The sequence below is a fragment of the Melanaphis sacchari genome, unplaced genomic scaffold, assembly GCF_002803265.2.
Source record: "Melanaphis sacchari strain LSU unplaced genomic scaffold, SCAv2.0 Contig1439_pilon_pilon, whole genome shotgun sequence".
Lineage (NCBI taxonomy): Eukaryota > Metazoa > Arthropoda > Insecta > Hemiptera > Aphididae > Melanaphis > Melanaphis sacchari.
Genome location: NW_020270613.1, coordinates 518,419 through 569,569, shown reverse-complemented (window position 1 = coordinate 569,569; position 51,151 = coordinate 518,419). Strand labels below are relative to the sequence as shown.

General features: G+C 25.9%; 4 protein-coding genes and 1 long non-coding RNA gene across 10 annotated transcripts; all 5 read right to left on the bottom strand.

The window, feature by feature from the left end:
• Nucleotides 1-517: 517 nt before the first annotated feature.
• Nucleotides 518-12,257, bottom strand: LOC112591817. Of its 3 annotated transcripts, none has more exons than XR_003114526.1 (8): nt 11,971-12,175; nt 9,052-9,251; nt 4,293-4,385; nt 2,326-2,473; nt 2,125-2,258; nt 1,856-1,987; nt 834-1,146; nt 518-712 (listed from the first exon to the last, which is right to left on the bottom strand). XR_003114526.1 is itself a non-coding variant. In XM_025335757.1 (8 exons), the coding sequence occupies exons 3-8, from the start codon at nt 9,230-9,232 to the stop codon at nt 998-1,000; spliced, it is 837 nt and encodes a 278-aa protein (XP_025191542.1). In that variant the 5' UTR covers nt 9,233-9,251; nt 11,971-12,116; nt 12,182-12,257; the 3' UTR covers nt 755-997. The 3 variants fall into 3 exon arrangements, 2 of the variants coding, with proteins under 2 accessions (XP_025191542.1, XP_025191541.1); XM_025335757.1 differs by lacking the exon at nt 518-712 and adding an exon at nt 12,182-12,257 and having other exon boundaries at nt 755-1,146; nt 11,971-12,116; XM_025335756.1 differs by lacking the exon at nt 518-712 and having other exon boundaries at nt 755-1,146.
• A 1,354-nt stretch (nt 12,258-13,611) lies between these two features.
• Nucleotides 13,612-16,626, bottom strand: LOC112591788. The gene is made up of 6 exons (XM_025335710.1): nt 16,319-16,626; nt 16,051-16,242; nt 15,849-15,987; nt 14,117-14,278; nt 13,910-14,035; nt 13,612-13,822 (listed from the first exon to the last, which is right to left on the bottom strand). The coding sequence occupies exons 1-6, from the start codon at nt 16,464-16,466 to the stop codon at nt 13,642-13,644; spliced, it is 948 nt and encodes a 315-aa protein (XP_025191495.1). The 5' UTR covers nt 16,467-16,626; the 3' UTR covers nt 13,612-13,641.
• Nucleotides 16,627-21,738: 5,112 nt separating this feature from the next.
• On the bottom strand, nt 21,739-25,300 carry LOC112591793. The gene is made up of 6 exons (XM_025335720.1): nt 24,568-25,300; nt 23,018-23,114; nt 22,793-22,952; nt 22,547-22,702; nt 22,280-22,452; nt 21,739-22,218 (listed from the first exon to the last, which is right to left on the bottom strand). Exons 1-6 carry the CDS (start codon nt 24,702-24,704, stop codon nt 21,955-21,957), a joined length of 987 nt encoding a protein of 328 aa, XP_025191505.1. The 5' UTR covers nt 24,705-25,300; the 3' UTR covers nt 21,739-21,954.
• Nucleotides 25,301-26,188: 888 nt separating this feature from the next.
• LOC112591794 lies at nt 26,189-44,062 on the bottom strand. 3 transcript variants are annotated; one of them, XR_003114523.1, is made up of 4 exons: nt 43,912-44,062; nt 39,029-39,241; nt 35,920-35,991; nt 26,189-26,390 (listed from the first exon to the last, which is right to left on the bottom strand). It is a non-coding gene; the product is annotated as an uncharacterized LOC112591794 (long non-coding RNA). The 3 variants fall into 3 exon arrangements; XR_003114524.1 differs by lacking the exon at nt 35,920-35,991; XR_003114522.1 differs by lacking the exon at nt 26,189-26,390 and having other exon boundaries at nt 35,843-35,991.
• Nucleotides 44,063-48,022: 3,960 nt separating this feature from the next.
• LOC112591785 (mitochondrial uncoupling protein 4) lies at nt 48,023-50,167 on the bottom strand. 2 transcript variants are annotated; one of them, XM_025335707.1, is made up of 7 exons: nt 50,058-50,164; nt 49,624-49,814; nt 49,259-49,517; nt 49,077-49,199; nt 48,780-48,977; nt 48,606-48,698; nt 48,023-48,529 (listed from the first exon to the last, which is right to left on the bottom strand). In XM_025335707.1, exons 2-7 carry the CDS (start codon nt 49,745-49,747, stop codon nt 48,355-48,357), a joined length of 972 nt encoding a protein of 323 aa, XP_025191492.1. In that variant the 5' UTR covers nt 49,748-49,814; nt 50,058-50,164; the 3' UTR covers nt 48,023-48,354. The 2 variants fall into 2 exon arrangements, with proteins under 2 accessions (XP_025191492.1, XP_025191490.1); XM_025335705.1 differs by having other exon boundaries at nt 48,024-48,529; nt 49,624-49,817; nt 50,058-50,167.
• Nucleotides 50,168-51,151: the final 984 nt, after the last annotated feature.

Below are 51,151 nucleotides of genomic sequence, written 5' to 3'. Positions count from 1 at the left end.
ACTTTGGAATGCTTAAATATTTTTGCAGTACCTACCTTAGAGCTGTAGTCCATAAGTCTAAATAGGCTTGAAAAGAGATTTTGATATTTGTACTTAAGTTTTAAAATTGTTGTTAATATTTTTAGATGAGAGAGGGCTGAGCATTTATACAATAGGCGGACATTAAATGATTTAAATGTCAATCATTTATGGTATGGATGTATTTTATTTTCTATATTATATATTTATATAAAAATTGATTCATAGCTTATTTATTTAATATTTATACTATATTAGCGATCAAATACCAATATTTTAACTCTATATAAAATGTACATTACGTTAAAAATATAAGTATGTGTAACAAAATTGAGTGCTTATAATATTTCTTTAAGTTATGATACCTAATAGATAAATTATAGGTACTGCTATTTACGAATAAAAGTTAAAACTAAATAAATAAAAAAATAATAATTCATAACAAAACATTAAACAATAAACAGTAATATGATTTATGATAAATAAAATGATAATATTTCGAAATGAAATAATGATTGATGAAAATAATTATGTTTTAAAAATATGTAATAATGATAAAAATAATTATAAATAAGAGGACGTCGTACCCGCATGTGTGGTCTCCATCTTACTAACCTAAACATGGCAAACTTGCTTTCAGCCGAATCCATTTTATATTTTTATGCTGTTAGCTTATTTATTAAAGTAAATTTACCTATTAAAAGATTCAAAAATAAGAATATTATCTAGTGTATCACATAAGCTTTTATTGATATATATATATTTTTTTTAAAGTGAGTTATGATTATGAACATTTTAAAGTTTTAATAACTCACTTGAAATTTTTGTGAACGCAAATTTGTTATGACGTATGTTAAAAAACGTAAACATATATACAAGTACGACGTCCTCGGAAACATTATTAATTTTTTATTTAAAACTATGGGCTGTCATAATGGCCATATTTTAAGGTGAAACTAAGTCTAGACCTGTAAATAATTTATGGCAGTAAATAACTAAAATCAAAATCATTAAAAATATCATTCCAAATTTTAGTAAAAGCTGAAGCAACAAGGTCGTTTATAAGTGGTTTTACAACTGGCAAACCAACTCTCCACGAGGCGTTTATTATTCTGTCCAAAACGTTTTCTGAAAAAAAAAAATTATAAATTACCATATCAATTTAAAGGGAAGAATTATGATATAATATGTACAAAATAAAAATACAAATCTTAAGTATCTCTACCTATAAAATATTTTATAAGCATGAAATTGAAAATATGTTTTTGAAATTATTAATGTGCTTCGTTTAATTAAGTAAATAACAAATTGTATTGTTTAGGTATAATAAATTATTAGGTACGTAAAATTTAATTTAATTTTTTTTTAAGGACTTATAGTTAGTCAAAAATTAAGATTTTTGTAATGCACCTAGTTATTAATTATATTAAAAATGAAAAAATTTAAATGGAGAATCTTTGAAATTTGGACTAATGGCTACTTAAAATATACCTATGCATAGAGATGATATCGATTAAGTTAAAACATACAATCACACAGACGCAGTTAATAGTTACATAGAATTTTGGTTTTTGCTCCAAAACATACTAAAGTTCCTAGGCGTAAAGATTGTATGAGTGTAAAATATAGGCAAAAAATTAATTTCCAGTTATATTACGAAATTAATAATTTTAACAAGGTTTTTATTTTTATAAAGGTAATGTAATTACCTATAAAACCTACCTATAACCTATTACCTATTACCTTATAAGGTAATTATTATATAAGTATATTAAAACTTAAAATTATAAAATTTGTATTGTTGATATAATAAGTAGGTAGATATCGAAAAACTTACCAACGATAACTCTTCCACGCAAAAGATTGCTAATATGCAGAGACATATTTCCAATTTCTTCAAGTTGTACAGTTACTTTAATTTGATTTGTATTTTTTGGTTTGCTTATTGTCATTGTTTGAATATAATCGTCTATAAACAAATTATTTGCAAGACAAAGCTTATTACAATTGACATAATACGAGCATTAAAAAAAATAATATTTATCAAGGATCTGTTACGAAATATTGCAGTTAGGTATTAACAATTGATCACAAAAATTCTCTTACATAAAGTCAGATTGAATTGGCCAACTGTTGTAACTCCAGGCCGTAGTATAGTATTCTCTGCCTCGTAGTAACCTTCTAAATATTTCTCAGGGAAATAATGTGTAAGTTTTATTGTATTTGTATTGAAGTTAGTTCTAAAACATATAAATTTAAAAAAATGTATTTATAAAAATAATTTTTTTCTATGTAATAATAGTTTACTTGATTTTTTTAATTTCCGAAAGTCTCCATCCGCTTTCAGTTACATTATATAAAGTTAACTTATAACCCAATAAACCAGCTCCTTTACTTTGTTTCACCTCCTTTGCAAAGAATGGATCAAACGGAGGAATTCCAAGTTCTGGTACACCTAAACCAAATTTATTTACATCATTGGTATATATTTAATAGTTGTGGTGTCAATCTTAATTAATATATCTAAATGTATTATAAGCATAAATATATAATAACAGTATTTAAAAGTTATTGTGAAGTAAAGATTTAAGATAGTAGGTAATGGATAACTAATGAAATTAATTTTCATTAATTTAATAATTCTAGAAATCAAGCGTACCAATTTGTAGTGTGTACAACGTATTATTGTGTATGGTATTGATAGGTCTTATGGTTTAGTCTTTACTCTTCAGAATTATTGTATATATGCGTAGACCGTGCAATTTTAGTGTTAGGTAAATAAGATACTTTTTAAAAGTAATGAATTTACCTACAGTCTTGTTAGTTGTTACCTACTTATTTGAATACTAAAAAAAAAGTAATAAGCTTACTTTTTAATCAAAATTAAATTATTGTAACGATAAAATCACATTAGTAGGTATTTATAATCATATAGTTTTAAAAGTTATTGACGAATTAAGTATCTAATGCGTGTTCATAAAATATAATAGGTACGTTATTTATTTATTTTTTTTTTTAAGTAATTTCAAATGATATCGTTCCAATAAACATATTTAGTTATTCAAAATCTTATTTTTGTTTTTTGTAAATACACTTGAAACTTTTAAAAATTTGACATTTTTCGTACTACTTAAGAATTATTCTGTGGCGGTAGGTACAAAGTTTGTTTTTTAAATGTTCTTTTTTTCTTTGAATTTTTAAGCAGATATTTTTTAAAATATTTTATAAATTTAAATATGCATTTGAACTTCAAACGAGTGGTTTCTGAGTTCTTAAGATGTATGTTATAAGAAAATAAATGCCTATAAATATACCACTAACACAATAAGATATAACCTACTGTAATAGTGTAGTACTGTACGTATACATACCACACATAATAATATATACAAGATGCAAAATACGTTCATACTTATTTTTTTTTTCGTAATTAATTTATTCAAATTCTAATTTTTGGAAAAATGTAATTATAAGTATAAGTACTTTAAAATAATATTATAAAGAATTTAGATTTTTTAAAGACTATTAATATCTTATGTCAATAGAAGTTTATTTGTTTTACGTTTGAAAACTCTTTTTTTTTGCTGTAAATTATTATATCAGATTATTATCATTATTATTTTTTTTTAGAGTATTAATGTAATATGATGTATAGTACTGTAGGCAAGAATGTATAAAACATTTATAGAACCATAAGTCTTAAAATCTTTTTTAGTTATAAAAATGAAAGATAGTTTCTAAACAGCGTATGTCTAATATTGTCTAAATATATATTTGTTTTTACTATACAAAATTACGAAATTTTCGTATATAACACATATGCATATATGTACATTTTTTTTTGATACAATCCCTCATTGAAGTTTCTGTACACGGCACACAATAACACTAGTACCTACAGACTATAATGGTATAGATAAAATAAGCAGATACCATTTTAACTAGTCCACTTATATTGCATATTTGATGTTTAAAATTATTAATTTATTAACAACGCATTAATATTTAACATTTCTTTGGAACTAAATTACCTACCAACACGTAACTTATAAAAGTAAAGTTTTTATGGTTTAATAAATTTGTAGGTAGTTATATAATATAATGTATTCGTTACGCAATACGCACTTTATTATTACGAGTATACTATAACCAACAGGTAACAACACTACACACTGATGGATATCAAATTTGGAAATTTCTCACCGTGTACAATAGATTGTCGTATGATATAAATAGAATAATTATATAAAATATAAAATTATAGTATAAAATACCTGTTGTAAAGTATGGTCTGACATTATTGATTGCATTCTTTATACATTCGTCAAATTCAATTGTATGTGTTTTGCACTGAGAAAAGTATTTACCTGTACATAAATGAAAATAATTTGATTAAACAGTATAAAACGTCTAATTGTTATTCATAACTATTATTTATTTAGTAAATTAATACTGCATTTACTTATACCTATGCATAATAATCTGTTAAATATTTAATATTGAACTCTTACTTCCGCACAGCCAATGACTTGGAGGTGGCAAACTTTTATTATTGTCATTATTTTTATTGTTATCTTTAATTTAATATTATAAATTGGAAAAAAATTATTTTATATTATTATTGATACTCATAAGCGTATCCAAGGACAGGCAGTTAGCTGACTTCCCTACGAGGTTTTCCGCCCTCTAGATCTGCCATCAAAGTATGTAGTATGTAGCTACATATGACACATAATATTTTGGTAAATCGATAATTTTCAATTATATTTATATCCTCTAATAATACCAATTACGGAGAAAAAAAATCAAAACTAGTTTAAATATTTTTGATCAAAGTTTTGTTGAACTTTAATTTTAAGTTAAAAAAATATTTACACACAGTATTTTAATTGTCATTTTTAGTTTTGGGCGTGTTTCCCAAATAATATTTTATTGGGTATTTTGGTACTAGGGATGACTTCTAGATTAGAAAGGATAGGTCCAAACACTCTAAACAAATTAAAATACTTTTAAGAAGTAGATGAAGATATTTTTTATTAAACGTTTTTACGTGAACCTTCATGGTATATTTAAACCAGACTGTATTATTTAATATTTATAAAATATAGTTGTAATATATCCACGTGATGAGTAGGTGACCGATGATTCTAAATATTTTCAAGAACATATATAAGCATACAACAAAATAAACCTACAATAAAAATATTGTATGTCTAGAGGCTTGGAATTACGATCCCTGAAATGTTTCCAGCGCATTAATTAGGGAAGAGGGAGCTTAGTTTAATTTTAGAAATTCAATTGGCAGCTAGCTACTTCCAAAATGTTAAAAATTAAGAACATATTTACTTTTATCTTATTATTCTAATTATTAGGTATATATTATCTCTATTTAATTAATAATAATTAAATACTACGTTTACTTTGAAAATATCGAATAAAACTGATAATATTAACAAGATTAAAATGTTGAGGATTCTAAAATTTAAGTACGAATGACGAGTATTTATACCTTAATACTTAATAATATAAACTATAGTATAGAGCTATAATCATAATTTGTATTTAATAAGGATGAAATAATACAATGGTTTTTTAACCTATATGGCTATATCTATATTCTTCTACAATGTATCTATGTTTATAGCAAGTAAATATGTTAAACGTTTTTGTTGATTTTAGAAGTTGGTATTATTGATAATTCCTAATTTTTTTTTCCAAAAATCGAAGAAAATTACGTATGTCTAAATTATTTTTATATTTTATTTTATTTAACACTTTTCAAATCTGTAACCTAAATATTTTAATATGCCTATTGTCTGGTTTTTAAGAAAAATCTTAAATATTATTTAATTTATTGTTATGAATTTCGGAATACATTACGATTAAGTACATAATTATAGTCTATAGATATCTCTAAAATTTTAGAATAAAAACATTCGTTTTGATTTATAATATTTTTGAAAAGATTTAAATATTTTGTAAAAATTTATTAGTAAATAAACAATGTTAAGAGTAATAACAAGTGATAAAAGGTCAACTGTATACTATTACGTATTGTAAATTAAACTCTATTTAATTTAGGAAAGTTATTATAAAATGCTGCAATTGTAAACTGCGCCCAAGTAACGTGCGCCAAATACGGATAAATCTAAAATCACATATGTAAACTGCGTCCGAGTTTTTATCAAATGTAAAAAAGATAACATGTAAACTGCGTACGGGTAAAATTTAAAAAATCAATAGCTGTATTTTTGTAAAATTATCTCCAATGTATATTTAATTTATTACAACCTTATAATATGAATAATTAAAATTTAAATTAAATTAAGAATTACAAATATTATACTATTATATTTATTAATTAAATTTTGTAACTTTTTTTTTTTGTTTTAGAATGCAACAACGTGTTTGTATTTCTAAACGAAAATAAAATTTCTATGATATAATTGAAAAAGTGCACAATCATCATAGAGACTTAAGTAAGTTAAAAGTTTTGTTTATTTTACAAACGGGGCACAGCTTAAGTTGTTAAGCGCAGTTTACATTACACCTCTTTAACATAGATAAAATTTCAAGCGCAGTTTACAAAATAAAAGTCATTTGGGTGCAGTTTACGTATGCTCGTAAAACGTTTAATAAATGTAAAAATATAAAAATAGTGAAAATTAAATTATGAATACCAACTATGTAAATCTAATAAAGTACACCGAAAAAGTAAGGATTGATCCATTAAATCACAAATAACATTGAAAATGTTGTGGATCCAAATACTGAAACTCATACTCAATGGAATCAATATAGATTATGAAAAACAGTTTAATTGTGGAAGTTATTGAAGACTAAATAGTAAATACAATATATAAGTTAACAGTACCTCTCTACCTTATAGACTAATTGACTGCCAGTTAAAAGACAAATAGTAATGTTCATGTCATACAATAAAAAAATATTTGATGATTTTTTATCAGATTTAAAGATCACTTTTGCTGTCAACTTAACATTTTAGTGATTACATAATACATTATAATACTATTTAAAATAGTTTTAAATAGTATATAAAAAAAATAGTTATTACTTTAGTAGATAATACGTTAAACTACAAGTTCATTGATGGATCACACATTACATCGGTCCCTGTAATTGAAGTACAAAAAATAATTTAACTTTCAATGGATCTTAGTATTTTACGAAATAATAACCCTAGACTAAACATATGATTATACTATGATTAATGATTATAGACCTCAGAAGTAATAAGAAATAAAAATGCAAATATGCACGAACGTTTTTTTCTTAAATGTGTTAAGTATGCAATAAAAATGTATTAAACAAATTAAAAATTTTATTTAAATTTTAAAGAGTACCTACCTACGAAGCCTCGCACGAAGACTTACATAATATTGTCAACCGACAGTGGTAAATACATTTATTTATCTACAATTCAATCATTCAATATGTAGACACACCTATATAATGCTACAAATATTGTCTTTTAAGTATAATATATAACATAAGAAATATGAACATATTAGTTAATAACAGAGAAGTAATAGCAATGCGTTATGCGATTATCATTGATTAATGATTATGTGTAGCTGCAGAAGGTCAGCGACTATATAATATTTACCCGTTGGCTACATAAAATACTACAATATTGACAGTTGAAAACTTTATTTTTATGTGCATACAAAAAAAAAACATGCAAATCTAACAATTTTTAAATATTTTTTTTATATTAAGCAAACACACAAGAGAGTTGTGCTCAGTTACGCACCACTAATATATATAGTAAAGAATGTACAAGACTCTGTAACAACTAACATTCTATCTGCGGTTTTGTTGCATGTAACCAATTATATATTACACATTATACTACGTATGAATTATAAATTAATTTTGATAAATTAAAATGATGACATAACAACTCAAAATACATTAAATATGATACTGGTCTGCCTGGTTTCCAGATCAACAAATCCAAGAACGTTTAGTGAAAGTTTACCGGTTTATTTTACTAAACTACAAGTAATTATATCGGTCATAAACCTTTTTAGTAAGTATCGATTTTTGATTTTTAATTAATTTAAAAATGTATACGTACAGCATATTGTATAATTATAAAAGTGTAATAAAGTTAAGTAATCGGGAATCAGCTACAAGCCAACTATTATAACTATAAAAGTATAAGAGTGGACATCTTTAAACGTAAAATCAATAATACAATTATTGAGAATAAAATAGATGCTTACTACGCTTTTAAAAGTTAACAGTTATGTATATTGTTTACTTTTTTCGATTTTCTTTCAAATTATTGGTAAATACTATTAGTTCAAAATAAGATTTGTCCTAAATATTTCAAATGATTAAGGGTTATTGATATGGTTATTAAACAATACAAAAAAAAAACACATTAAGAACCATTTGTACCTATCATTTCTATCTGTATACATAGTTTTATTAAAGACTTTAAATATTATTCAAATATCGTTTTAACTAGTCTTAACTCGTACATCTTTAAATTGTACTTATTACTTTTATTTACATTCTGTAAATGAATATTTTAAACAACATTTTCAATTTTACAGAAAAAGAATACTAAAGTAGTTATATATAGTCTGTAAATAATTAATATTATATTATGATTAAAATGTTAAATAGGTGCCTATTTATAATTTAAAAAAATAATGTCTACAATGTATACATACATAAAGTATAGGTATTAAAAAAATATTCAAAATTTCAAATCGATACCTGTATGCAAGGTTTATAGACATTTCAACCAATTTTTGTAAAACTATAATAAGGCTTTCAAAACTCGACTAATTTGCGTATAATATATTAAATCCACACATTTATTGATCAATTTATGTACACACACACACACATATATAAATATATATAAATGTAACTACTTCTAAAAGTGGACGAAAAAAAAATAAACCACTGATTAGGTAGGTAGGTACATATTATTATAAACAAATTGATTATTCAGATAAAAATAGTTATATACCTACTTAATTATATTATACTTACGAAACTTTGCGACAGCACCTCCATTAGCTTTATTTGGACCAATTACTGAGTTATTATCTGGTGATTGAGCTAAAGCTACAGTAGCTAACATCAATAATAATGTAAATTTGATGGTTACACATCTTCTCACTTCGGACAGAGGCATTTTATACTCTATTGACACCCGTATGCAGATATTCATTTAGTTGTATCCTACATAACTGTATACAAAATATATATTTATATAAATAGAAGGTATTTAAAATACCGTTTCATCAAATTAAATATTAAATGTTCTAATATTAATAAATCTATGCACATAAACTTTAATTATATTGTAATATTAATTTATTGTATAAGATAATATAATTCTAAGTTTTAATACACTTTTATTTATTAATTCTACTACAATACAATTTAGATTCGTATACTTAAAAAATATTGACCTTTTCATTATTCACTCTCAGGGAAATAATATTAGTTTGAAAAAATCTAAAATAATCATCCTATTAAATATTCTACCACTCATCGACTAATTGTGATTTTGCTTAATATCCAGTATCCACGCATGGTTTATACAATCAAAATTTATTAATATCCAACGTTAAATACATAGAAATAATCGCACCCAATCATAGTTATACATAAATATATTATATAGATTCATTTATTTTATTTAATGTAGGTAACAATTTAAATAAATTTATATTTACATATCTATGTCTATATAATCTATAACAAATATTACTTAAATTATTGATAAATTATTATGTGAGAATATACTGTTAATAGTTAGAAAAAAACAAATTATAAAGCTTCCTTTAAAAATTCCCAGTAGGATGGTGCTGATCTTTAAGTTGTAACTGTCAAAATAAACTAAAAAATACTAACCTTCACAAAATAAAACTTCCTATAAGTGCATTCAAATATAAAAATAAAACGACTGTCTATTGTCAATTTTTTTTATTTTCAATACTAATTAATAAAAAAAGTAATTTCCAATAAATACGAATAAATAGCATATTAGCTTCCATCAAATATTATGAAATAACATTTTATACCTACTTTTAAATAGGTAATAAACTATTAAATTAAATTTTCGAATAATGTGTTAAATATTATTTAGATAAATGTTGCATACATTTACAAACAATAAATATATCATAAACACTAATTTTAGAGGGTGTAGGTGCTACTAAATTTTTTTTATTAATATTTTAAAATTTGATATCATCCCTAAATATAAATCAAAACGAACGTATTCGTCACATTCATTCTTATAAATCGTTTATATTATGAAAATTGTTTAATAACTGCGTATCACTGTATCTGCAAGTCACTGTTACATTATTTTTAATAGTAGGTTGCTGTATAAATAAGTAAATAAAATATTTTGCTAGTTGATACATTATATATACAGATTAAAAAATATTAAACATCAAAAATAAACACAATATGTTTGTTATGTATTGAATAAAATTGATTATGGAATTTGATAATATTATATTAGCTCGTCCAAATAGGGATGGACAGATAGCTCTGTAGACATTTTGTTTCCGATAAGCTAGAAACTATAGGTACCTAGGTTGTAAGAGTGTACCTAGTCCTTGCATTGTAATTCCCTCTTACAAAACCCGTTTCATATTTGTAGTTGGGTGGATAATAAGAAGTACCCACCTGCATTTAACATACTTTTGTAAAAATATATACTTACAATAATACAATGCTATTATAAACATCTAATTCTACAATTTGAAAATTCGAGTAAATCACTCAAAATGTGTATGTTATCCTTTGTTCTTCAAAACCCAATAATTTCATGATAAGTCATAAATAAGATTTCTAATATCATAGCAGTATTAACTTTTGTTAAAATACGAATTACTTTTATAATTTTATGAAATCTACTGTTTATGTTAGGTAGGTACCTAAATATTTCATCAAATATATTTCAACTGGTAAGTTCCAACTTAAATATTTTTTTTAAAAACGTTCAACCTCTTAAACTATATTAACACTACTTTTACATATAAAACACGAAATAAGATATAAATAGTTAAATACATAATATTATCTTTAAAATATTTTAAGAGTACATTATTAGTATGTAATTAATTGGTTTTTGATGCTATAGGCTTAAATTAATTTTTTCCCTAATTCTTTGTCTAATTTAACAAATTAATGATCTTCAAACAAATCTTTATTAAAAGATATTAGAATTAAAATTCTGTGATACTGCACGCTTGTGAACATATTTATACATTTTAAATATTTTTTTTAGTGAAATAACTGTTATTTACAGATTTTATTTTTAATTTACAGAAATATTATGTAAAAGTATGATATTTAACTATTAAAAATATCTTTGATACTGTATTATCATATGGTAATTAGCGCTCAAATTGGAAGGTTATGCATGGAAACTCAGCTCTTAAACTAGCTTTTGATATTAATTAGCGCTCCCATACTACATTTTCAAGTGTAAACATATTAACATTTAGTCAAAAATAATATACATTAAGATTTATTTAATTTAAAATATGATGATATTAATTAAGGAGGTGAGGGGTGAAAAGTTAAATAAATGGAACACTGTTTTTTTTTAAATTTCTATTTAAGTTCCCATTCTTTAATTTACCAATTCGAGCATTGGTAATTAATACTGTAACACAAATAATACATGAAATAAATTTTGTCTAATATCCTGTGTGGTTATGCTACAATTCTCGAATAGAACAACCTAAATAGGTTACGTAATTGCATTTACCCATGTACTCTTTTTTTTTTCATTATTTTTGAACAACCCTTGTGAAAAACTTCAATTTTAAATGTTGAAGTCTTTCAATACTAGTTTAATTTATAAAATAATATATATTAAAAACTATTATAAATAATAATATAAAATAATTGTTATAGTTTATTTATTAAATTTTAACTTACCCTGACTTTGTTGATCTTAAACTTTTATAATAAGTAGATCGCGAGAATCACACAACTTGAATGGCTTAATATTTCAGTAGAACACATTTGATCAATGATCAACCTGCACTAGTCAAATTACTAGATATTTTTCTGTAGCCCATAAGCTAAAACAAACATACTTCTAACACAGTGTACAAAACAACTGGAATCAGTGAAAGGGAATAGTTACGAGTTACGACGAAATGTTGACAGTCACCGTAATAATAACGGCAAGTGGTTTGGTAAGCATCCTCTGCTGTAATGCCCGAACGGGAGGAGTCTGTGACTTAATAGCTTTCCATTACTTATCTTCGATATAATTATAAACATTTCGCTTTCTAGGTAATTCACTCATTAATAGTCTATATTAACCCCCGTTCACACAATATCTAAGACTTGGAAGTATAATTATAAATATTAATCTAAATGCACTAATCCTTCTTTTTTTTTATGTATGCAAAACACATCTGTTTAAGATTTTTTTTAAATGTTTGTTCACTATTCCACTCATCTAAACTTTAAGTATGTATAATAATTAATCAGCTACTAATCCAAAATTTGAAATATATAGATTGAAATACTCCGAATAATATTCTACTTAAAAATAAATGTTTTCAAACAAAAGCGTAGAAAACTTAAAAAACTATGACAATAAAAAAAAATTAGTAAAAATATAATCATTTTTCAAAAATGTGGTTTTATTGTGACTTATAATTATGAGAAAGAAATATTTTCAAAAAACGTTTTTATTTTATAGAATCAAGAGTATCTTTTATTTAAGTTAAATGAACCACCCCATATTCTTACTAGACTTTAAAATATGAATGATTTATTGTATGTTTTATAAATTAAAATGGTTCACAAAGAATTTTTTTTTTTTTGGGGGGGGGGGGGGGGGGAGAAATAATTTTTATAATATTAAGTAAAACAATATTATTTTAATATCAAGAATTATTAATATTATATTAAAAATTATAAATTAAATTATTTTAATAATTATTAAAATATTAATAATTTTGGATATTTTACTAATTGAAGAACATTTAGTGGTACATGGAGTTTCACTTTGGTGTAATGGTATTTAAAAATAATTATTTTAAAAAGAGATGATAAAATATATATTACATTTTTACGTCATAAATTTTCTTTGAATCTGTAAATTTTATTTATACTTTTTTAATTTCAGGGTTATTTTATTTTTTAATTTAGTATGTTTTATACAAATTTTATATTTATTGATACCATAATTTAGAGTATTTTTTAAACTAAAAAATTTTATTTCAGTTTGCAATTTTGATTACATAATATATTTATTAGTAGTGAGAGCCTAGAGCCAACATCATGAAATTTTATTAGAAAATAACTAATAGACACTTAATGGAAATGTAACATTAACCTTTTCATATTTTAAACAAAAAACAGGATAACAGGATATGTTGAACAATGATGTTATATCAGGATCGTAGAGATTATAATAAAGTAATAAAAAAATAAAAAAATACAGTGCATAGTTTTATATTTTAAACATAAGACATTCAAATAATAACAAAAATGAAAAAAATAATTGTACATGTATTTATTTTATGAAAGATTTATTGAAAATATTTAAGTTAAACTTAAAATGCATATATTTTACTTTATTATACTTATTTACTTGCTTTTTTTACTGGAACTTTTAGTAGACTTTTTTTTTGACTTGTATTCACTTGACTTAGATGTTTTCTTCAGAGCAGCAAGACACAGTAATATTACACTTAAAACAGTCAAGCCTAACTTCCACGCCAATGGATTTTCCCTGAACACATCAAAGCACATGTGTACAAAATCATCACTGAAAAAAAATATTGTATTTTATGCATTTAAAATTTTAGTGTGTAATGATTTTTAAAATATAATAAATATTTTGTAATACACTTACAATGTTGATTTTGGTTGAGGTACTTGTTCTTTGACAGTGAATTTATAATCTTCTTCAACAAATTTGAGGAACGATTCAATAGTATAATCAGTTGACGTATAAGTATACATGACACCACGACGCAATCTAATGATAAAATAAAAGTTTAACTATCCTATTCTTTAAAAGAATGTATATTATAAAAGCAAATGACATTTTTTAACGTACAAAATAAAAGTAGGTGATTGGCTAATAGCAAATCGACGAGCAGTAATTGATCCCCCAATGTACCTATTGATACGAGCAACATTTACACGATTTTTCAATTTAGCACCAACTGTTTCCCAGCGAGCTTGTAATCTTTGACATTCTATACTATCTGATGAATAACTAAAAACAAAATAGAAACAGAAAATGGGTAAATCAATGAATTGGATAACTTTAAAATTGATTCATCCCTTGACTATTGTATACAAAAAAAAAAAAACAACACCAATTTTCAGCCTTAATTTAGTTTATTAGCTAATCAGGACCAGCACAAGGTAAAGGTAACACAAGTCTATGCCTAGGGCCAGTGGCGGCGCGAAATTGTGGAGGCTTTGAAGCATATTGTATATTTTAAATATTTTTACCACCACCCTTAATAAGTAGCAGTGGCCAAAGAGCTTTCAAACATGAAGCAATTGCTTCAAATAATCCTATATCCCGCCGCCACTGCCTAGGGCAGAATTCATTTTTTATTTTGCATGTAGTATGTTTATGATTAGATAATAATATATTTAATAAGATATACAATTTAAAACTAAGACAATAAACGGGGCTATTTTGAAAAATACTTTTTATTTATACCCACATTTTTTTTCAAATACATCAAATAAATATGATAGAGAAAAAATTCTGTAAAAATAATTTAAAATATAATGAGCTATGTAATAAGCAGGGCTCAAAAGTTTGTGCAATTGCATATCAATTTTGCTAAGTTTTATTTAATGCTAGATAATATAAAAATTTATTTCAAAGTATTACAGTTATATATGTAAAGTTTTATTTTCCATATTTTTGCATATTTAGAGGTTTTTTGCCTAATTGGCATGTTTAAACGTTTTGCTATTTTATCAGGCATAGTATTCAAAATTTTGATATTTTTATCATATTATGATGAAAAAAGAAAAATACTATGGGAATTTGGTTGCAACATAAAATGATTAAAAATAAAATGCTAGTAGTAATCTTTATTTGGTTGTCAGAATTTTGGGTACGCATTATACAATTTAATGAAAAAAATGTATAGAATTAAAAATAGAAATTGTCTTATCTACTTGATACTTATTAACTGTAACTGTTTCAGTTATTGTAGTAAATGTGTGACGTGTGTGCATATATATTGATTCTTTTCGTTTCATTAAATTTTTTTATATATTTAAATAACTTCATTTTTGTATCATGCCAAAAGAAAAATCGTCTTAAGCCTATTTTTTTAATGCGCATATTTTAAATGCATAATTTTAGATTTTTAGTGCATATAAATAATATACATTTAAACTTATTAAGGCTTATTCAGGTTTTTTTTAGGGTATGAACTTCTGAGCCCTGGTAATAAGTATTGTTTATTAATTATTCGTATTTATATTTATTATTAAAATTATAGCAAAAAAAAAAAAAAATTAATTTCATCTAAGATTAGGAACTGAGTTTAAGAAAAAATTATTTCACATGAATTAGAAATATTTAAATAAAAAAAATAACATATTCAATTTTTTTCCTAACTAAGTCAGATTTTATCCTTCAAATTAAAATAAGTGATGTTATTTAGTATGTTATATACTATGATTAGAAACAGAAGTGGACATATAGTCAGATTAAAGCCCAAGTACATTATAGGTATAAAAGTTACCCAAATTTGAATTTTGCCCATGTGTAAATATCATTTAGTTCTGGTCCTATAATTAATTATACTTACAATTTAATAAACCAATCTCCTGTTGTGGCTCCTGTCGATGCCTGAGTAAGATGTTCAAAACTATTATCATTTAGTTCTTTCACAATAGGATCTCTGTTATTCAATAACATGTCTATCAAAAACTCATCGTTAACAGCCTCTAGAATATGAAAAAATGTAATATAATTTCATAAGACATTAAATTAAAATATTTTATAGTTACCTGGCTCTGGTACTAGTAATGGTACACCATGTCGAAACATAACCAATGTTGGTTCTTTTGAAGGATTATAAATGTGAACTAAATTGCTACCTTCTACTTTTACAACCCAAGCATTTAATGAATCAACAAGTTCTTCTCTAATTTGAGTGAGAGTTTCTTCATACTTTTTACACTTTTCACAGTCTTTTAATGCTTAAATATAAATAAATTAAAAAATTAATAATTACAACTTGTAAACTGAGTAAAAAGGTAATAATCAAATACATACTAAATAAGGCAACTACTTGGTTTTCAGAACGGCATAAATCTAAGAGCTCATTGTCAGTAACCACTTCTAATGTTTGACTGTTAATTAGATCAATGAGTAAACCACAATAGATAAATATCAATAATAAAAAAAAATGTTTAAGGAACATATTTAGCAAATTGAAATTAATCTGTACACGTAAAAGATGATTAAGTTACGATAATATTGTAGAAAATATAATGAAACATCTGAAACTAAATAAGTGATAAAATGTCGAATTTCATTTTCTAATTTACAAAAAAAAAAGCTCTACAAAGTAAATTATAAAGTTTTTGAATGTATTACATTAATAATAATACAATACTATGAAGCAAAACAACAAACTATTTAAATAATATTTATAATTATCACTAAACAGAATACATTTTTTTTCGAGTATTAGTTGTTGAACAACGAAGTTTTTAGCTTGGAAATAAGTTGTTAGAATATTATATTTGGATTACGATATTTCAACTTATCAATGTTTTATAACTTTCACACGTAGACGTTGATAGTTGATACTACAATCTATTATCTCGTTTGAATACCAGTGTAGTCGCCACTATACTTTTAATATCTTACTATTTTATAGCGCGATTTTTTACGTGAATCATAACTAAACTTTTTAACTTTATGCCTGAAATAGCTGAAATGACTAAATCAAGTCACACCATTTATCAAAAACCCGTGACTTATCTCCAACAAAGCTCTTCATTCTAATCTATAAAAATAAATAAATGATGCAATAATTAATTATTCAATATTCAATTAAAAATATAATTTGCTCAAACCCTTTCAATTTGTTACTATAATTTAAAACATTTTCGAAGAAATGTCTATTTACTTTCATTCTTTAATATTCAAAAAGTTAAAAATTAATACCTACCTTAGTGGCGTTTTTTACAATTTATATTTTTTCATAGAGAAGTCTAACAAATTAAGTTATAATACTAAATATGACTGGTAAATTCCAAATGGTACTGAAAAAATTAAAAATATAAAATATTATCAGTTGTAACTCATATGTGATTTTTGTTTAAAAAGCAAATACATTTAATGATTGTTATGTTTTTAGATTTTTTTATTCTAGAAGTTAACACATCAGACAACTGTTAGAATGCAAAAAATATAAAATTTACTATTTTATAACATTATTTATTTATTAATAACCGACAAAGCCCGACAATAAATAAATCAAAAGGTTAGGTATAATATACCTAATATTATTATTATTGCTTTTGTACACGTTCCCATGACCCACATATTATGTTCGTTTACATAACAGAATAACAGATACACTCATACGACCACACACCACTTACACTAAATCATACCTACGTGGCTACGTGTATTACCTACATGAAAACTTTAAGCTAGATATAGATATTAATTATTATTGTGACAGTATAATTTCCTATAAGTGCCACAATGTAAATTTCTTCAAAACTATAAAAACGGTGGTTTTTCATCAATAAAGCATTAATTAACCCATTAGGTTATTTTTGAAATCAAATGAATGTTCACCTTTACACAATTACACCCCTCAAATGACGCCACCAGGGCTAAAACTCGGACTTCAGGAGTCCTGAGGCAGAACTGACTTTGGGGCCTTTTTTATCAATAATTTTCAATGCATAGATAGATCTTTAAAAAAAATTAAATTAACATTTATATACCTATTTATATCATATTTATTCATAACGAGCCACAATTTTGTGGTTTTATTTGTTTCTCAACATATTAAAAGAAAAATCACTCACTTATCAATTTATCTCATGGACGTCTATAAACTTCAATTCTAGTAACTTTTGTAATTTTTTTCTTCGTTTTAAAAAATCGATCAAAGATGATCGTAAAACGGATTTTATTTTGTTCTCTGTCAGAGGCCCCGGTTGCCCCATAGTAGTTCCGGCCCTGGGCGCCACTTATAATTAGTCATATGAGTACTCTAAATGTCTAAATAGCCCTCAACAAATATAAAAAAAAAAAAAAATTATATCACTTATGTTTATTGTAAACTGTTTAATAGATAGTATAATAAAAAAATTTTATAACAAAAAAAAAAAAAAAAAATTAATAAATATATATTATAGTTCCAATTTCCAATCATCTGTCATATTCTTGTATTATAAATATTATTTTTTCATAACACTATAATCTATAAAGTATAAGTAAATAATCAACTTAACTCTGCTATGAGAATTATCATCGGAGCGATAAATATACTCCCACAGAACGACTGCTTGTATTTAGTAACTTAAGTTCATCTAATTTACATTTTACATCGATGTGATCGATGCAACTCACTAGTATGAAAGTGGACCAAATGCTTTTTGATGACCGTGTACCCAATACATAACGATAAAAATACTGGCTTTAACGCAAGACTAATACCTAGGAAACCTACTTGGAGGCTCGCCCAAAATTTAATCTCAGAAAAATTCAATATTAACATGAAGTAGAATAATGAATGAAAAACAGCAGTCCTGAGTCCTGATAAACTAAACCTAATTGGGGACCAGTCCAATGTGTGATCTACTGATAAACGGCTGGTCCAATGTGTGATCTACCAATAAATGGCTGGTCCAATGTGTGATTAACTATTAATTATATATTATGTCAATACTGCAAAAGTATTTTTTAAATCTGATAAAAAAATCATCAAATATTTGAGTTTGTACCGGATGGCATGACCGTCACCATCCTTCTTTAAGTTGGTCGTCTAATAGTGGAGATGCACCATTAACTTTAATATTATTCTTAGACTTGACTAACTTCCATAACGACTCTATTGTTTGAGTATGAGCTCAATTTCAATTCATCAAAAATTATATTTTTAAATAAATAACCCATTGTTGTAATAGAATTCATTTTAAAATTTAAATCGTTACAAAACTAGTTATGAAAAAAAATTGAAAAAATTGACCAACAAACGAAATGACACAAATGAACGCTAAATGGTAACGGAATGTTTAAATGATGTATTTTAGAAATACAATACAGTCGTAAAATCCATATCATATCGATAATTATATATATAGGTATAGCACTATAATATAAAATATAGATATGTTTTCAGTAGATCACACGTTCTACCTATAACGCTTTATCGTAAATAGCAGTTTATCGGTAGATCACACATTGGACCGGTCCCCCTAATTGATAACCCTACAAGAGTGTCGGGTTTTGTCCTCTCGAGAACGGACTGAGGAAGTATTAAATAGACTCCGAATGGGCTAAGATCCTTACCAGAATATAACTGCGGGTAAGACAAGTAAACTGTAACAAACACTGTCGATGAATACATTCGGCAACTTTAAGGAGAAATAGAAGAATTAATAAAATAAAAATACGACGCAATGTAAAGACTGAACTCTCTAGATATATAAACTGAAAAGAAGACCTATGCCTATCACACAATCATTACTATGTAGTCAACATATTATTTATATTATCTGTTATTTATTTATTTTTTAAATGTTGTATGGTATTATGTTAAATTGTGAATGTTTTCATACAAAACATGGTAAACAATATTTTCTTACAGAGAGGGACAATTTTATCACTATACCTACTGTCCATTTCTTAATTATTATATTCGTTTACTTTATTTCACCAATAATTGACTAATACATTGTTGAATAATGAATACATATTGTTTAATATGTTATAATATTAGCGACACTATCACTTTATAGCGATGAATGATGATCATCAATAATTTCCAGATAATTAACAGAATAATTATAAGAATCATTCAAATTACATTTTGCTTATTATAGTTAAGTGGTCTTAAACCTTTTTGGACTCGCGACCCACTCTTTTAGGCCTTTATTTTTCGCGACCCATGTAAGCCTGATAAAAAAGAACAAATTGCTTATATAGAATCATACCAGTGTAATATGAAATATTATACTTGATATCCATTATGATTATAATATAATATTATTATTTTTTTACCTTATATAATTTTATAAATCTAATTTTTATTTAAAAAAAAAAGACTTGTCGCGGCCCAATTTTAAGGCTTATGCGACCCAAAAATGGGTCGCGACCCACCGGTTGAAGACCACTGGTATAGTTAACAGTCAATTAAAACACATAACAGAAAAAGTAAAAAATTGTGCAAATAAGTAACCATTTTGCTGAACAATAGACGAGTTGAATAACTGCAATAATTGATTTGTTAAATTTAAATTGACTCGTAAATTATTACATACATTGCCACATTATTAAGTATATGTGATTATACATTTATATTGCTTCATTATAGTAATTTATTTTACTATTATTCGTACACTAGGTTAAATTAATTATTACCAAAAACATTGCACTTATTATATTAATTATTATACATAATAATATATATTTATATCATATATTATTGTTATTAACTTAAGAGTGAATAATCAACTTACCGAAGAATGACATGTTGACTACATATGTAAGTATTATATCAAAATAAACAATATTTTCTAGATCAGCTATTATAATAAACCAATCAATTAGATTTTGAGTAGGTTAACACATCACAGTTGATATTAAAATTACCAATCATAAAGGCAAATTATATTTATGTATTACATAGTTTATGTTAAGACAAACTTACTGGAATATATGCATACATATGCATACATACACACAAAATAATCATGCTGCGTTATAAATAATATTTAATATATTAATAATGTACCGTTTTTTAAAACAAAAAATACCAAAAACTATAAGATTTTACATTAAAAGTAAAAATGTTACAAATTGTTACTAAAAAAAAAAATCATAAAGATACAATTATTATCATTAGTGATTTTCCCCAGTCTACAGTAAAAAAAAAAAAATTAGTTTCAAATCAACGGAATGTAAATAATTATTTGTACCATTAAAAAAAAAATTATATATATATATATATATATATAAGTAAATAAAACATAAAAAATTGCTAAAAGGCAGTTTTCTTATTTAAGTACATAAATTAACCTTGTCGTTAATTTATTTCAATAAAAATGGTGCAGATCCGATACATTAATACTACATATTTATATACATACGTCCATTATAAATATATGTATATATTTAAAATGTTTTTATGATTTTGAATGCAAGTTTTTCTTGACCCCCCCTTATAAATCAAAATTTTCAATTAATTATGACAATTCTTGGAAAAAATTACTTCCTAAGGTGCACTTTTATTATTATTTCATAATATTCAGACATCCCTCTATCCCGTAAATCTTAAACATAAATAATTATAATTAATTGTATTTACAGTCAAATATTTCAATCATGAAATTACTAAGTTGAATAAAACAAATTAGAATATTACAGACTTAATTTATTTTGTTGTATAAAATCTAAGTATAAAAAAAATATATTTACGAGTTTTCATGTATGAGTTAAAATAAATTAAATTGTTGCCCATTTTTAAATGGTGAAATATTTTATATGTAAATAAAATTATATAACTGTAAGTTATAATTACATCATTAAGTCTGATAAATATGGAGTTTTTTTTTATCAATTTATTTTGTTTCAAACAATATTTTCTCCAATATTAACTCGTCACTAAAATTATAAACCTATGGTGGTCCATTTGGCATAATTAAAACCATTTAACCAATTTAGTTGCCATTGGCTTCTGCAGCCACTGTCTGGCCTTCATTTTTGAATTTTTTTACAGGGGGTTCATCAGGGGCAGGCAAACTAGATGAGTCCTCTGTTAAAGCTTCAGCAAGTGGAGTTTGAGCTGATTCTGATGTTGTTATAGAGTCATTGGTGATATCATCTTCAGATTTATCACGAGAATCATCTTCAATTGTTAATTGATGACCATTGGATGGTGGTAATGGCTCAGGATTACTTTCATCAGATGTTGGTTCATCTAACTGTAATAAAATATAAATAAAATAAAATAACTGAGTACTGAAAATACAAAGCAATAAAAACCTTTGTTTGATTAACATTGCCATTAGTATGAGCATCGGTATTAGTTTGTTCACTAATTGGCTTCTTAGGTGCTTCTGGAACACTATTTAAAAGTTCAGGTTTGAATTCATTTGCCACATAATGTGTCCACAATGCTAATTCTACTGAATGTGGATTCCATGTATTTTCACTACCTACAGCAAAATTATGATAACGACAACATTTAATAAAGCTATTATTAGAAATATAAATTATCAAAATCTATAACAGATAAAAATCTTAACTTACATTCACTATTAAGTCTTTCCACTGTGTTCTGAATATGAGCTACAAAGTTCAAATATTCTTTAGCAGTATAATCAATTCCTTCAATAGCTGGAATTGCTTTTAGACATTCGTCAGCCATAAAAGGAGCTTTGTCTGGTGCAGCAGCTGCTAACAAAGCTAAAAAAATAAATAATAAGAATAATAAATATTAAAATCAAATTGCAATTTCATTCGAAAAATTAAATATTAAAAAATATTTATGTATACCTGAGGCCATTGTGGTTCCAACACCTTTCAAATTACTTAACGCTGTAAGTGCAAGTCCTAAATTGGGTAATTTTTTGAAAGCTTTCTTTGTCTCAGCCATAACAGCACGTGGTGTGTTCACTTTAATTAAGTAATTCAATTGAGGAAATGTTTTTCCTCTCTACAACAGAAAATTATTGTAAGTAATTATTCAATTAATACTAGTCATAAAAAATTCAAGTTTACTGTTTGCTTCCATTTCATTATTTGACAAATTTCTTCGTGATTTAAATGTGCGTCTTTTCCCCTAGACTTAATTTTTCCAGGTAATTCATTCTGATACCTACAAAAGAATAATTTAAAAATATTAAAATAAAGAATTTTTAAAACATGTTACAACACTAAAAAACATACTGTTAACTGTTTAGTCTGGTATAGCATTATATTAATTATTACCAATTTCTATACAGTAAGTACAAAATAAACATTATTAAATAACTAATTTTATAAGGTCCTTAATATTTTGTGGATAAATTTATAGGAACCTTAAAAAGTGGTAAATACGTATAACATAATTAAAATTTCTATTTGTAAATATAATACTATTTATATTTTATATTTATCTTTTTTTAACTATTCATCTATTGCTATTGAAACTAAATCATTCTTATCTTAAGAACAATGAATGAATTTGATGAATTGACTATTGAGATCAGCACAAATATTTTTTTCTTATCACTATTTATTGATAATACATTATTCATTATTCATTTACTAACAATATTTAATAAACAGAAATGCATAATCTATGTTTAATGGATTTAAATAATATGGATTAAAGAAAACCTCAGAAATACTAGTTAAAATAATATAAATTATTTTCATTAGAGTTTGTTGCATCAGTTAAATTTAGCTTCCATTGTCTAGATTACGTAGTATTGCTGAGCGGTAAGGTTAGGTTAAATAATGGGTTATAATTTTATTTATTTATACAAATATTACTGTTCAGTGTTTTAACTGTTTGTACATATGTTCGCCCTAAGTAGATCGAATAAAAAATGAACAATAATTACTATCGTCTTGACCAGAAATCAGAATATAATATGGCCAGGGTATGTATAAATAGTATGCATAAATCGTGTGTGGATGCTAACATATCGGTTGTTGACATGGCGAACATCCTGTACAGAGTGTCATTATCATATTTAAAGTTTTTTTAAAGCAATATTACAAATCGCGTAGTCATAAAATACGACCAGGACCGGCGACAAGATAACCGTCTGTGGGGATGATGAATGGCATCAATTGTCATAAGCACGAGGTGTACAGCAATAATGTTTACGAGTACGAGAGATCGTTATTACTCATTGCCATGTTATAATCGAATCGTTGAGCGTTTATACATCTGTATTGCATTATTATTATTACTATGTTATATACGTTTTGTGCGTTGTACGATGTACGAACACAACGCGCAACGGTGCGCGTTTTCTCCACAAAGAAATCGTTAACGTCATCACGGCCTCTCGATTGGGTACGCAGCGGCGGCGGGGCGACCGACCGACCGCCTTGCCAACCTAACCGACCGCCGCCGCAGGTTATACAGAGCGCGTCGAATGTGCGCGTTGCGAAACCTCCACCGACCACACGTCAAAAATCAAAATAATATAATGTACGCACGCGCGTGAAAAACCACATTATAAAATAAATATGATATCTAGTTATAATACACGTAATATATAATACATAGTAAAATACATTTATGTATTTTATCATGAGAGAGAGGGGGCACTCACCAATTGTCCAGCTTGATGAGGTCTTCGGGCTTTTTCGTTTTGGTCTCGGCTTTGAGGCGCAACGCTTGCGGGTAGAGTGAGAGTACGTGCTCGAATTGATTGGCAGTGCCCTCAACGAAAAACGTAGCAGTGTCCATATTAGATGTATCGTCTGCGAAACAGTAACGTTGACAAAAATTTCGTGCGTCTACTTTGACTGCGGCTACTAATGTGTATAACGACGACGGCCGTTTGAAATCAGTAATCGACGGTTCCTCTTGATCTGTTTTATTCTTCTTCTGTCGACTTGTGGGGTCTCCTTTGTTACAGACTTACGCCAAGTTCACATAATATTGTATTCTTAGTACGAAGACAGATTTTGTGCGGAAAAATAAATACTATATGGACTGTCTAGTAAAAACACTATGTGGCCCCGTCTGAATCAGTTTGCTGATTCAGTTACTGACACGAGTCGATTAGCGGAGGGGAATTCAAAAACGAAGCGAAAAATACGCTCGTGCAAGAATACAATAAATAATATGTATACCGAATTAAAATATTAAATTAATATTATCATAATATACATACTATTATTATAAAAGAACGTTTATTATCGCGCCCGCGTGTGTGTTAGGTGTATGCGGTGTTTCTGTGCTGCGCCGCGGTATAAGCGGTTCAATACGACGGGAACACTGGTGGGCAAACGACGTCGTCGGCGGCGGCAACCGACACGAACGCGCGGCTGAGTCGGGGGCCCCAAAATCCGGTGGTGGTGCGGTGGCGGCGTGGTAGTGGTAGTACGGTCGCGGCGGCGACGACGGTGTGCTGTTGGAACGCGAACGATGGCGGCGTGGTGAAGGGGACAAAAACACATACACACACACCGTATCAAATGACCTCCGCCGCCGCCGTGTTTGGTGGGAGTGACGGTTATCGGCGGCGTCGATGGGCAGACACAGAGCGCGGGGTCCTTTGTGCGCCGCAATATAGGGGAAAGACGACGCCACCACGCTCGTCGGCTGTCGCTCGTTACCGCCGTCGGTTGGTCGGCTATATTACATGAGCCACGGCCTCCGTTTGCTCTGTTCGGGTTTTATATTATTCTCGTGCAACTCAACTAAAATAATGATATTATATTATATTATAATCATAATAATAGTTACAACTTGGAATACTTACGTATAATATTGTTATTTCTATAGAACACAATCGTTGCCACCTACTCTTCTCAAACCCCGACTTCTCTAGAATTCGAGTATTTCTTGCCGTTCTGATTTCTATTGAAATATCATGGTCCATTGGTATCTATGTCTCTATGTCCAGGGGCTGTACGACTGAACCGGGATATATTTTACGGATAAATGATAAATTATATGCTTGGCTCCCCGGTATTTCGTGATAAATTGCAAAATTATTCCCTCGTTTACTTATCCGTATGTCTGCCATGAGGGGTTCTCAAAACGATGCTACATTAGTGTATACCTAGTTTGGAACGTTATTTTTAAGATTTTGAATAACCATTGTCTTAAATACTTCTAGATTTTTTGATTAGATTTATAATAATTTTTGTATATTATATATTTTTTAATTTTATAATAGTAAAATATTTAAATTTTGTATAGTATAAAAAATTTATCCATAGATTGATTTATGCAAATATAAATTGTATAAGTGTCACTCATAAGATAAAACACGAAAATATATCATAATATTGTGTAAAATTGTCATCAATGGATTAACGATTAATATATTCGTGATACGCTTGATGAAAATGAGCCAAGTAATGATTCTATGCAGCGAAAATGTGTTACTCCATCAATAAATATTGCACTTAATTGTTAAATCTAAACAAAAATTTAAAAAAAAAGTATTTTATTCAAAAAACCAATTTAAATACACTTTTAAAAATATTAAATATTTACATGTATAATATGTTAATATGTAGGTAAGCATATTATTTTAGTCATATAAAATTAGGTACCTATATTACATTTATTAAAACATAAAAAAGCAAGACTGATTCTAATTAAGAAATACAAAAATATAAATGAATTATTTTATTTTAAGTAATTTTTGTTCTAAAAATAATTGTATTTTAACATTTTACCTATTGATGTAGCATAATAATATAATAACTTATGTAACTTATGTTATACACTTAAACCTATTATAAATCTGATATTTACTAACCATTTATACCAACATAGTTTGAAATTTGAAAAAATTCAGTTTAGCTATTTTATCTGACTGTTAGCTGGTATTATACTGATAATCGATTATATTATTTATCATATGATATACTGATTAATATACGTGTCTATAATGAAATTAGAAAGCCGAGTGGTGTATAAGTATATTTTAAGTTTATAAATTATAACTAATTTTAAATTTTAAATTTTGCTAGACACTGTGTTAATATGTTGTTACAAATGTTGAATACAAGAAATATCGTCAATTAGGTGTTACGTTTAATAAAAATTAAATTATTTAAAGTTTTAACAGTGTTCAAATCAATTATAGATACTTATGGACACTAGTAAATAAATATTAAAAGATATTATGTATATTTAGATATACGTTAAATACGCTAAATATGTTGACACTTAATGCTCAAAGGATTAAATGTTGTGTAGTCCGCACTTCGCAATTCACATTTAAGGGCCTACAAGGTACGACAGACTAATATATTACATCATAACATAATTATAATGTACAAATGTACAATAATATGCAGGTATAATTGAGCATATTAATCTTGAGCGAAATAATATTGTAATAATGTAATATTCTGGTGTTATTACTGTTATTAGTATAACATTTTTTCTTGAAAATACTTTTTTAGATAATTATCTTTTTTTTTTTGTAAGATAATATTATTTAAAATTTAATTTTCGATAAAATTCTTATCGTTATCAATAGTTTTTGTTTAAATTGTTTAAAATGACTTTTTGTTTATATTATTTTCTTCTTGACAATGCAATATATAAATATAATGACCGTGAATTCATTACCAGAAGGGCAAGGGTCTATTTCCGTATTGGGTACATATTTGATACATGTGTGCTCTTTATACAATAAGGGAGATTTTCAGGAACTAGTTCAAATATTCAGGGTATCTCAAACAGTAAAACCGAAACATTTTTATTTAAAAGTATTAATCTATTATAAGAATATAAAAACTACATTTATTTGTATTAAAAATAATAATAAATAAATTATATGATGTATATATTGATATATAATACTTCAGTACTATTTATCCATCATAAATCTGTTAGCTGTTTGTATTTTTAAATACTTATCTAATAAAACAGAAAAAATATAATTGAACACAAACGTTAGATTAATACAAAATATATAAACTAATATAAAATAAAAGTTATTATAATTTAAATTTCATTTTATACAGAGTAATTGCAAATTATAAGCAATTGTTTTTATTTTTTTTTATGATAAAATTATCGTCTATCGCCAAAAAAATGGGAAAACATGGTGGCTCCGTCCTGAATATTTTAGACGATTACAGTTTAGAAAAGATATTATCTTAAATCAGAGATGGCCAACTGGCGGCTTGCCAGACCTTTTTGTCCAGCTTGCTACTTTATTTAAAACTTGCTAATAACAAAATATTATGTCACTTTTTATTTAAAAAAAATCAAGATTAAATTTTTGTGCATATTGTATAGCATAATGCAAATTTTTTTATAATTTATTTATTGTGTTCAACATAAAAAAATATTGTAGGTATACAGTTATTATAAGTAATAGATAATATGTATGCATAGTATAATATATATAATACATTAATACACATTATTGTGTTATAGGCACGGATTATATTATACCATATTATGCATTAAATTATCGTTTTGATTTAACGGACTTTGTAGTCAGTATGGCGTCATGCTTAATATCCGCTGACATAATACATATAATACGAATCTAAAGAACTAACTCATCTGTAGTTTTTAATTTTTCTATGTTTTTTCATAAAAATGTTATCATAATAAATCTTCTATTTTCCTTAACATAATATCTTATTAGTCGTGATAATTTTTCAAATTTATGGTTATTGTTTTGATTTTAAATTTTATTTTTGAACTTGACTATATTAATTGATTGAAATATGAATCTATTTATAACGGATTTATAATTGGTATAAGTAATTATTATATCTATCATTACCTATTTAGTAATGCCATATTATTAGGTATATTAAATTATATTAACAACCATTAGGTATGATAATTATTTCGAATTTAGTATATTACAATAGATATGCGACTATGTACACATACAGGTATCTACTGGTGAACAGCTATACATACCTATAAAAGTAAACTATTGTCTATTTTATGTGGTACCTAAAACTACGTATGTAAGTACTCCTAATAACATTATTTAACATTAAGTAGTAGACTTATATAAAGTCATATACCAATTATTTAGTTATTTTCTAACTGGCTTTGTAAGTGACTGATAAAATAACTCCATATAGATTTAGACCTAAATTTTAGACTAACCTAACCTTAGACTATTAAGTTTAATTGCTGAAGTATACTATATGACTGTGTAATTTGTATACATATTACATCCCACAAACATAGATCCAGGACGGTTAAGCCCAAAAAGATTTAGTAACTAAGTTTCCTTCTTTTCGGAGGTATATATACATAATACATAATAATACATGTTAATATTTACAAATTTAAAATACAAATAAAATTATTATAATATTTTATTTTGAAATTTTTCAATATTTAAAAAATATATCATCAAATATGCCAAATAAATAGGTATGTTAAAAATTATTTTGTTTGTCTTTAGGAAGAAAGTGCACCCCTCCCATTATATAGATTTATAGATCCACGCCTGAATTCATTAATTAAATTTAAATATTAACGTAACTTTATACTATTCGTAGTAGAGAGTAAATAATTTGAATAATCTACCAGGATGCATAAAAAACGGATGCATCAATGAACTAGCAACTTTGTTGTTTAATAAAATATTGACTCCTTATGAACTTTCATAAAAATTTAGCGGTTTTTTTTTTGATAAATTTTGTATGCTATTTCCTATTTATACTACAAGTCTATATTCATACCGGTAAGTACATAAATATATGGCCTATATTTACTAGCATCGTATCGCATAAATCAATTCAGATCAATATATAATATATATATTTAAACTATTTAACTATTAGAATAATTAAATAATATTTTAGTATAATAAATATAATTTTTTTAGCAAAAAATTAATTCAATCTATTTACTTTATAATAGTATAAAATATAGGTACTTAGCAATATAGGCTAATAGACTATCTTTTCTCAAAATTATTTTTCTTATGCCATGATTTATTATTTAATTCAAATTTAACACATACATGATACATTACAGTAACTTGATAAAAAGATGTACTGGACTGTTTATTGTATAGCAAAGCGGTTATCTACTTTCCATCTCAGCCGTATTCAGGAAAAATAAGAAGGCATGAACCAGGGTACCAATTTTGAGAGTAGACTTCACAAAATATACAGTTGTTATTTAATTTCCTTTAAAAGTTTCACATTTAAGTATAACTACTAATTACGCGAAATTAAGATTACTTATTATATTACCTTTTCATAGAAAAAAAAAAAATGTATTTGTAGAATAAAAAGTTGTCGTTAACAATTTTCCATAGATATTATGATTCTTTTACTATATTTTTGCATAACATTAGTAATATACGTAATTTACTATAAATTTATAGTTTATACAATCAAAAAAATTTAAAAAGTTAACATTGGTATGACTAACATGTAATTTATACTCGTTATACTATTTTTTTATAAATTGTATCGGAGCCCCTACGGTATTATGATGGAAATATTAACCGGACTCCTACCATGAAAAATTCTTAAGCATGCCACTTGGATATACATTATTATACAAAGACAATAGACATATTACATTAAAGAAATCAAGATCTAGGCCAAGTGTATGAATGTATAAGCATATTATTTATAGTATAAAAGAAATCGACAACTTTGGAATGGACTGAACAGTGAAATATTTTAATGAAAGAAGTAACAGATTGGTTAGAAAGTGATAAGCAAGGTGTAGGATTTGAAATTTTGAGTGATGACCAAATTATTTTTAATGTCACTGCCGTTTAAGAAGATGGTGACGACATTGAAAATTCAATGCTTGACTTTAAACCCCAAATAGCCAATCAGAAATAGAAGCAATGTTAACAAAATGCTTTGATCGGTTTGAAGTGCAAGAGGAGGCAAATGTAATGCAAGTCTTACTCCTTTGTAAAATATAAAACATGGCCGCTTAAAAAGCTCGTAACTCAAAAAAAAAAAAAAAACAGAAGATGATGACGGATTATTTTGTTTAGTATTTTTAAGTATATGTTATTACATATTAATATTATGTATTATTAGTATTTATTATTTATTACACATTATTTTTGTTAGTAAATGACGTTGTAAAATATGTAAGTTTATTGAAAATTTACTGTTAACCGTCTATTCGATTAATCGTCATTGTTCCGGTCCCAACAGAGACTTTTAAACGAGTTTCTACTGTACATTTAATTTTTTTCAATAAATTATCCGAGATTAATTAATATTTTAGGACTGAATTTTATTTTATTCTTTTTTTTTGTGGCATTTCAAAGCGGATCATGAATCACTCTGCAGGTGTAGTTACTGTGTTTATAGTATAAGTATAGACTCTATACTTATACTTAACATATATTATACAAATTTTATTGTTTTCATTATTTGTATGTAATTTAATCACAAAACGTACTATCGCCTCTACATTTAGTATTTAGTATTTACTAATATTTAATACTAGCTGTCACCCGCGTGGTCCACTCCCATGAATAGTTGTTTGCGAATTGTGGGCTGTCTTATGGCTCCACAAATCCTGTCTATCTATCTTGCAACTTTTTTTTTGTATGAAGAGCAATTTAACTGTAGTGTAAAACTGTTGTATACATAATTAGAACATTTAAATACAATACACCCTCTTCCTATCCCCGCCAGACAAAAAAATTAAAAATCTGGCGATGTAGTGACACTCAGGAGGGTATTTGAAACAACTCTGTAAAAAAAAAAAAAAAATGAAAAAAAGATAAATAGACCTCGCCTAGAGGCCCCAAAAATTAGCTTTGTTTTTTTTTAATTTTTCAAGAATTTTATGTTTATTTTTTATTAACAAAAGTGGTACTAAAACCTTCAGCAGACTTTCAGGTATTATAGTAAAAAATTTTGATGACAATACGTTGAATGGTATGGATTTGTATGCGTGACGAAAAATCGGAACTTCCTTTTATAGTATAGATATATGAGTATTAGGTGCTTATTAATTATTATAGAGTATCCAATGAATATGAACTAATGAACTTTATACCATATGTGTTAGTCAATTTCACGTTTGCACTACACTTTTACTATTATTATGTACCTATATCTTCAATTGTAAGTCTGGATATTCCGATTTATATAAATGTCTATAATTAAATAGAATTACGGCTAAGTGGTTGTTGTAAAGTGTACCAATTATTATTATTTATTTTAATTTATAGTATGTTGTTTGAATATAATACATAATATTAATAACACTTAATTCAGTATACCCTAAAACAAATTGCACTCACACTATTGTCTATTTCAAATATTAGTCAATGTTTTATAATGTGGTGTGTGGAGGCTCTCGGATTAGTGAAATTATTAACAATTTTTAGAAAACTTGATCATATTTATGTTTATTTAATCTATACATTTATAAATTTGTAGAGGTATTAGGTAAATACTTGCATATATAAATTATTTTCTTACACTGTCTCACTACACACCAAAATAGAGACTAAGTTACAATACAATACAATAGCATATGACTTACAGTAAACTGTACTATATAATAAGTAAGCTTAATAAATATTATGGTGTTATGTAAACATAATATTATATTTTACAGTTCGAAAAACGGCACGCGTTCAACACGTGTCGGAGGTTATGTACCTGGGTATATAAAATAATATACAGTATATATATATATTATATATAACCTTAATACTCAATTACGTAGGTTGAACGAAGAATATATATTATATTATATACGATGGAAGTTGTTAACGTACAATACATAACATATACGTGACTCATTCACAGTTTCTCCCTTCTACCGATACCACACGTCTATATTAGTATATTATATATATAATGTTATAAACACAATAATATTATTATCTTGATAGTAATATTTACATGTGTGTATTTTTTTTCCTTTTCAATTATTTGGATTATCGTCGTCTCGGCAGTAGTGGCGGAGTGTGCGACGGTGACGACGGTTGTGGTTGAGTGGAGGAGAAGAGGGTGCCAGACGCCGCCGCCGGGAGAGACAGACAGACTCCTGTCTCCCCTTACCCCTCCTGACCGTCACATACCCGACCGTGAATTTTATATAGGTCACCGACCTTGACCGATCACTTCATTATTACACACACAAACACACGTACATATAAACACACACAAAGAGACGGCAAAACGTAAACAAAACGGCGACTTATATATATATTATATTGCACGTATAGACCGAGAAAACGAGCAGAGGTGGTAGGAGAAATGTGTATAGCAGGTATGTGCAATAAACGGATGATACCACGTGCTGCCAAAATTACATAAGTATATTGAAATATTACGATAGCATATATGTATAATAAACACATACAGTATACGTTAAACCACTGAGTACCTATTCAAATGTATGCGTAGTTTTGAACTTAAACTGTGGTTTAGCATATCTATATTATAGTCTTATAATAATATATAGTATTGAGAATAAATAATCAATATTATTTATACTCAATGCTATGGAAATATTCTAGGACTAAATAATAAAAAGTTGACATAAACACAAGAAATATTTTTGTTAAATGCTGTGTGGATTGTTAGTAGTTTTATTCAGCAAGATTCTAGAAAATTGCTGAAAAGTTACGTCTTAAGCAGATTATACATTGTATACCACACTATTTGTGTTAAATTTTAAACTATATAGAGGTTAATTGGACATTGATGATGTATATTTATTGTAAAACTCTTAAAGTATAATTTGATCTGAAAGAATTTTTCTTGTTTATAATATTAAATCACTGTTTGTATCTATACCAAATAACAATTATTAAGTACCAAATCATTGAGATTTAAAAATAAATCACATAATACATATGTTTGCCACTCAGTCATACGATAAAATACATTATACCTATAGGTACATATGTTCAGAGGCGCAACGAATTTAAGCAATGTCAGAGAAGATTTAAAAGTGGGAGGAATGTTTTTATATCTGATATATACTAACTCTAAACTAACCTACCGTATATTTATTAGATATTTTTCGTAAAATTATATTTTATATTACTTCTGTCAAATTATCGTACATTCATACAGCTACATTTATGTTTATTTAAATTAAAAATATTATAGTATTATTTTGAGTAACTCATAACGGTCATAACTATCTGTTTACTAGTATATTTAGACTTTACAAATATGTTTATCAACTAAAAAAATAGGTAAATGTAGGTTACCGCTCTGCTGTACAGTTCCAGTCAAGTGTACCTCGTCATAGAGAATAGGTCACTGACCACTGTAATGAATGTGTTAAATTTAAATTTGATGATAAATCATCAAAAAAATGATTTTGAAAAGAGACCATCAGCCTAAATTATTAAGTTTATTTTTTTTATATTTATATTACTATTAGTAATACACTAATATGCGGTATAAATAGACAATAAGTTTAAAATTAATTTAATTATTAAAATGTCACTGTGTGTAAATAGCAATATTTAATAATTAACAGAAAAATCTCAAGTCTCCTAAAATATATTTGAATTCCAACAAAATAACAAAAAACATTATTCTTAGTTTAAATATTTATTTTTGTTGAAATTTTAACGTCAATTGTTTATAAAAAAAATATTGATGATATTTTTATAGATTTTTTGGATTTTGGTTAAACCTATTATTATGTAGAGTCTACATTGTAGAGTTTTGAATTAAATTTTCAGGCCTTTGCCATAAAAAATATACATTTTATACATCTTTACGATTTTATATCCAAAATAAATTGCGATTGTTCATAATTTTGACAAAACATGAACTTCAAACAGTTATTAAACAAAAATACTTTTTTATAATTTTTTTTTAATAAAATTTACAATCTGTATCTAGTGACACAGTGAGTAAACGTGGTACAAGAAAATATACATACAAAATCGTAAAATCAATTAGTCATTCAAAGAAAAGCAAAAAACTTACATAATATATATTTTAAATATTGCTAAAAGAACAACTTAAGTAGGATATTATATTAATTTTTAGATTTTTGACTGAGCATAAAATTGTTGTTGACTATAAAAAATGAAGAATTAAAAAATATTGAACATTTTAAATGTAAATAAATAGCTTAAAAAGAGTCAAAATATTTTAAAATGTATATCATGTATAAAAAATAATCAAATATATACATTTGAGAAATTAAAAGAATATACACTTGCATATAGAATTAAATACCTCCTTGACTTAGAATTTTTTACTTTTAATCCCTAAAGTACCTCCTAGATTGTCTTTTCTACTATAAAAGATAAAAAAGCTATAAATTTAACCATTCTTACTGCCCTAAAAAGTGATAACTGATGAATAAATACATCAGTCCCGCTTAGAATCTAAAATGTTATTTTTTATTCATTATAGGTAATTAATATTTTTATTATTTTAGGTATTGAAATATATTATATTATATTTAGAGTATTTTTATTAGTAAGTTTGAATAAAAATTCCCCTCAAAAAAAAAAAATTCAAACGAAGAACCATAGAATACCATATAAAAATGATTGAATATACATGTTTTAAATGCTTTTATGTACCTCTTTGGCTTTCATTAATAATATTTAACAGTATACTTACTACCTATATAAGACTATTAACTAAACATAAATTAAATGTTTATTATATTTTATTTATTTTTTCTACTTAAATGAATAATTAATTTACAATATACATACTAAGAATCATAATATTTAATAATGATTTATTTATAAGTGTTATATACGCTAATGCTAGTACACACTTTCTTTAATTACTGATTGTTTTTTTTTGAAAAGTAAATAGATGGATAGTTTAAATTTTTAAAAAGCAATTTTAATATATAATACATATAACTTTACTGAAAACTATAAAAAATTCAAATGTTATAAATTTTTTAAGTGTTATGGTATAAAATATGGTTAACCTTAACATACACATTTTTATATAAAATACTTAGTACAGGTACATGAAAGGTGGTCACACTTGTCTGAACTGACCTCGCTATGGATCGAAACTGCCGAGTGCTAACACAAAACAACGATTATCCTTGTCAGTTGTTGGTCTCACACCTGTATGTTCAAAAAGTATCTAATTTTGCAAAACGCACAATATTTATCAACATTAAAAACATTATTATTAATTCAGGCATTATATCTAATATATTAACTTTAATCAATAAATAACCTCTAATAAAATAATTCAAGGCGTAACAATATGTTGTTATTATTTATTTATTTTAATAGTCCGTTCACTCCGATAATAAATGTGCCATGTAACACAATTTTGGGCCGTTGATTTTTTTTGAATTTTTCTGACTTCGTGAAAAAATGTATTAAGACCGCTTTATTGATTTTGATTACAATCAACTACAGAAATAAGATGTTTAAATATGTAGTTGTTACATGAATATAATACCATTGTTATATAATATATTGGTAAAAATAAAACTAAATATGTGTTGTAGAAATAAGTTATCCCTTATTATGTGTTAACGTTCTGAATAACCAGCACCCCAATATCTAGTAAAAATAACTTATAATAGGTTGGGTAAGGTATTATATGACTAATAATTTACATTATTTGAAATAATTTGGTTTAAAGTAGTATTATAGACGGGTTGTATTTATTTGGTACTTACTACTTACTTATATATATATATATAATTATCAGTGAATCACTTCAAACACAAGAATACAAAATTAGTAAACTATAGAAAGGTTTTCGGAAATAATAATCATTATGTTATGATTTATTCGTGTTCCAATTTTATATTTTTTATTGCAGAATAACTCAATTCATTCGTCGAGTATGATTATTGTAAACTTCTCATATTATGGTTTTAGAACATAATATATTTTATTTATATTGTAATGAAGTATAAATTAATCATTATTCTTAAGTTTCCAGACTTCAGAGGTCTGAGACTAGGTCGGAGAAATTCTATCATTTAATATGTGCGTAGGAACGTTATGATAATACAACGTAAAAACTAAATAGTAAGTACGTAAGGGAAACTGTATTTTAACGAAACGTCATCGATTTTCAGGGTATAATGATAATATAATATCAAAACGCTGGCTGTGCATTGATGATGGTGAACGGTGGGAGCGATTTATATCCATTATTTTATATAATAGGAACAATTCCTAAAAGAGAACTCGATGGCGACGGCAGCGTCGATAACAGCAGCTGGCTTAGCCACCGGGCCTAGCTTTCCCCACCGCGCACGCGCATCGACCGTCAACTGGTTGTCTGTTCACTGTTCACATTGTATTCGGCTTACTCACCACTATAATAAGCCAGTGGTTACCAAAACACATATAATATGTACGACGATGTAGAAGTAACCGGCCCGTTTATTGTATGTGTTCCGAAAACAAAATATTTCAAGCCGAGTTGCGTACCTACTGCAACGGCTCATATATTTTATTATAATAGTAGTTGGTACAACGTTGTTATTCGTTCGCTACGGACTTCGTTACGAGCACAAGCAGAGGGCGCACCAGTAGTGCGGGTCGATGCGACTACATTCTACGTAGTGATGGGGTCGTTTTGATAAAAAAAAAAACCTACCGCAAGGGCATCGTAAAATGGCTGAAATATTAACCGTTGGAAAACGTGACACAAACCCAATATAATATTCTCGTTAAAATAGAAAATATTATGATATTCTGTGTTATGAAATTGCACAAAAACACATTAATTGGTTGTTTGGATGAAATAAAAATATTAATATTTTAATTAATAATCTATTATTCTATTCTGTCATGTAAATTTATTAATTTAAAATATATTTCTAACATTTATAAAGGTATTATGTACTAAACTATAAAAAAATAGTTCTGACACTAACTATATTTTTGATCACAGTAATCAAGTGTCCAAGTTTAGTTTTAATAAATAATAAATAATTATAATTTACGTTTTATCTATTATTTATTTTAACGTTAAATAATAAATCGTATTATCTTGTTTTGACACCTAAAAATAAACAAAGATACATACTTAAATAGGCATAAAAGACTAGTATATTTTATTTTATGAAAACCATAATTATTAAGATTTATAAATTGTGAAGCAATGTTTATTGTTTATTGCACCTATGTAGTTATATTTATTATTTATATAATGTGCTTGTAAATTATAACACAAAACTGTCATATTGAATATCCTAAAAAATTAAAATTATAATTAAACAAATTAATGTTCTAAAACTCTTTAGGCACTCTAAAAGCGTAAATGTATAATTAAGATCCGAGCTATTGAAAAAAAAAGATTATAAAGATTTTTATATTGCTGTGAATATAGTAGTTCAGTTGTGTTTAAGTTGTTTTAGTGAAATTAAGATTACCTATAAAATAAAAATATTGTGATTATTATAAATATGTATTACACTTTTGCAATGTTATTTTCTTAAAATATTATCAGGTAAGAAGTTTCAACTATCATTATTCAAAAATTTTCGTTTGGAATGTATCAATCAAATTTAGTTAGGATGCCTTTTCGAATCAGAGAAAAATTACTGCAATGAATGTATTGAAGAAATTAATAAAATTAGGTATCTAAGTGCTATTGTGTTGTTTTCAATAAGCTAACATTAGCTTATTGGTTTTAAAGTGTTTGTTAATATTATCAATAGTCTTATTACATAGGTACTTTGGAAGATTTGAACACTAAAAAAGACCATCATTATGGATTTTTTATTTATCTATATTAATAAAAGGAACGAAAATATTGTTAATAATAAAATATTATACTGCAGTTGTAAAATAAAAACTACTTGCAGGATGACCAGGGTTATCAAGTAGTTAAACTTTTTTTACATTAAAATATTTTATCTTACGCCGTATAGTTGATGTGCGCAACACGTGTTGTCCGAAAAAAAATTTGAGGTCAAAACATTAAAACGTGCAATCTCATCAATATACTTCACAAAATCATCATAATATACCTAAACGTGTATAATTGTATGTATACTACGGTGTTGTACAGTTTTTGGAATTGTATGTAGGTACCTATGTATACTTGCATTTGCATATTTAAATAGGCGTACAGGAGTATCCTTAAGTATTAATAGGTAGTATTTCTAAACATGTATAAACTTACGGTAGGTACTTAATCGTTTCCTTGTGGTGTTCATATGAGTGTATTTATATAAATATATAATATACACATACGATTTTTGCTGTCTTCCTTCATATACCTCTTCGTTTTATACAACACCTTCCATTCTTCACTCGCAAAGGATCTAAGGTCGAATATACTGCATTTATATCATGTGTGACTGTGAGAGGGCTATTGGTTTATGCAAACAGGTGGCTGAAATAAAATAATATTATAATATAGTCACGCGGCATTTCACGCGGTTTTGTTAACAAGTATACAATCAATTACATAAACTATATTTTAGTTTATTGTTTTCTCAATTATAATACAAATTTATTGTATGTTATTACTATTATTACTATCATTGTTGTGGTTATAATTATAGTAGCTATATATCGTATATAGACTAGTTTACGAAGTTAGAAATTGTTAGACCTTACATAGAAAACATTTAATAGATGACATCACATTTTTTGGATAAAACTATATTGGTTATTAATTTTATAGATCTATATTTAGTTAATTATCTGTTATAATTTTTAATTTATAAAAATAGTGTTCAAAAATGTGTGTTCAGCCTAATATTGTCAATGTTTATTGTAAATTAAATCTAATATAGTACTTATAGTTGATTGGTTCATTAAAACTATCGTTTTTTTGATTTTCTCCGAAAATTTATCTAAGTTTCTTTATTTGTATTTCACCAAATTCCGATATTATGCACCTTTAATACAATTAACCATAACTATTAAGAAATCGAAATACAACTCTATAATTATTTTTGGGAATAGCTACTCGAGCGTATATTATTATTATTATTATCAATAATACTGATAAAATACAATAGTTGTAATAGGTATGCTAAGATGGAATAGGAATTAGAAATACTTTAATTTGCGGTTAACCACTAAAAATCATCTTGTAGTTTAGTTTATAAATTAAGTAAATGAAGAATAAAAAGACATAATATAAATACTACTTTTTATATTATACTAGGTACTTAGTAATTTTTTTATATACTATCAATGATTATAACATAACATATATATTATAGGTGATTACTTAATATAAGAATTATATTATATAAAAATATATGCAGTAGCGCAGCGTTTCTCAACCTATAGTACGCGTACCACTAGTGGTATGCAGAAAGCTTAAAGGTGGTACTTGAATGAAAAATAAATATTTATCATAAAATAAAATATTATTATATGCATTAAATATTATTTCGTTTATTTGATTATTAAACCAAATAGTCGGTTTTACTCACGTTAAAAATAGAAATTTAGATAAACGATAATATCTATAATGTTGTAATGCTTGGTCGATTTATGTTTTAACAAATTGTACATGCTTAATTTTACTTTTGTTTAATAAATTTTAATATTCTATAAAAATTTTTTAAAGCAAAATGAAAAAATAGAGTTTTCTAAATTAAATGGTACGTGAAAAATTTCAAGAAATGTAGGTGGTACTCGGAAGTTAAAAGGTTGAAAATCACTGCAGTAGCGTATTTTAGTTGATTTTTCGAAAGGTGTTTAAAATATCACTTAATGACCTGATAAATTTGAATAATTCCCGAATATTCCAAACTACAAACTTAACTTTAAAATAAACCTTAAAACTTGTCGTCGAATCTTGTAAAATTAATTTTACTTCATAAATTTAGATATCAATATTTTGATAGGCATGCGTAAATACATTGGGCTATTTTTCTTAAATTAAGGCCCTTGAGGGTGTTCAGATATGGAGGACACCTCTCTAAAATACGCTACTGAATAAACGAAGTATATAACATTAGTTAATTAATTGTAAATTTTGATAAGACAGTTGATCAATGGACATTATAGTGGTTAAAAACTTAGAGTCTTATACCTACCTAAAGTTTTAAATAATAATAATAATAATAATAATAATAAATTAATAATCCTAAGAAGTAAGAACTTCTCGTATTACCAATTATTTATTTAATAGGTTTTAAAATAAACTATTGCAGGAAAATATCCAAAAACATCTCTCCACATCCGTAGTTCAATCTTTAAAAATTAAGGAGTAATAATCAAATACTTAAGATTATTCAGCGGTCATAATCTGCTATCATACCACAACTAAAAGTTATGGATAGGAACACTTTTTACTTTAATAATTTATTCATTATTTGCCATTCTCTTTCACATCATAGTAATCATTTAAATTAGATCTTATTTTCTCTTAATCTTAAATTTGTTAGCTTTAATGCTCTTTCCTCTAATAATGCCATCCTTGTAATTATATTTTTCAAATTGATTTTAAAATTTAACAGTGCTTTAAATGAGCTGTATACGTGAATTGTTCATTTCCGTGTCTTATTTTAAGTATCATTAATATATTAACTAACTGCTATCAACTAATATTATTATTAATTTATTTTTTTTTTCGTTTTTGAATAATTTTTAAGATACAATAATTTATAATTAAAATCTAATTAAATAAAAAAGCAAATAAACCACAGTAGTAACTCGTGGGAAGGTTACTATACATAAAATAAGAACAATATTAAATTAATATAAATATTAAGTTGATGTTTACTATGGAAAATATTAAAAAATAATTAAAGTTGAAACTTTAATCAAAATATATTGAAAAACTAGAGGTCGCGCCAATGCGCGGTTGAGCGACCTGCGATTTAACGTATCCCCGTATTGATTTTGTCTTCAACTATACTATATTGTTCGTTTTTCATGATTTTATTTTTATTTTTTTCAACATTTAAGCACTTTATACATTTCCCGGTGTAGAAAATATCTTTATTAATATTATTTATGATCACAATACCAATAAGTAAAAAGAATTATCAAATTTTAAAATTAGTTTTATTTAAACCTTTAATTAATTTAGAGAAGAAAAATAAAAAAAAAAAAAAAAAAAAATGGAAAAATAATACACAGCAATTTTGAATTATATAAGTTTAGATTATTTTTTCAATTCAGAAAACAATAATTTTAACTTCTAACCCCTGTAGAGAAAATTCGAAATTACAAATGTTTATCACTTTGTAATTACCAAATGATTATTTGTTTAATAAGTATTAATAAACACCTAATATTTACAAAGTAATTCATCAAGCATATTCATTCGTTTCAACCTTTTAATAATACTCTTTTTTTAATTATACCTGAGGATAACATATTTTCAAATACTTAGTTTTTTTCATATCAATCAAGAAGTGTCTTTGTAATATATAGTGGTGATAAACTTTTTTTTTAATGATAACCATCCTTTTTTTATTTTTATTGTTAAACAAAACACTTTTAATTCATCCAAATAGAAATTATTTTACGATTAAATAGTTTTTGGAATTATACCTATTTGTGTATTAAGTTTGTATCACTATGGCCTATGGGACTCCTTAAACAGTAACCAATTCAAGTATATTTGAAAGTATCTATGTTCTTTAAATAAGTATCTGAACTTAAATATTCTATAATTTAAAAATAATTGAACAAGTTCTTTTTTAAAGAACAAAAATGGGTGGCATGTTTAGGGCATAATCCTCTGTATAAACGTTAAAGGAAAAAAAAACGATACCAAATAGAATAACGCGTTATTCATAGTAAACCTATTGTTTGTGTATAAAATATCTAATTGTATACATAAAATATAAAATAAATTAAAAGTAAAATATTTTGTTGAAAATAAAACAAATATGTATACGGTACTCCCAATATAAAATTCGAAACACGCTTTACATGAATTAATTGTTTTAACCGGTGATTAAAAATAATTTTTTTAATATTCTTTTATTAATATTGTATAATATTAAGTTTATTATTTATAATAAATAAGTATATAAAAATATAAATGAATATTAGCTAATAATTATTTTTAGACTATGAATTTTGAATTATGAACGCCTGAATGAATACTACATAAATTACAGTATAATAAATTTGCTGTGTAAATAATAATACACGGCGGTTTAGTAAATTTATGTTCGAAAGCAAATACTTATCTAAGCATATTCTTTCACTTAAAAAAAAAAATGTTTTCTAAGAAAACTGAAAATAGTCATAATTAAACCATTTTATATCAAAATTACATATTATGTAACTTCTGATATTTCTTTAAAATTGTGGTTTGGATTACGACAAATTTACAGGTTAAACATATTTGAATTAATAAAATACTTATAAAACATCTACACCAATATTATGATTATTATGCAGTAATTATTATTTTATTTAAATAATATTTAAATTATTTTGATCTAATATTGTCTAATAATCTCTTCATTTTTAATGAAGTATCTAATTAAAATATCACCAATCATTCGTCAAATACATCATAGAATCTAAGAATCTAACCAACCATAACTATCTAAGCTATATTATAATATTATATAAACACTGTTAAAACTCTATTATATTGCAAATTATTCATTATACAGGTAATCTATAATAGATACACGGCTTTTGTAGTATCATCAAATTAATAATATCGCATTGTTGAAACGTATCTAAGTATATATATTGTAGAATTTATGTAATTAATTACTGCAGGTAAAAATAATGGGAATTCCTATTTACTTAAAGTTTATTAATCATAAAAAGTACTTAGAAATTAAAATATGAAATGCATAAAAATGTTAAATTAAAAGAGTTAAAATGATGTTTTACTCATAGACATTTCTTCGTTTGATACAAACGTATACTTGTAAGTATACAACAAAGCAAATTTGCGTTCATCGGAACCAATTTTGTTATGTTGATTTTAATATTAGAGTAAATTGACTTAGTATTAAACTTGAAAATTATATAGAAAACAGATATTATTTGTACTTGTATATGTTAATTTTTAACGATATTTACTTGTCAAGCAAGTTCTGTTGAATGAAAATTCGTTACCTTTGTTGTACGTTTGTAAGACGGAGACAAACATGGCGAGACATCTACCTAATAGGTATTTTGACGAAAAAAAACTTCTTATTTTGCTTGCGAGTTCATTATTCAAAAGATTTTTGGTAAAGCTGACATTCATGTTTAGGGTATAACTAACTGTAAGAGGTTATGGTCAAAAATCCATTTTAAGCACAATAACATTTTAGGAAACTAAACATGGACTGTGATTGGTGGAATCTTGGACTATGGAGGTTTCCTAACCAGGAACGTAGATAGAATTTTTTTTAGGTAGACTGATAACAAAATATATATGTAATAGCTATATAGATAAAATACACTGATTTTGTGCACGCAAATACTAGTGTTTATAATTAATGATACCATTTATATAGGTATTAAGTTTTATGATTGTAATAATGTATTAATATCATAAATTAAAATAACCTTCTATATATTTTGATTTTTGAAAAATGAGTAGTTAGCCTGCATACGAATATATATATTGTTTATATAGTACGAATATTACATACTATTTAAAATTTCTTCTTACCTAAGCTCTAATTAAAGATCTATCAGGCTTAAGAACTCTATATACTAATTAATGTGTTCGTTTCAACACTTAAGATTCAACCATTCTCACAACATTTTTAATTATCTACGGTCGTACAAATATTTTTTAATTTACTACAGTTCAAAATAATATAAGTAATAAAAAAAAAGTAGGTAGGTAACCGCTGTGCTACAGAATAGGTGTTGAGCGAAGCACGTCATTTATAAATAATATAGAAGACTAAATTATAATATATTGAATAAAATTTCACAATGGATGTGTTAAATTTGAATTCAATGTTAAAACATGGCATACGAAAAATAATTTTGAGTGAAGATGTGTATATTTTATGATACTATATTTAGTATATTTATATTTATATTAAAATAATTAATTTTATTATCTGTAATAATACAGAGTAGGTATTGTCATTTTTTTTGTTTTTTGCCAAAAGTTTTGTATTTAAAAATATTATTGTGTGTATAATATAATATAAAAATATATGTTTCATTAGAGAATATTCTGCAATATCTTAAAAAATTGAACTTACGTAAAAAGTTAATATGACTTTCCGGTAAACTTTTTATTTTAATTTTAGTGGAAAAGTTTATGAGGAATTTTATTATATTGAATGTTCAAATCTAGTCGAATGTTGTTTTTAGGTATGAATTCTTGTTTTTACCGGTTATTTTGAAAAGTACAGGGAATTTTAACTATCCGCTTGGGTTCGGGGAAAAAATAGACCCAAAATATTTCCAGTTGACCATAAGAGGCAGTTAAAAGGGATTGGCTGAGGGCAATAACTTGTCCAGTATTGGATGTAGGTGGAGGCCAAACGGGCTAGTACAGCTACATACTAAATAGCTGTTATGTTTGTTTAGCTGTGATGAAAGAAATTTTTACAACTACAGTACTACGACGTGGGAGGAAATGGGAACCCACTACACAAACATCCCTAGTATTTGCAGAATGAATTGCTAACTCAATGTAAATAATTTTAAAAGCAAAATAATCTTCTATGATGTTCGGGTGAACTACTTTGAGAGACGCAAAGTTGAGATACAAAAAAAATTGTACTTAGAGTGTAAGATTCCCTGGAAGATGTGAAAAACTTGAAAATCTTAAGCTAGAAATGAAAAGACTGAATATGGACATACTTAGAGTAAGTGAACTAAAATAATATGAATGTTGTGATTTTTGGAACGACGAATATAAATCTGTACACACAGGTTCAAGTGATAAATGCACAGGAGTAGGATTCCTGTAAATAAGCAGTATGGTAAAAATCATACCTATGACCTATTTTCAAAGTACTGATAGATCCATCATGGTAAAGATAAATTCCTATCCAACAATCACAAAGATTGTTCATGTATATACTATACCAATCACAACGATGACCTTATTGAAGAAGTGTATGATAAAATACAAGAGATTCTGCAACAAAAGCTAGATAAAACATCATTATTTTAGGTTATTAGAATTTAGAATACGTTAGTAAGAGAAAATGACGCGGATAGAAAATAGGAAATTATAGACTAGAAAAAATAAATTTGAGAGGCAAGAGATTCATATAATTTTGTAAGCAACACAAGTAGGTGATAATAAAAATCTTGTTCAAGAATCATAAATGAAGAAGATAAACTTGAAAATCTGTAGATATCGCGAAGTACCAAATTATCTAACTAACTACTACATTATGACCAAACAAAGATTTAGAAACCAAATTAAGCAAAGTAAAGCATGTTTCGGAGTAAATATAAATATATAGTGATTATAATCTCTTAATTATGGACTTAGTATTAAAATAAAAAAGCATTAAAAGAAAAATAACACAAAGAAATGGAATTTATGGAAATTAAAAAACAAAGCAAAAGTGAGGAATAGGTATAGAACTTTAAATCTTAACATATATACCTCAAAAATAATAACTAGATTAAAAAAGAATAGAATAGATAAGACAATATAAGCAAACCTAGGTGATGATAAATTTGGTTTCAGACAAAACATAAGAACTAGAGAGGCGACTTTAGCAATAAGGATAATAATAGAAAAACAGATTAGACGGAACAAAGAAATCTTTTCACTTTTGTAGACCAGAAGACGAGTTATAATAATACATCAAAAGCACCAATCTTCATAACGATTTAAAAATTTCAACACTATCTCAATTGACTAAGTTCTATTCAAAGTTAATCCACTATAGAAATCCGATAATAAATAGACTTTCTTTCCGTGTAACTCCTAATAATTCCCAAAGAGTATTAAAACGGTTTTGGTTTAGAGAATAACCTAGAAAATTAACTACTTCTTCAATTTTTCAAGAGGTACTACTGAGAACCTTTACACCTTATAATTTTTTGGTATTTAATCTAATATATAAATTACCTATTGTACATACAAATGTATAGATTTTATTATGCTTTTTAATAAATATATATATGTTATGCTTTGTACAAAAAATAATTCAACATATTATTTAATTATTGGTAGTAAAAATTATAATATATCTTTAGAATATTTTGATGCATTTTTTTTTACTCAGAATGATTTTTCTGATATCAATGATCATTGAATTCAAATTGAACATATCAATTATTGTTAAGTATAACAATGAGGTAAATTTTAATCCTACTATACAGCAGTGCGACTTCCTGGGTTTTATAATTTTTTACTGATAGTATTACTGTATTTTATAGACAAAGTTTGTTAATTGTCTCTTCTTTTATATCAGGTGTTTCAAGATGTAAAAGAACAATTCATTAAGTTTGTATTATAAATGTTAGTATTTTTTCAAAATTTCATCAAACTTAGGCTGTCACTTAATGGCCATATTAAAATAATATTATTTAATTTATAATTATGTAAATAATTAAATAAAAACCATAATGAATTGTGTGTTAGTAATATATATTGGATTTAATTGGCATCATAGATTGCATAATGTATTTATGTATAAGTATTTATACATTTTTTAGAAATGTATTACAATTTCTATAAAATATAGTTAATTTGTAATATGTATTATTAATTTGTAAATACAAAAGATAATTTTACAAGTAAATTAAATTGACAGATAAATTTGGGTAGTATCTATAATAAAATAATTGGTATTTGACCAAATATTAAATATAGATTAAATAATTAACATAACAAACATTTCAATACAACAGTTATTTTTTTAAACATAACACTAATAACGACACAAGTTTGAGCCCAAAATTATGATAAATTTACTCTTTACTTATATATATATTTAATGCTAGAACATAATTTTCATTTGTTTTATTTTAAGGGAGTTATTAAATTGACATTGACTGTTTGTCATTTTAGTACACAATATAGAAAAATATTGTTTTTTATTTCTTTTACTGTAGGTTTAAGGAAAGTATTTGAGTAAATTTGTGTTACCATATTGTAAGAAGTAAACTAAATCTATGATAATATATTTTTTTAATATTTTACCTTTTGAAATTATAATATTAAAATATTGAACTATCATAAAGTTAATAATCAAGTTAAATTTAAAAAAAATTAAGTTAATTCAATATGGTGATAAGTAAAGAGTAAACAAACTTACTAATTTTATATTTAACCTGCAGTAACAGAAATATAAACAAAATTTTTGCTTGATGAAGATGGACTGTTAATGATATTGTTATAATGTTATGTCTTATCATTAAATTTACTTAATATTGTAATTCATAGTATTTTTACGGAAGTCAATATTTAGACTCTACAAGAAAAATTATGTGTAGCGTTATGTTCATAACCTAAACTTTCTATACAATCACAGAAGATATAGATATTGAAAATAAACATCTTAACATATTTTAAAACTATTGTAAAAGATCAAAAACATAATAAAAATGAGATCTAATGATTATACTCTGTCATTTCTAAAACCCAGTAGCACCAAGCATATGGCGTATTTGTTCAAAACTCATCCAAAAAGTTAATGACCAGGGTGCCATTCTAATCCAAACAGGTAAAAATCCTTTATAAAGAGCAAAAAACCCTTCATTTTCAATAGTTTTAAACAAGCAATCCAAAGATCCTTTGTATATCAAACCACTAAAAAAAAAAAATTATTAACATTGAATTCTAAAAATGTATCTCTTAATATTATATTTATAGTGATTGAACTTACATTCCATTTTTGTCAGTTGGTTGATTCATAACACGTGTTTTTACAACATCTGCTGGAGTTCCTAATGAAGCTGCTACTAATCCAGCACATATGCTAAAGTAATAAATCAAATTTATAAATATTAATAGTTTATATGAAAAACAAAAAAAACAATTCAAATCAATAAAAGTATACCTAGAAAGGCAATGTAGAAGATGCGAATCAGGTAACCCAGTTTTGTGCATAATTATTTGCTTAGCTGTATCATAAGTAGTCAAATCACCAAGATTCACTAGAGCAGCACGCTGTACATTGGGTATTGAACCTTTCCATAAACCACGGATACCACTTTCAGACACTATTTTTTTGAACGCATGTGCTGCACTTAACACTCTTATATAAAATGATAAAATATAATTAAGTTGAATTAAAATGATCATACAATAATAAATGTATAATATATTAAAGTTGAACGATAAATAATAAATATACCTAGCAGGCTCTCCCATCAGACGTCGTTTGCCTTCCATCTGTATTTGAACTTTGATCAAATCAGCTGGACTAGCAACGTACTGAGCAATTACACCAGACAGGACTCCACTTATGGCTGATTTCCTGAAGTTAAATAAAATAATCAAAGAATCTACCTATTTGTGTTGTTTATTTGTGAATACCAAATTGGAAATGATCCATCTTCGTTTTTTAATAATAATTTATCACGCATGGTTTCGTACGATACAATCCTAATACCAGAATACACTACATGTCTATAGAGTGCAGGCGTCACACCTTGCCATAATTTTAGTGCTCCTTCTTCGTTGACAATGCCAATAGCTGTTTTTATCATGCCTCTATATTGTGTAGGTTTACTGGTAGAAGCCACTTCACCTTGTATTTGCAGACGGGTCTTGGTCAAATCCAATGGATATGTCACTGCACAGGAAAAATATAATATAGCACAAATATTTAAATACAAATTTGTATCAGTTCATTATTATAAAATTAGGTATATAGGATTACTACAGATATAGGTACTTACATATTTCTGCAACACTGGCAGCCACCACAGACACAATATATGTACACCAAAATGAATCAGCATAATTATATACTTTGGTTCCAGGTGCTTTGTCTTTGATAGATACTACTTGTGTGAACACCATTATTGGTTTTGTTAAGTGCTGTTTTAATTATCATTAGACACGACACTGAAATGTGAGCTACCTGTAACTGCTGTTGCATAAAAAATAAGCAATAAACACAATTGATTGATTAGTGATTGGTAAGTAAGAACTTCATTATTATTATAACTAATTACTGTCGAATCATGAGATTGGATAAAAAATAAAACATAAAGGTAAGTAGATAAAATACTGAGTACTACTTATTTAGAAGATTATGGAAGTTGATAGTGTAGAATAAATAGGATTCTATTTGTTCGATTAAATAATTCAATAAATTATAAATACTTACCATTTAGAGGATTTGACCCTGTAAAGTTTTATGTATTTTGTAGATGAAATACATTTGACATTCAAAGTCAAACATCATTCTAACGACATCGAGAGAATTTCGATATTATAAACACTGATAAGGACAATCCGATATTCTGATCATATGGTTGTTTGATAACAGTGGCTAATGCACGGCTTAATAATAAATATCATTTGATTAAATTGCATAGGTAATATATTTTGTTCTTTTTTTAGACGTAATTTATGTCAATTATTACTGTAGAATTTAGATTTAGATCAAATAAAAAATTAAGAATAGGCCTAATAAGCTATGAATAAAAATATTTAATAAAAATCGAATTCGAAGGTAGGTATAAGTACTATTTATACAATAATATTTTTAATTCGATCAATGAGCAATGTATTTTTTTAAATTTTTTTTTGTGGTACAAAGTAGATAATAGATACTATTAAAAACGTTTAAAGGTAGTCAATAAAGTATATACCGTATAAAATAAAAATTAATTAATTTTTTTTCTTTGTTATTGTTATTAAGTATATATATGTGTCAACAAGAGTCATTGATATACCTAGATATCAAAAATCCGGACTGAGGGTTATTTGAAGGTTAATTTATTTTTTACTGTTGAAACGTGAAGATATCTTTCCTCAACTCACCTTCATTTATTGTTATTGTAAATCATTTTTAGTTTTATACTTTTATATATATTAAGTACAAAAATAACGTCTACTCAAAAATCAAAAATCCGGTTATGTTTGAAGAGATATCATCTAATTACTAAAAAAAATATATATTATGTTCACGTGAAACCATAGAACGATAAATGATAACCTTTTAGTATTTAATTAATTTATACAGAGAACAGAGTATATAAGTAGGTACATAACATGTTTATATGGCTATACAGATATGGAATGAAATTCATGTATAGTCAATATAGACTAAATATACGGTATAGGCAACGTTATAAGTTTTAACTTATTTTACTCTTAATTCTTTTAAGTATCTAAATTGATTATTATTTAAGTATCTTTTAAAATTATTATTTTCATAGTTACCTTTTTATTGACTGTCTTAGGGTTTAAAACATT

Coding starts and splice junctions, on each gene's coding strand:
- LOC112591817 (XM_025335757.1), bottom strand. CDS start 9,232: ATGAATATCTGCATACGGGTGTCAATAGAGTATAAAATGCCTCTGTCC. Junction 4,386..9,051: donor AGGTGCTGTCGCAAAGTTTC/GTAAGTATAATA, acceptor ATTTATGTACAG/GTAAATACTTTTCTCAGTGC. Junction 1,147..1,855: donor GCGTGGAAGAGTTATCGTTG/GTAAGTTTTTCG, acceptor TTTTTTTTTCAG/AAAACGTTTTGGACAGAATA.
- LOC112591788 (XM_025335710.1), bottom strand. CDS start 16,466: ATGTTCCTTAAACATTTTTTTTTATTATTGATATTTATCTATTGTGGT. Junction 16,243..16,318: donor CCAAGTAGTTGCCTTATTTA/GTATGTATTTGA, acceptor TTTATATTTAAG/CATTAAAAGACTGTGAAAAG. Junction 14,036..14,116: donor CAATCACCTACTTTTATTTT/GTACGTTAAAAA, acceptor TTTTATCATTAG/ATTGCGTCGTGGTGTCATGT.
- LOC112591793 (XM_025335720.1), bottom strand. CDS start 24,704: ATGGACACTGCTACGTTTTTCGTTGAGGGCACTGCCAATCAATTCGAG. Junction 22,953..23,017: donor TAATGAAATGGAAGCAAACA/GTAAACTTGAAT, acceptor TTTCTGTTGTAG/AGAGGAAAAACATTTCCTCA. Junction 22,453..22,546: donor GGAAAGACTTAATAGTGAAT/GTAAGTTAAGAT, acceptor ATTTTGCTGTAG/GTAGTGAAAATACATGGAAT.
- LOC112591785 (XM_025335705.1), bottom strand. CDS start 49,747: ATGGTGTTCACACAAGTAGTATCTATCAAAGACAAAGCACCTGGAACC. Junction 49,200..49,258: donor GATGGATCATTTCCAATTTG/GTATTCACAAAT, acceptor ATTTAACTTCAG/GAAATCAGCCATAAGTGGAG. Junction 48,699..48,779: donor CTTCTACATTGCCTTTCTAG/GTATACTTTTAT, acceptor TTATTACTTTAG/CATATGTGCTGGATTAGTAG.